At 43.7% G+C, this 72089-nt stretch overlaps 1 long non-coding RNA gene across 1 annotated transcript; it reads left to right on the top strand.

Moving 5' to 3' along the window:
* Nucleotides 1-60403: 60403 nt before the first annotated feature.
* LOC116977333 lies at nt 60404-65653 on the top strand. The gene is made up of 3 exons (XR_004413188.1): nt 60404-60437; nt 63652-63654; nt 65642-65653. It is a non-coding gene; the product is annotated as an uncharacterized LOC116977333 (long non-coding RNA).
* Nucleotides 65654-72089: the final 6436 nt, after the last annotated feature.

Below are 72089 nucleotides of genomic sequence, written 5' to 3'. Positions count from 1 at the left end.
GATAGATAGAGTTGATGTGATCAAGCTTTTCCCTTTGAGAATAGGGAAGATTCAAACAAGAGGACATGACTTCAGAATTAAGGGACAGAAGTTTAGGGGTAACATGAGGGGGAACTTCTTTACTCAGAGAGTGGTAGCGGTGTGGAATGAGCTTCCAGTGGAAGTGGTGGTGGCAGGTTCGTTGGTATCATTTAAGAATAAATTGGATAGGCATATGGATGAGAAGGGAATGGAGGGTTATGGTATGAGTGCAGGCAGGTGGGACTAAGGGAAAAAAATTGTTCGGCGCGGACTTGTAGGGCCGAGATGGCCTGTTTCCGTGCTGTAATTGTTATATGGTTATATGGTTAAAAAAGATGCTGGTTCAGTTATGATGTTGAAACCATCCTCTGCATGGTATAATCAATTCATAGAACTTACAGACTGAGAAACCGTTTCCTGCGGCTCGGGTTGTCAAACCATAAGCATTAGGAGTGCCCACTGCAGATTGCAGAGATAGCATCAAATAGCAGCAAACCGCATAGGAGATGGGAAGTATTGTTTATTCTTCTTTACGTTTAACTCGGCTCGGATGACTGACACAATGGAATTCAGTTTTATGGGATTATAACATCAAGTTAAAATTCCATTTACTGTGCCTGAAGTACCTCCTCATCATTTGGCTGCGGAGAATATAAACCACTCTGTCCGGTCTCACCCTCTGACGTCTAGATTATGAAGGGTATCGTCAACTAAAAACCTCCTAGGCCTAGGGACGCAGAGATATGGGTTGTTAACATTGTGCTATGTCACTTCGCCGATAGGCACCAGCAACATCCCTGTCCTTGGTCTAACTCGCGTACTAGTGGTAATGCCATGGCGCAGAGTACAGCGCTACGGGTCCAGTCATTGCTACACTGGATAGAATGATCATAACATGTTATAATAACATGTTTTGTTGATGATTAGTCAAGCAGAGTAGACAGGGACACAGACCAAACTAGCAATATTGTTAGTTACATAAAACCTCGTTAGAAGGAATCACTACAAACCTTCTCCAGAGGGTTAAATGGGTCTGGCATATACAGGAGTGTACATTGAAATTGAGTCTCACTCTACCAGGACCACTATACCTAAGCAGCAGGGTTATGGACCTAGCGGCTGCAGGATGGTCAAACTATTAATCTGTACAAATATTCAGAATAAACCTATTGCCAGATCAGGGGTATTTGCCAACTCTATGTTAGATATGGTTCATACTTCCTCCAGGTTGAGGGAGGTAACGATTCCCACTATTGTTTATTAATAGCATCAACATGTCTATATCTATGTCATGTCTGAATGCAATATTAATGTTCACTCATCATTGGCCCACTGATGCTTTGTATGACGCCTGGACTCGTTTTCACGACATGAAATCACAGAGCTTTAAAATCTTCACGTAGTCACTCACGTGACTCCGAAGTAAAATAGTAAGATTATACGAGAACTTACCAGTTTGAAGTTTGATCTTTATTTTATGAGGAGAGATTACGTGCTCTCCACGCCCACCCTCAATCATAACGTTCAACTGGTATCCTATTTCTCTAATCTTACTATGTTCAGTTAATTTACTGTTATCTGTGATTTCACACCGCTGCTTTGAAGATTGACACGCATGCGTCCTGGTGGGTTCTTCACGTAATCCCTTAACGTTACTCCTCATAAAATAAAGATCAAACTTCAAACTGGTAAGTTCTCGTTTAATCTTACTACTCTATGCCATCTCTGTCAACTAGAATCAGCACCAAAGCCAGAGGTTAACTCCTGTCAACAAACTCTTAAAAAAGAACTGTTAAATTGCCATTTAATAAAATAATTGTTATATTCCTCCTTATTTAATCATATTTATTTAGTATGATAAAATAATAATTATTCTCTCAAATTAAAAAGAAACAAAATCCCTCACTTTAATTCTGGAAGACAAAATCTAGGACGTGACCATCATTGTATTAAAAAAGGTCAGCAATCAATTCATTCCTATCACGCATCAGAAAATTGACGGACTCTTGTGGCGAATGCTCTGCCTTTCTACTTTGATTTGCTTGATTGATTCAGATGCCCACATCTCGTTGCAGTGGTGTGGAAGGCTATTGAATGTCATCAATGCTACCTGATGTCTCCATGCCTGCCGGGTTACTGAGGGGCCAATGAACAGCACGTAGCATTGACAGCCTAACAATCATGATCAAATGAAGCCGGTCGGTGCGTCTCCGCGACATCACTTGGGGCTGGATCATGTCTCCGTGTTTGCTCCAGTCTTAAGAAAAAGATGCAAAGGAAGCCTGATAATTATATCATTTGCGAGAAGGGCGGCTCAGTGGTGCTACCTCACAACGCCAGAGACCCGGATTCTATTTTACCCTCAGTGCTGTCTGTGTGGAGTTTGCGCATCTTCCCTGTGACCGCGTGGGTTTTCTCTTGGTGGTCTCGTTTCCCCCCCACATCTCAATGATGTGTGGGTTTGTAGGTCAATTGGCCTCTGTAAAATTGCCCCTAATGTGTTGGGAGTGGATACAAAAATTGGAATAACATAGGACTGGTGAGAATGGGTGATAGATATTCACTGTGGACTTGGTGGGCCTAAGGATCTGTTTCCATGCTGTATCTCTACACTGAACGAAATTGCTACTGTCAACAAATTGACTACAAGGAGAGGACGGACAGACTGTGATTGTTTCCTCTGAAATGTCGGAGGTTGTGGGGAGATCCCATAGAAGTATATAAAGTTACCAGAGGCATAGATAGGGGAGACAGTCATAACCTTTCTCTCAGGGTGGAAATGTCAAACATTAAAGGGCATAGTTTTAAGGTGAGAGGGGCAATGTTTAAAGAAGATGTTTAGGTGTTTAGGTAGGCACATGGATATGCAAGGAATGGAAGGATATGGAATATATGTAGGGAAATGAAAGAGGTTTATCTAGGCATCATGTTCGGCATGGTCACTTGGCATCTTGGCATCATGTTCGCCAGTTCATGTGCTGCAATGTTCAATGCTCAATGTTTTATTAAATATTCAAATACGCAAGTTCCCACAATGGAGTTTTTGTTGGAGGTGATTGACAATATGAAAGAAAAAAAAAAACGTGGAAGTTAATGATAAATAGCAAAAAAAAAAAATCTTCTGATTGTAGACAAGCGAAGGGCAGACTGAAAACAATTTAAAGGTTTGGGTTTGGTTTATTTATTGTCACATGAAAAGAGATACAGTAAAATGTTTCTTCTGCATGTAATCCAGTCAAATCATACTCATCATTAATAATATTAATAAATAATAATAATAATAATAATAACTTTATTTATAAAGCACTTTAAACAACCGCAGTTGCCACAAAGTGCTGTACATGAGAACTCATGGACAAAAAGTTATTACAAACCATTAAAAACCGTAAAATGAAGGACTAAAAAACAGTAAAAATTAAAAGACATTAAAAGCACTAAGAACAGGAGCAATGTCTCAGCCAGTGTCGAAAGCCAGAGAATAAAAATGAGTTTTTAGGGAGGATTTGAAGATGGACAGTGAGGGGGCCAATAGTGGAGGCCAATTACTACAATAGTATTACTACAATAGTGGAGACCAATTCACTGGATGTTTTCTTGCGAGAGTTAGATTTAGCTCTTAGGGCTAACGGAATGAAGGGATATGGGGAAAAAGCAGGAGCGGGTTACTGATTGTGGATGATCAGCCATAATCATATTGAATGGTGGTGCTGTCTCGAAGGGCTGAATGGCCTACTCCTGCACCTACTTTCTATGTTTCTATGATTCTCTGGAAATACACATAGAGTCGCCACATTCAGGCACCATTTTCAAACTTCCAAGTCTCTGAAAAGTCAGATCTGGCCAAACACATTGCCACTGACTTTTTCCACTGCTGCTCCTAGCAGCTGCTGAATGCTGTACTCGATCCGCTCACTACCATATATAATTTATTGTTATGGAGAAAAAGTCCAGCATCATCAATGAAGATAGGTTTGAAGATAAGGACTACCCCACTAACTTATGGAAGGACCGATCAGTAGTCTGATAACAGCAGGGGAAAGCTGATCCTGAGTCTGGTGCCAAGCACTTTCAAACTTTTGTACCTTCTGCCCAACAGGAGAGGGGGTAAGGGGAAAAGACAGCGGTAAAAAGGTAATTAATTATGCTGCCTGCTTTTCCGAGGCAGTGTGAAGGATAGATGGAGTTGATGGTGGGGTCTGGTCCATGTGATGGACTGGGCTACATTTTCAACTCTCTGTCACATGCACAACTTGTCTGTGAATATTCCTGCCAGCTGATCCACGCAGGTTCTGAGGACATGGCTGGGATCCCCACCTGGGCCAAATACTGTCCACGGGTTCACTGTCAGGAACGTCGCTCTGACACCTACAATGGTGACTATGATTGCAGGTGCACCAGAGGCTGGGGAGCGGGTGACATCAATCCACTGATGTTCTATTCCAATGTAAACCACTCCCCAACTCTTTCTCCACTACATTGATGCCTGTATTGAGGCTACCTCCTGTACCAGTGCAGAACACATTGATTTCATCAACTTCAACGTCTTCCACCCTGCCCTCAAATTCACTTCTCTCCAACATCTTACTCCCCTTTCTTGATCTCTCTGTCTCCATCACAGACATCTGTAACAAACCCACTGAAACCCACATCTACCTCCCGCACATTCTTCCATTCTAGTCTCATGCAAGGCATGCCATAGTCATTTTCTTTGAGATCCCCCCTCTATGCTGTATTGATTGCCAAGATGAGGCTTTCCATTCCAGAGCATGTGAGATGTCTTATTTCTTCAAGAGCCATGATCCACCCCCCCCCCCCCCCCCCCTCCAATCCCCACAGTTGTCAATAGTGCCATCACTCATGCCTCCTCTGTTCCCTACAGTTCTGCTAGTGCCAGACTACTCTGACAGACTAGGGAAATATTTTCCTGGACCACGACTTTCCTGATCCTACCAGCGTCCACACCCAACATTCTCAGACCTTGTCTGCCAGTTTCAATGCAGTCCCATCACCATGCCGAATAAATTACAGCCACTCGACAGACCAAAGAAAATTCCAATGTAAAACTAAAAATAGTACCAAAATATCCAGAGCTGCACTAGGTTGAACCCAGTTTACTTGCTGTAGATGCTGAATGATTTATGCCAAAATTAGATTTACATTTAAAGCAAAACTTTGCCTTAATTAACATGGATTGGATAGAGGACATCATTGAGGAAATTTAATGAAAAGACCAGCAGCCTAATTAAATGCAACAAAGGACTGTCTCACCGGGGACATTTTTACTCTGTATTTGACTGTTTTTTTAAAGAATTCTTTTGATGAGTGACCTTCCTCTGTGAAGCACTGCAGGCATTGTGAGTTTTGAGAGATTTTACCCTCATTCCGCAAAACTTTAATTTCCTCATAGATGCTCATAGAATATGCTGGAATGATAGTAAAACATTGATTTACATATTAATAGTATCACATTATTTATTCATATCTCAAAAGGGAGTTGAGATAGTGGAGAATCGCAGACTGGCAGTAATAGTCACCACTGAATGGTAGTAAAATACTGAACTGCAGGATACAAACCGATGAACAGATATTCATTAAAATAAGTTAGCATACGGTGCCAAATGGAATTCTTATAGTGGAACAGCATATGGAGAATCGTATTTTTCACAAATTAATTATTGCAATAGTTCGACTGATGACTGTAGAAGGAGAGGGTTGAGTATGACTGAGAAAGAAGAACCGAGAAAAATTGCTATATTTTAAAAGCTAAATGTATTTTTTTAACATATGAAATGCTTTTAAAGCATATTCTGTCAGCAGCAGTTGGGATATTTAGTGCGTCATTAGAAATAACTCATTATGTACAAGTGTCTCATTCCATTTAGAAAACCTTTGTAGCTCGTATTTTGTTAAATGGACCATTCAAAATCATAGAATTTGCAGCTTGATGTGACAGGGAACCAACTTATTTTTGGGTCACATAGGGCTTTGAAAGATTACAAACTAAGCAGACTATTTAAATATGCCTGGAAGCAATTGTTGCATTCAATTTGTAACAAGGAGAAATTACCTCCGACCGCTGCTCCTGTTGCTTTTGTCGGATGCTGAAGGTGATTGCTTGATTAGGTGTTGCTTTAAATTACCACTTAACACCGTGGGTACCTTGCAAAGAACATCGGCTTTTATTTTCATCTTGCAGGAGGAGAAAATTATGAAAATTCTCAAAATCAAAATTAAATGGGAAGCACGATTTCACTAACTTAATTTTAACACTGATTTTAGACTGTGCCTAAACCGTTCCAAATAAAAATATTAGATTTTCTCCCAATTTTTGAGACAGTTGCATGGAATTTCTCCTGTGCTGCTTGTTTAGACGGTAAAGCCAGCATTTGTGTTGTAATATCTGGACACAGTACTTGGGAGCATCCAGTGACTCGGAAGTGTGAATCTATGAAAAGATGTGTTAGCCATGTTGATCACATCATTTATGTATGTACGTGGAGTTTTGCAATTTTTCTCGCAATTTTCACTCACAGAAACTAATCACAGCTAGTAAGGTAGCAAATTTCCACATTTTGCACATAAAATTCTATTGAGTAGGTATGTTGCAAAGCGTACCTGAAGCGTCGTTGAAGATCTGCTGCTGAGGGTGTGCGCGATTTTGGCGCCGTTTAGAGGGGGCGGGTTTAAAACGCGATTTTCTCTAAGCTGTTCCAATCGAAAATGTTCAGCCTAGTTAATTATTAACGAAAAATCGCTGGAAGACCCCGTCGCAAAAGCTATTATTAGGTTTAAAGGCCTTGAATAATAGTTATAGTAGTTTAAAAATCAATCTCTAAACCCGCGACCGCCAGCAACCGCAGGGTCTCATAAAGCAAATAGCAGAAGTTAGGTTGTATATTTTTACATTAAAAAGGGCTTCTAAAGATCCCTTTATACTAAGTTTAATATTGCGAGTAGCTCAATTTGGGCCCATTATATCGCGCAGTATTTTTCTCGGCATTTGGGGCACAAATCTACCGCAATGTGAACGTTCTAAACCAGCGCGTTCCACAGGGACCCACTGGAAAGCTGATTTAAATGGGCATTTATTTACAGCAATTAAACACTAAATTCCTTCCATTTGGCCTATAAATTAATGTAAATGAGATTTAAAAAACATGTTTTATTGTGAATTATTTGTGAATATTATTTGGACATTTAGGCTATTTAAAAATGTTAATCATTTATTAAGAAATGGATAGATGTTTAGATCTAGTAATTGAAGTCTGAAATTAGCTACAATTAGGTAACTAACTAATTATATGCTTTAATTTCAGGTCATCCAAGTAAGATTATTTTATATTTGTTTCAGAATGCTTCAATCTATGATAACTGAAAATTTCATTCAGTTCTCTTAATTTTTAAGAAAGTTATGGGCTTTTGACTGTTCACGATCACAGCTTTTTTGTTATGTCCATAGAAAATCAATAGGGAACAAGATGCTCATTTCCCAGTATGAAAATGGCCATAACTTTTTAAATACTTGAGATATGAAAGTGAATTAGGTGTCAAATTAGACTTATTTTTATGCTTTATCTGATGGGATAAATTACAGACTTGATTTTTAAAATCTCAAAATTTTGTAACATTGCTATATTGAGGAGCTCATAAGATTACATAAAAACTTATGCAGCCACAATTCTGATCACCCTCTACTGTATAATTCAGATGAACTTACAACAAGGTGTGAAAATTATATTGAAGTTCAGATACAATCAAATCATACTGGATGAGGTCTAAGTTACTTAAACATTGAGTATCCTTTGGAAAGGTTGGTCCAAGCATGAGCAATCTAAACCATCTACAATTCAAATGGAAAGACTTTTCCAATAGAACTGCTGATTGAATAGACTGGGGATCCAGCAGAACCACTGATAGACACAAAATGCTGGAGTAACCAAGCTGGACAGGCAGCATCTCTGGAGAGAAGGAATGGGTGAGTTACTCGCTGTCTGACCCACTGAGTTACTCTAGATTTTTTTGTCTATCTTCGATTTAAACCAGCATCTGCAGTTCCTTACTACACGTTTTGTCAACAGAACTACTGATTAGATAGAGCCCTGATCCAATAAAACCACTGATTGCATAGAACTACCGATTCAACACAACCAGGGCAAATGATTGAAAATCCTTTCAGTTTTCAATTTTTCATTGCCAACACTAATGTTTCCCATTGGAGGACTAGGTCAATGTCACTGACTGGGCCTCAACTTGATATACTGTGAATAGACAGAGACAAGACAAAGCATTAGGCTACAAACTCCAGCTTCAGCTGATGCAATTGTGTTACACATTGGCCAACAAGTCAGCCCATTTTCATAATAGACCAAAGCTTTCTGTTTTTTGAGCCCAATTAAATATTCAAAGGTACCAAAAACATTTAGATGCTATATTTTTGTGCTGTATGACAAAATGTGCTTGAACCTTTTGTTGAAAGCAAAAGTACTGGGGTTTTTCTGAACGATGATTGCTCATCGTAAGAGAACTGAAGAGTAATTTAATATGAACACAAACTGCTGGAGGAACTCAATGGGTCAGGCAGTATCTCTCGATGGCATGGGTAGGTAATATTTGGGGTTAGGCGCTCTTCTACACTCCATACGTCGCATCTCACAACAATTATCCCTCTGTGGCCTGCGTTCTACACCCTTAGCCATGCGATATTACCTAAAGGCACTCGTTCTGTCTCCCTCAGCTCTGGGCCTCACCCACCAAGACCTGCTATCATTCTCAACTATGGATTGCAAGCCTGCCTGCCTCCAGACCGCTATCCTCACCGATTCTCCTCGACCCAGCCACGATCCTGACAGCGGCGGCCCAGCAGTCTCATTGCCAGATTTTGCCGTGGGCCTGACTGTCTCCAGGATGGGACCCATGATGACATTGCCACGAGAGGTCACTAGGCCACCAGCACCAATGCTCATCACCACCCCACACCCGCTCCCAGGTCATGGCCACTGACCATGCCGATCCACACCTCCTCTCCGACAGCTCTCAGTCCAGGGTCAATGTCACTGCTCACCACCACCCCACCCGCTCCCAAGTCATGGCCTCTAACTGTGCTGATCCACATCTAATCTCCGGATGTTCCCAGGTAGGGGTCAATATTTTGTAATGAGACCAATGCACAGAAGTTCACAATTCATAGTCGTTTATTGAAATACAGGCGGAGGTAACATTACATGCTATCGTCTCCGTAGTCAGAATCTAAACTGACAGCAAGCTTGTGTGGCTCACTAGTGTCAGTGGTCTGGTTATACTGAAGATCCGGACTAAACTATATGTGGAATGTGTAGCATGCATAACATGTTTAATGATAGATATAATAAAGGTAGGCTAATATAGTTAATCTACAGTCAACGACACTGCTCACCCCCACCCCACCCACTCCCAGGCTGGGGCCACTGATCCACACCATCTCCCAACAGCTCTCAGGTCAGGGGCAATGATAGTGCTCACCACCACTCAACCGTTCCCAGGCCTGGGTCACCGATTCAACTGGAGTTGGCAGTACCTCTGACCACTTCCAGACAGGGGGCGTCGTTGCTGCCGCCCCCAACTGCTTCCATCCTGATTCCCTCTCCTGAGCTCTCCTGTTTCCACAGCTGTTTCCAAACCGAGGATCTCAACATTAAAAGTCTGAAGAAGGGTCTCGACCTGAAACATCACCCATTCCTTCTCTCCAGAGATGCTGCCTGTCCTGCTGAGTTGCTCCAACATTTTGTGTCTATCTTTGGTTTAAACCAGCTTCTTTAGTTCCTTCCTACACATCTCAACACTGACACTGATGCTGCTGCCCTCCCCAACTAACCCGCACCAATTCACCCTCCTGGGTCCTACTGTTTGCCCTGCTGTTTCCAGACTGAAGACCACAACACCGACACTGCTGGGTCCTGCTACCCTTTCCCCATTCCAACCATGCCACTCCGTCTACCCTCCCACTCGAACACCACCATGCATACCCCCCTCCCCTCTGAGCCTCCATCCGCCCTCCATGTTACCTCTCCTGGGTGCCCCTTCATCCCTTCCCCTCCTCAGAGACAGTGTCTGACCTCAGCCCCTACCCCTATGCCCTCACCTCACCACAAAAGTCTGAAGAAAGGTCCCAACATGAATTGTCTTCTACCATGTGTCTTTTAAATGTGGTTATAGTACCTGCTCAACTATCAACTGTAGCAGGTTGATTCACATACGCACCAAACCTCAGTGAAAAAGTGTTGCGTTGAACTGTGGGTGCTTGCGGACTTAACATCACGGAGTCCGCGGTCTCTGGTTAGAGACTGACTTCAGGAACTCCAAGCCGCAGGAGCTTCGATCACCCCGACGCGGGAGCTTCGATCGCCCCGACTCGAGAGGTTCGTCTGCCGGCTGCGGGGGCTTTGATCGCCCCGACAGATAGTTCGACTGCCCCGAAAGCAGGAGAATAAAGAGGAAGAAGAGTGGTCTTTTTTGCCTTCCATCACATTGAGGAATGTGGGGAATCTGCTGTGGTGGATGTTTATATTAAATTTTATGTAGTTGTGTGTTTTGTTGCTTTTTTTTCATATGGCTGGATGGCAATTTGCTTATTGGTACATGTGACAATAAATGACCTTTGAAACCTTTGAGAAGTAAGGACGTTTGCTGATAATTGCACAATGTTCAACATCATTCATGACTCCTCAGATAAAGAAGCAGTCCACTACCAAATGCGGCAAAACCTGGACAAAATCCTGGCCTAGTCTGATAGGTGGCAAGTTCTATTTGAGTCACACGAGTGCCAGGCAAGGGAGAAGGCCCAAATGCAGGCAAATGGGATTAACTTAGGTGAGGCATCTTGTTCGACATGGATGTGTTTAGCCAAAGGACTTGTTTTCATGCTGTATGACTATACGACTCTCTAAGGCAGCTCACCACCACCTTCTCAAAGAAAGGTCTCGACCCGAAACATCACCCATTCCTTCTCTCCAGAGAGGTGGCCTGTCACGCTGAGTTACTCTAGTATTTTGTGTCTATGTACAACCTTCTCAAAGGTGACTAGGGATGGGCAACTGAATGCTCAGCTTATGAAGCACACACACCGCTAAATGAATGTTAGAATGACTGAAATGCTTAGCTCTACTGCACGGTATAGGTTTCCCTGGAGTACAAGGGATCATTCAGAATCTCACACCAAGCAGATATCTACATTAAATCTATTTCTATCATTTTTAATATAAGCATTGCTAAAAAGTAATTCTTTACATTTATTGAGGAGTGTAGACTTAAAGAAACAGAGAATTTAAATGCAACATATGGTGCACATATTCCAAATGTTTTAATTGAACAATTACATTAAATCTGTAGACATAAGAAACACCAGATGCTGGAATCTTGGGGCAAAACACAAAGTGCTGGAGAAACTTGTAGAGACCAAACACAGGCAGGTGGGACAAGCATAAATGGGGCATCTTGGTTGGCATGGTAGTTGGAATTCTATTGACATTACTTGCATTCTAGGATGAGTCGTTCAAGCCTTGTTATTTCTTTTCTGGTGTTCTTTATCTTATCCTGTTCTCTTTCTGGTATCTGAGCACTATTTCTAGCAGTCTAGGGTCACTACTCTATAGTTCAGTGACATTATTTATACCTACACCATCCCTTATTTGACATTTGCATTCTAGCGGTATTTCTCATATTCTGCGCACTATGTGTTCTATTACAGTAGTATTCTAGAACTTTCTCATATCGTGTGATTAGTTAGTTGCATGTAAAGTTACGATGCATTGGATATTTCCATATTGATATGTTCTTCTCAGGGCAAAGTGATGAGATGCAATTAACTGTGGCAGAGAGAAATAATGAAAATGTTTGTTGCCTTTTAATGGAAACTAGACAAAGTGGGACCCGTTGGGTCCCTGTCACACAGGAGGCTTGGTCCCCCAACGCAATATTCCACCACTCACCCATAGCCCCAACTGCACAGGCTCAGCTGGTTCCCCCTCATCCACAGCACTCTCTCCCCCTCCTCTTCAGCTTCCCTCTTCTTTCCCCTCTCCTCCTCCCACCCCCAATCCCTCCCTCACCTTTCCTTTCCCCTACCCTCAGTCACTCCCTCCCCCCCCCACAACTCCTCTCCCCTCCCTACTCCCCTCCTCTCCCTCTATCCCCTCTCCTCCCCCACTTTCCCTCCCCAGGATCTCAAGGTTGCCGCTCCTCTCCCTTCTTGCGTGCTCCGGAGGAGCATCAGACTTTGGCGCCCTCAGAGCCAGGCCTCTGATCCGCCCAGAAGCACCAGCAGCTACGGCCACACCGACGTATGGGCTGGAGGGAGGTGTTGCGGGGGGGGGGGGGGGGGGGGGGGGACAGAGCTCGGTGGAAAGACGGGAGAAGAGCCATGGGGGAGACAGGGGTATCACGGGGGAGGGTGCAGGAGCCAGCGAGGGGGACCAGAGAGGGAGGGGCTGTGGCAATGCATATGGGACTCACAGTGGGTGCTGGATGCTCTCCTCCGCCGGGATCAGAATCACCGCTTTCCATTTGGCGACATCCCCGACTCCACGCTGCGCCACTTCCAGTCCCTCCAAAAATTGGAGATATCCGTCGGCCACCCACAGCATCCCTCAGCTCCAGTAAAGACGCAATGGCGCAGATAGGGGTGGACCGTCCCGGGAAGTGACAGGAGAAAAGACTAATCCGCGCTGCACTGACTGGCAGGAGAGGAGATCGATCTGCGCATGCGTGGTTTTTAAGATTTTTAAACCTCGCTAACTTTTACAATGTACCACAGATCGGAACAAAACTAGTTGCACTTGCAGCCCAGGAGAACAGTTAGTGAGCTGGTGAAAAATCATAGCGCTATCCCATACCATTTTTGCGCAAATAGAAAAACTGCACAAACTGGAAGAGCACAAGATCAGAGCTTTAATTATGGATAGATAGATAGATAGATGGAGCTCTGATCAAATCTATTAAAGTTGTGAAAACCATTTTGATGAATCCCTTGTCCTGATAAACATGCTTTTGATTCAATGTTTAATGTATTCAATATTCAGTGCACTGTATAATTTAGTTTCTTACCTCCACAATCATTATTATAGATTTGTTGCCATTTGATATTTATTGGCCATGTTTCCTATAAATCTTTCTGAAAGCCTAACTTGAAGAATCAAGGACATCTCATGCTGTGATTGTTTGCTGCAAGGCTCCTTCCTTTGCATCAGGGAACCTAAATTAGATATTGTGTCTTTCCGAACCACAATAGTGTGATTTATCATGGAAACAAGCCCAATCTGTCCATGCTGACCAAGATGCCCTATCTAAGCTAGTCCCATTTGCTGCATTTGGCCCCTATCCCTCTAAACCTTTACTATCCATGTACATGTACAAATGTATTTTAAATTTTGTTATTGTACCTACCTCAACCATTTTGCCTGGTAGTTCCAAACACTAAATTGATTGAGAAATACATAGCACAATTTTCACCATCTGCAGTATGGTTGCTCGTTCCATATACCCACTACCCTGATTAAAAAAGGTTGCCCCTTAGGTTCCTAATATATCTTTCCCCTCTCATCTTAAAGGTATGTCCTCACATTCTTGATGCCCCTACCTTGGCTATAAAGAAAGGTGGGACAAACTTGGATTGTTTTCTCTGTAATGTCGGCGTTGAGGGGAGACTGAGAAATGTTTGTAATATTATAAGAGGCAGGCATAGGGTAGACAATTAGTACCTCTTTCCCAGGGTAGAAAAAGACTGGAGGTCAAATCTTTAAGGTGTGAGGGGAAAGGTTTAAAGGAGATGTACAGGGCAAGATTTTCACACAGAGGGTGGTGGGTGCCTGCAACACACTTCCAGGGGTGGTGGTGGCGGAATATATGATGGTGGCATTCAAGAGAATTTTAGGTAGGCACATGATTATACAGAGAATTAAAGTATATGGATTATGTGCAGATAGAGAAAATTAGTTTATCTTGGTATCATGTTCGTCACGGACAAAGTGGTTCCAGGGGCTTATACCTGTGTTATAATGTTTTGTGATTGCTGACAACCATTCTAAAGCTAGCCATAGATGATAAGACATTGGCAGCCAAATAATCATCCTGGAACAAAACATAACAGATAGTGCCTACTAACAAGACAAGACGAGCATGGTTGAATTTAATTTGTAGACACAAAGAACTGTAGATACTGGTTTACTAAAAAAGACCAAGTGCTGGACTAACACAATGGGTCAGGCAGCATCTGTGAAGGCAATAGACAAGCAGATTGGGACCCTTCTTCAAACTGATTGTATTAGGGGTGTGAAAGCAGGAAGAGAGGTGGTGGCAGGACAAAGCCTGGCAAGTGATAGGTGTATACAAGTGTCATCGAGTCATAGGTGATGGGGGGGTTTTAAACCTGTGTGATTTATGGTGAAATGATAATCTCCCATTCTTCAGGTTTACATTCCCCACTATCTGTTGGTTTCATAGAATCTTCCTCATATTAAAACAATCAGAATATGTAATTAGTTATGAATATTCAAACAAGAGCCGCAGGTGTTGGTTTTCTCATTTGGTTTGGAAGCATTCTGTTTTGGATCTATGTTCCGAAGGTTTAGATACCCCTTCAAAAGATAAAATCTGTAACTGAGGTGGGTGAAGCTCAGTAACAGAAGAAGTTGCCTCTGCCTCAGTGTACGATAACATTTTTGATGAAGAAGGGAATGGCACAGAGGGGGGTGATAGATGCGAGGGTGTTCAAGAGTTGGATGTTCAAGAGTTAACTCACGTAGCCTCGGAAACCTCTAACTTTCTTTTTTATGATCCAAACTCTACCCGAGAGCCTGCCGACTGTCGAAGGGATCTATAGGAGTTGCTTCCTCTAAAGGGCAGCCAATATCATCAAAGACCAACAACCCCTTTCTGGGCTCTCATATCACCCTATCAATGGGGAAAAGGGTGCAGGAACATGAAAACCATTGAGATGAGTAAAGAGATCTAGGGTGTATTAAAATCCCAGACTATTGTTCAGCCTCTAGAGCTGAAAAGGCTGTAGAAATGGCCACCAGGTTCAAGAATAGGTTCTTCCCAGCAATCAGATTCTTGAACACAACATAACACTAACCTCAGCAACTATAATCTTCAATGGACAGTGTCCTTGGATGCATTTTTCACCAGTTTTGCACTTTTTTGGTTACCTAGTATTACAATTATTAATTTATTATTCTTTGAATTATTATACAGGAAATTATTATCAATTTTCCAGCACCCTTGGTTCTAGAGCCTTTCTGGATTATCCGTTTTGCCGGATGAACAGTGGTCACTGCCTCCAAGAGATGTCCAATGGTATCAGAATGATCCGCCTAGGCTGCCGAGGAGACGAGATACCGGCCCACTTAGTCGGCCTTGGAAGTCAGTTAAAGGAACTGATCTGCTGGCATCAGCTGGGCCGGAGTTCCAGAGACCCAGCTGCAGGGAGTAAGCTCATCCCACCAATCGACGTGGAAGTCCTGATGAGGTTGAGATTTGCCGCCTCACCAGGTCTCGGCAGCACAATTTTGGCGGGACTTTTGGGGGGGATTTCAAGTGCGCTCTCATAATTTTGTCTTAAGTTATTGGCTTGTTAAGCAGTAGTATGTAAGAATTTCATTGTTCCATTATTAGTATATATGACAGTTAATTCTCTGGCCTAAGACTACTCTAAGTTATTTTTCTTGTTATTACTCTAGTTTAAAAACCTTCATTTTTACTCTTCTAAAGGATGTAACATGTACACCTTAGTCTCCTTAATTTTACTTGGAAACAGTTAATTCACATGGCATTTAATCATGCCTTTAGTGGAAGGATCATGCTGGATGGGAACAGGGAGAAGGAGGATGATCGGGGTGGGACAATTCATAGATTATGTTGGCTGTTTATTGCAGGCATTATACAGTGTAGATTGAGTCAGTGGCAGGTAGTCTGGTTTGTGTGATGGACTGGGCTACAATGCTGAGAACTATATTCCGCAAACTGTATCTTTATCATTGCTCTATCCATTTTACTTGAGTTTAACTTAATTGCACATATGCATAGCATTTTCTGATCTGTTGGGATAACATGCAAAACAAAGATCTTCATTGCACCTTGGTGCATGTGGCAATAATAATCCTAAACTTAAACCTAAACCTATTCATTTCCAGTTACCTTTCCTTCAATGATGCTGGGCTGACTGGAATTTTTCTTCCTGGTTTATCTCCCTCCCTTTTATGGAATGGTAGCCTAATATTGAAATTTAAAAAAATATTTGAATAAATCTCAGCAAAAAAAAAATATGGTGAAATTAAATTGCAGCTGACAGCTACAGTTAAAGACCAGTAGCAACATATTCTGCTGTGGAGGATCTGTTAATGCTGACCGAATTTCAAAGTATAAGCACATCAATGACACACTGGAAAGGAACGCAGGGAGCTGTGAGATCAATGTGTGATGCTGCAAGCAGCTTGTTACTATCCATCAGGTGGCACAATGCCATTTACTTTGTTTCCACTTAGGCAGTCTTGTTAAAGTAACAGAAAAATGAACCAAAAATATTCTGAACGGGATGCAACCACAGACTTTTTGAATTTCCGACACTTGAATAAAGCAAGAACCACTGAGTGGCTCCTGAGCAGAATAAAAACTTCTTGTTTAGTCATCTGACATAAAGTAACCAGCATCAAGATGTATTAGAAGTATTTTTCTGATGGTTTTATTTGCACTGAAATTATTTTGCAATATGAACATGTGTCGTGTGCAATTTTCTAATAAAGATGACTTAATTTTCAATATTTATTGTTTCTGATTAATGGTTCCTGAGGGGGAAATGTGTGGTGGCGGCTGCTCTGGCAGCAGCGGCTCGCCTGCAGTCCGTTTGTTTTTACCTTTTTGTGTTGTTTTTTTTCGTTTTGTCTAGTTAAGTTTTTGGTTTTTAGGTTGTGTTTATGTGGGGGGGGGGGGGGGGGGGGGTTGAAACGGGGCTTGCTGTCTCTCCCTTCGGGGGAATGCGACTTTTTTGTCGTATCCCCCTTCTCTGCCTCCGTCTGCGCTGAGGCCTAATGGCGGAGCTGGCGACCTCGAGACTCCGGAGGCAGAGCCAGTCAGGACTTGCCCTGGGCTCGCTCCCGTGAGGGCGGTCCGGCTCGGGGCTGGAACGGCGCTCCCGTGAGGGGCTGTGACGCTCCCGTGAGCGCGGCCTGGCGCGGGGCTGAGACTCTCCCGTGAGGGGCTGTGGCGCTCCCGTCGGAGCGGCCCAGCTCGAGGGTGGAATGGCGCTCCCGTCGGAGCGGCCCAGCTCGAGGGTGGAATGGCGCTCCCGTCGGGGCGGCCCAGCTCGAGGGAGGAACGGCGCTCCCGTTGGAGCGGCCCAGCTCGAGGGAGGTACGGCACTCACGTGAGGGCGATCCGGCTAGAGGCTGGAACGGTGCTCCGGTGGCTGGTTCGGCGTTCTGGCGACGGTGACCTGAGTCCGGGGTTCAGCACAGTCCGGCACAAGCCCCTGACTGCCTGCCTCCGCTGGACTGGAGGGCGGCAGCTTTGACCACCCCGGGCCGCGGTGTTTGAGCCGGCCTGTTTGCGGGGTTCGGTGAGCCGCGGGACTGTTTGTACCGTCACCCGGTGGGGTATCGCCTCAGCGCAGAGGGAGAAGAGGAGGGAAGAGACTGCAGCCCTAAGATTTTTGCCTGCACCACAGTGAGGAGGTGCTTGGAGGACTCACTGTGGTGGATGTTAATTTGTGTTTATTGTTGTTTATTATTGTATTATTGTGTGTATGACTGCAGGCACAAAATTTCGTTCAGACCGTAAGGTCTGAATGACAATAAAGGTAATTCTAATTCTAATTCTAATTCTAATAGGTTGTGCTGCAGCATTGACTAGACTGGGACAGTGGAATCTCATTTTTGACATTATGATAGGATTCTCAAGACCGTCCTTGTTCTCCCAACACTGTTGTTATGTCAACACTCCACTGAAACAGCGAGAGAGTAATCATCGGTCAACAGCCAAATAGTGACACTTGCCCTCCATGAATCAGACCATAGGACAGCCATTGACAATTGACCATGTTTTCAATGTTATTCTGGACAATTCTGTTTTGAAGTGTTGTCAGTGATGTGAACTCTGGAGATATAGAGTTGAGATATTGAGATATAGAGTCGTAAAGCACGGAGACAGGTCCTTCAGCCCATCTTGTCCATGTCAACCAAGTTAACATACTGGGCTTGTCTCATTTGCTTGCATTTGGCCCATGTCACTGTAAACCCTCCTTTTTCATAGATCTGTTCCAATGTATTTTAAAAGTCATAATTGAATTCACTTCATAGCTTCCTCTGGCAGCTCATTCCAGATCTGATCTAGGTTCTGAGTGAAAAAGCTGCCTGTGGTCCATTTTAAATGTCACCCCCTCACCTTCAATTTCACCCCTCTCAGGTTACTGGAGAGTATTCTGAGGGATAGGATATACAGGCATTTGGATGGGCAAGGGCTGATTAGGGACAGGCAGCATGGTTTTGTACGTGGGAGGTCGTGTCTCACAAATCTGATTGATTTGTTTGAGCAAAAAGGTTGATGAGGGCAGAGCTGTAGATGTTATGTACATAGACTTTATTATGTGGGCAGTCACGGTGGCACAGCAAAATGCAGCGCCAGAAATCCGGGTTCGATCCCGACTACGGGCGCTGTCTGTATGGAGTTCGTACGTTCTGCATGGGTTTTCACCGAGATCTGCGTGGGCTTTCTCCGAGATCTTCGGTTTCCTCCCACACTCCAAAGACGTACAGGTTTGTAGGTTAATTGGCTTGTTTAATTGGCTTGATAAAAATGTTAAATTGTCCAAGTTGTCGATATGCAGAGTACAGCCCTGCCGACTACAAAATTCAGAAGATTCAGAAGCTTAAGGCATTCGACAAGGTGCCGCATGGTAGGCTGCTCTGGAAGGTTAGATCTCATGGGATCCAAGGAGAGATAGCAAAATGGATAGCAAATTGGCTCCGTGGAAGGAAGCAGAGGGTGATGGTGGAAGGTTGCAGAATGGAGGCCTGTGACTAGTGGTGTGCCTCAGGGTTCGGTGCTGGACCCGTTACTGTTTGCCATCTACATCAATGATTTGGATGAGACCAAACACGGCAAGATTAGCAAGTTTGCTGATGATACAAAAATTTGTGGTGGACAAAAATGCTGGAGAAACTCAGCGGGTGAGGCAGCATCTGTGGAGAAAAGAAATAGGCAACGCTTCGGGTCAAGAGAAGGGTCTCGATCCGAAAAGTCGCCTATTCATTTTCTGCATGGTTGCTACCTCAGCCGCTGAGTTTTTCCAGCATTTTCGTCTACCTTTGATTTTTCCAGCATCTGCAGTTCTTTCTTATTCAAATGTTAGTGGTTTTGCAGATAGTGAAGAAGGTTATGAATGATTGCAGCAGGATCTGGATCGATTGGCCAGGTGGGCAGAGGAATGGTTGATGGAATTTAATACAGAAAAGTGTGAGGTGGTGCATTTTGTGATGTCGAACAAGGGCAGGACCTACAGTAAATGGTAGGCCTCTGGGTAGTATTGTAGTGCAGAGGGATCTAGGAGTACAAGTGCATGGTTCCTCGAAGGTCAACTCACAGGTAGATAAGGTGGTCAAAAAGGCTTTTGGCACTTTGGCCTTCTTCAGTCAGAGTATTGTATAGAAGTTGGAAGGTCATGTTGCAGTTGTATAAGACGTTGATGAGACCGCATTTAGAAAATTGTTTTCAGTTCCGGGCACCATGTTATAGGAAACATATTGTCAAGCTTGAAAGGGTTCAGAAAAGATTTACAGAGATGTTGCCAGGATTAGAGGGTGTGAGATATAGGGAGAGGTTAAGTAGGCTGGGTCTCTATTCCATGGAGTGTAAGAGGATGAGGGGAGATCTTATAAAGGTATACAAAATCATGAGAGGAATAGATTGGGTAGATGCACAGAGTCTTTCACCCAGAGTAGGGGAATCGAGGACCAGACGACATAGGTTCAAGGTGAAGGGGAAACATTTAATAGGAATCCGAGGGGTAACTTTTGCACAGAGGATGGTGGGTGTATGGAACAAGCTGCCAGAGGAGATAGTTGAGGCTAGGACTATCCCATTGGTTAAGCAACAGTTGGACAGATACATGGATAGGACAGGTTTGTAGGGTTATGGACCAGGCGCAGACGTGGAACTAGGGTAGCTGGGACATTGTTAGCCGGTGTGGGCGAGATGGGCCGAAGGGCCTGTTTCCACACTGTATCACTCTATGACTCTATGACCTTAGTCTATACCGTCTAGTTTTAGAATCATCTACCAGAGAAAAAGACTATGAGCATTTACTTTATCCATGCTCCTCATGATCTTGTACACCCTAATATGTTCACCCCTCTGCTTCCTACGTTCCAAGGAGAAATGACCCAGTGTATCCAAACGCTCCCCATAACCCAAGCCTACAAGCCCCAGATGAACCAGGAGTTGATCAGATAAATGTTGCAGTAAGTTCGCCTGATAGTCTTGGCACACTCTTGACTGTGGAATAATGTTGGAACAGGCTGTAGTCAGTGTGGGAGGTGCTTTTCGTCCAGATATTTTGGTCAAACACCACCTCTTTGAGATATTCTAATAACCAGATCACTTCTCAGAGTTGTAAGAAGGTGCTGCATTGTGCTCCTCTCTCTCCCTTGACATTTCACAATGCACAAAATGCTGGAGTAACTCAGCGAGACAGGCAGCATCTCTGGAGAGAAGGAATGGATGACGTTTTGGGTTGAGACCCTTCTTTAGATTGTCTTCGAGACTCGTTTGAAGAAGGGTCTTGACCTGAAACTTCACCCATTCCATCTCTCCAGTGATGCTGCCTGTCCCGCTGTTACGTCAGCATTTTGTGTCTATCTTCGGTTTAAACCAGCATCTGCAGTTCCTTCCTATACATATCACAATGCACCTTGTCTGATGGAAAATACTAAATGGCGTATTACCGAATAACCAACATCATTAATGGGAGTCATAGAGTTATAGAGTGATACAGTGTGGAAACAGGCCCTTCAGCCCAACTTGCCCACACCGGCCAACATATCCCAGCTACACTAGTCCCACCTACCTGCGTTTGATCCATAAAGTTCTAAACCTGTCCTATCCATGTATCTGTCTAATGGTTTGTTAAATGTTGGGATAGTCCCAGCCTCAACTACCTCCTCTGGCAGCTTGTTCCATAGACCCACTACCCTTTGTGTGAAAATTTTACCCCTCAGATTCCTATTAAATCTTTTCCCCTTCACCTTAAACCTGTGTCTTCTGGTCCTCGGTTCAGCTATTCTGGGCAATAGACTCTCTACATCTACCCAATCTATTCCTCTCATGATTTTATACACCTCTATAAAATCACCCCTCATCCTCCTGCGCTCCAAGGAATAGAGTCCCAGCATACTCAACCTATCCCTCTAGCTCAGACCATCCAGTCCTGGCAACATCCTCGTAAATCTTCTCTGTACCCTTTCCAGCTGTCAGTCAGCCATTGTTAAAATGTCCGACCCTTGTTTATATGCTCCTTGTGATTTTATATACCTCTAAAAGGTCACCCCACAGCCTTGTTCACTTCAGGAAGAAACGTCCCAGATGATCAAGCCCTTTTTTTTATTAACTCCAAGTCTACCCATCCCAGTAATATCCTCGAGAATCTTTTCTGCTTCCTTTTCACCTTGAATATATTTCAAATATTTTACATTGGGGTTCCATACAAGCTTCTTAGAGCAGTAAAGACATCATTTTACACCCTATAGATGTTGCTGGATCTGGAGGATTTGAGTTATAATGCGAGGCTGGACCATTTTCCTGTGCAGTGTAGAGTCTGGGCCTTTTTCCTGTGCAGTATGGGTGGATTATAGGTGACCATGTAGAGGTTTATAAAATCATGAGGGGCACTGGTAATGTGAATACCCACAATCATTTCCCCAGGATAGGGAAGTCTAAAACTAGAGGTAGTAAGTGTAGGGTGAGAAGGAAAAGGTTTAAAAGGGATTAGAAGGGCACATTTTTCACAGAGAAAGTGGGGTGTATATGGAACAAGTACTAACTTGCAGAGGTGGGCAAAATTACAGCATCAATAAGACATTAGGAAAGGCACATGGATAGGAATGGTCTGGAGGAATGAAGGTCAAGTACAGGTATGTGGGACTCACTTGGTTAGGCAACTTGGTGGGCAGGGACAATTTGGGCCGAAGGGTCTATTTTTGTGCAGTGTAGCACTATAACACAATGACTTATTTAATGCTTCATTATGATTTGGCAAGTTTGAAAATGTTATTTCTGGAAAGACTGCACCATAAATCTACAAGAAAGCAACAAGAACTTAATTGCGTCTTTCAGAAAGGTCATTTTACCAAAGCTAAAAGAGGTAATTTGAATGATCCACTGGTATATAGTTGTTCACATAATAGAAACAAAAGGTCAGGCCCATGATGCCACAGCTGCTCTACGTTAATGACAACCGATGCATAATATTTTAATTTTGAACAAAAGTTCATGCTTGGTTTCTTTCTCAATTCATCTGTTGCGGGCTAAACAGCTAATATTAATAGGCTGCAAATGAATATGCTCAAAATGTTTCTGTTTGAGGTAATGACTCTCGAAAGCAACTATACTGCTCCCTAGGATGCCACTAATTAAACTTGATATTTCTTTTTCACAATGGACTATCATTGAGGATTGTGGAATAATGTGAACCATTTCTAGTCAGATAAGCTGTTGCTTAGCAGGAGATTATGATCGTCGCACTGCTCAAAAGCAGAACACTTTAATTGTTTGAAAACGTTTATACAAATAATGCCCATACATAGCATGTTGCCCTTTTGCTTCTGGGCATTAACGTTCATTGGCTCGACATACAAATGGAAATGCCCTCAATTAAGCTCATCTATCTATGAATTAATATTAATAAAAATTCTAAGAGTATAGCGGCATCTAGCGGTGAGGTGGAGAGGGCAGAACCCTCCTCATTGGTCGGTGTGGTCAGGTGGCCGCAGGGTGCCGGTTTTCGCTGGCTTTTAGGATGTATCAGTTAGTTAGTCAGCGATCCTCCCAACGACAGGAGCTTATTATTGTTAGTGCAGACAGACTCATGAACTTCACGGGTATTCTTTGTTCATCTATATAATTAAAAGTCTAAACTTGACCACTTCCTGTTTGAACTTTATATTGATTTTAGAAAAAACGCTACCACTTATGGCTGTGATTTTGCTCTATCTTACTCAGTCCCCCTCCAGCTGTCAGGGCAAGAGGATTTTTCCCATTGATGAAAAATAAAAGACATATCACATTGAATGGCGGTGCTGGCTCGAAGGGCCGAATGGCCTACTGCACCTATTGTCTTTTGTCTATTGTCTATTATTAATGTTAAAAAAATGTTGAGATTCTCTCTCCTGTCAATCACGCCATAAAGGCCACGCCCCTTCCAGTGGGAGGGGGAGGGGCTATAAAACCCAGAAGTGTGGACATGCCTCAGTCGCTGCAAGATGGGGGAGCGAGAGGTCATGATTTGCAGTCTGAGCTGTGAATCAACTGAACACATGTCTACTAAACTGTGTGTGGTTTTTACTGACCTGTGAGTGCCTTTAATATGGTTTGAAAATGAAGTTTGAAAATGAAAATTTGGTTGGTTTGAATTGAAAAGAATCTGTAGTTGGTTTGAATTGAAAATAAACTGTAGTTGGTTTATCTGTATAATTAAAAGTCAAACCTTGACCACTTCCTGTTTGCGCTGTATATTGATTTTAGAAATATCGCTACCACTTACGGCTGTGATTTTTGGCCATCTTACTCAGAGTCCCCCTCCAGCTGTCAGGGCAAAATAATTTTTCCCATCGATTAAAAATAAAAGACTTATTAATGTTTAAAAAATGTTGAGTTTCTCTCTCCTGTCAATCACGTCATGAAGGCCATGCCCCTTCCGGTGGGAGGGGGAGGACCATAAAGCCTCGAAGTGTGGACGTGCCTCAATGGCTGCAAGATGGGGAGAGAGAGGCCACGACTCTCAGTCTGAGCTGTGAATCAACTGAACACTGAACACATGTCTACTAAACTGTGAGTGTGGTTTTATGTGCTTTTATGTGGTTTATTTGAAACAGTGTTTGGAAGGAATAAATGTTTTTATGTGCCTTTTAGCTGTGCGTTTTAACTGTGCCTTTTAACTGCGCCTTTTAACTGCTCCTTTTAACTGTGCCTTTTAACTGCGCCTTTTAAAGTGTGGCTAATTGAAAAGTTTGGCTAATTGAAAAGTGTGGCTATTGACTGTGCCTTTAAACTGTGCTTTTATTTTAAAATGTGTTTTGCTTTTTAAATATGGCTTGCGTTTTATATGTGGCTTGCTGTGCAACAGTTTTTGGAAGGAAAAACCATGAATAAACATTTTAACAGATCAGGACTGTGTTTAATGCAAAATTACCGCTATTTCCTGACTTCCGCTTTGTAGAGAGGTGGCGCTGATTGCGTAAATTCCGGTGAGTTCAGAGGTGGCGCTGAGTGCGGAAGGCCCATACTGGAGATGCCGCCCTGCCATTTGAGTAATTCAAGAGAGCTTACTGCCATATATATGGTGAGTGTATGTGTGTTTGTTGAAAATTACTTAAAGCACATTTTTGCAGTAGTAGCAGCTCCAGAGGAGTGTTTCAGTATTAAAAAAAGGCTTTAAACATTTGAATCATTTGGTTTAGACACACCTGTGTTCTTATTTTCAAACTACTTAGAGTATATGGATAGTAACAGGGAAAGATGTGGAAGAGAAATGGAGGACATTTAAAGGTGAAATGTTAAGAGTACAGAATCTTTATGTCCCTGTTCGGTTGAAAGGAAATAGTAAAAATTGGAAAGAGCCATGGTTTTCAAGGGAAATTGGTCACTTGGTTCGGAAAAAGAGAGATATCTACAATAAATATAGGCAGCATGGAGTAAATGAGGTGTTTGAGGAATATAAAGAATGTAAAAAGAATCTTAAGAAAGAAATTAGAAAAGCTAAAAGAAGATATGAGGTTGCTTTGGCAAGTAAGGTGAAAGTAAATCCAAAGGGTTTCTACAGCTATATTAATAGCAAAAGGATAATGAGGGATAAAATTGGTCCATTAGAGAGTCAGAGTGGACAGTTATCTGCAGAGCCAAAAGAGATGGGAGAGATATTGAACAATTTATTTTCTTCGGTATTCACCAAGGAGAAGGATATTGAATTATGTGAGGTAAGGGAAACAAGTAGAGTAGCTATGGAAACTATGAGATTCAAAGAAGAGGGAGTACTGACACTTTTGAAAAATATAAAAGTGGATAAGTCTCCAGGTCCGGACAGGATATTCCTTAGGACATTGAGGGAAGTTAGTGTAAAAATAGCAGGGGCTATGACAGAAATATTTCAAATGTCATTAGAAACGGGAATAGTGCCGGAGGATTGGCGTACTGCGCATGTAGTTCCATTGTTTAAAAAGGGTTCTAAGAGTAAACCTAGCAATTTCAGACCTGTTAGTTTGACGTCAGTGGTGGGCAAATTAATGGAAAGGATACTTAGAGATAATATATATAAGCATCTGGATAAACAGGGTCTGATTAGGAACAGTCAACATGGATTTGTGCCTGGAAGGTCATGTTTGACTAATCTTCTTGAATTTTTTGAAGAGGTTTCTCGGGAAATTGATGAGGGTAAAGCAGTGGGTGGTGTATATATGGACTTCAGTAAGGTCTTTGACAAGGTTCCTCGTTGAAGGTTGGTTAAGAAGGTTCAATTGTTGGGTATTAATGGTGGAGTAGGAAGATGGATTCAACAGTGGCTGAATGGGAGATGCCAGAGAATAATGGTGGATGGCTGTTTGTCAGGTTGGAGGCCAGCGACTAGTGGGGTGCCACAGGGATCTGTGTTGGGTCCACTGTTGTTTGTCATGTACATCAATGATCTGGATGATGGTGTGGTAAATTGGATTAGTAAGTATGCAGATGATACTAAGATAGGTGGTGTTGTGGATAATGAAGCAGATTTTCAAAGTCTACAGAGAGATTTAGGCCATTTGGAAGAGTGGGCTGAAAGATGGCAGATGGAGTTTAATGCTGATATGTGTGAGGTGCTACATCTTGGCAGGACAAATCAAAATAGGACGTACATGGTAAATGGTAGCGAATTGAGGAATGCAGTTGAACAGAGGAATCTAGGAATAACTGTGCACAGTTCCCTGAAGGTGGAATCTCATGTAGATAGGGTGGTAAAGAAAGCTTTTGGTGTGCTGGCCTTTATAAATCAGAGCATTGAGTATAGAAGTTGGGATGTAATGTTAAAATTGTACAAGGCATTGGTGAGGCCAATTCTGGAGTATGGTGTACAATTTTGGTTGCCTAATTATAGGAATGATGTCAACAAAATAGAGAGAGTACAGAGGAGATTTACTAGAATGTTGCCTGGGTTTCAGCAACTAAGTTACAGAGAAAGGTTGAACAAGTTAGGTCTTTATTCTTTGGAGCGCAGAAGGTTAAGGGGGGACTTGATAGAGGTCTTTAAAATGATGAGAGGGATAGACAGAGTTGACGTGGATAAGCTTTTCCCACTGAGAGTAGGGAAGCTTCAAACAAGAGGACATTACGAGAATTAAGGGACAGAAGTTTAGGGGTAACATGAGGGGGGACTTCTTTACTCAGAGAGTGGTAGTTGTGTGAAATGAGCTTCCAGTGGAGGTGGTGGAGGCAGTTTCAATTTTATAATTTAAAAATAAATTGGATAGTTATATGGACGGGAAAGGAATGAAGGGTTATGGTCTGAGTGCAGGTAGATGGGACTAGGGGAGAATAAGTGTTCGGCACGGACGAGAAGGGCCAAGACGGCCTGTTTCCGTGCTGTAATTGTTATATGGTTATATGGTTATATGGTTACAGCATGGGATCAGGCCCTTTGACCTGCAATTTCAGCGCTGAACATCATGGCAGAGCTGGTAGGAGAGAGCCAAACGCAGTTGAGGTGAGATCACATGGGTTAATTGAGGAATTTAAAACATAGTACATAGAATATCAAATGGTGCAACACGAGAACAGCCACAATATCCATGCCGAACATGATGCAAAGCTCATCTAATATCTTCAGCTTGCATGTGATCCAAATCGCCTCCATTCCCTGCATATCAATGTGCTTTTCCAAATGCCTTTTCAATGCCACTACCGTAGCTGTCTTCACCACTGCTCCTGGCAGCACGTTCCTGACGCCCACCATACTCTGTGCAAAATAACTTGCCCCCCACACTTCTTTTTCAATGTTGGTCCTCTCTCCTTAAAGGCATGCCCTATAATCTTTGACATTTCTACCCCAGGAGAAAGGTACTGACTGTGTACCTTATATATGCCTCTCATAATTTTCTATGCAGCATGTTGGCATTTTTCTTACACAAATTTGTGTTCAGCAAGCTAGGCACACAGACCAAAATGCACACAATTAAGCCCATCTAATTTTCCGTCCATTAATTAAGATGGCTGAAAAATCAAGGAGGCTCGTGTCTATTTGATTTACTTTTTACATTTCCTTGTAAAATGTTAATTAGGAACAAATTAAATAGATTGCTGCAGTAATTTTTAAGAAGTGAATATTGCTGACAGTTAAAAACAGATAATGGAAGGCACAAATAGGGTATACAGTCCAAATCTTTATCCCAGGTTGGAAATATTAAATACTAGAGGGTGTAGCTTTAAGGCAAGAGGGGCAAAGTTTAAAAGAGGTTTGCAGGGCAAATTTGTACACATAGGTGGTGAGTGCCTGGAACACACTACCAGGACTGGAGGTGGAGGCAGATATAATAGTGGTGTTTGAGAGACCTTCGGATGGGCTGGTGGATTTGCAGGGAATGGAGGGATATGGGTTATATGCAGGCAGATCTTAGCACCAATGCATTACGTGTGCATTGTGGGTTATAGGGCCTGTTCTTGTGCTGTACTGGAAACATACTGTAGAAACATTGAAAATAGACGCAGGAGTAGGCCATTCGTCCCTTCGCGCCACCACCGCCAATCAATATGATCATGGCTGATCATCCAAAATCAGTGCCCCGTTCCTGCTTTCTTCCAATATCCTTTGATTCCGTTAGCCCTAAGAGCTATATCTAACTCTCTCATGAATACATCCAATGAATTGGCCTCCACTGCCTTCTGTGGCAGAGAATTCCACAGATTCACAACTCTCCAGGTGAAAAGGTTTTTTCTCATAGTTTTATGTTCTATGTTAAAATGAAAATCCATGATCTTAGCAAATCATCCTAGGTTAAAGGAACTGGATTCTGGAATTTGGATTGCAAAGTACATCATCTATTTAATTGCAGGTTTAGCCCCAGTTTCTGATGCCAAATTTCTAATGCAAAGTTTAATTGAGTTTACATTATGCTTGACAAAGATCACAAATCTTCATGATGCTTATAAATATTTTAAGAGGTTTTGGTCTGCGTTCTGGCACCATGTTTTGTTGTCTATTCTGGTATCCACCTGTAAATAACACAGGTCCACTTGAACTTGTCTGCAAACTGCAGGTATTTGAGCCTGGACTGTTGGAAAAGGTAAAATAGATTCAAACAGTCAAGCAGCATGGAAACAGGCCATTTGGCCCAACTAGTCTATGCTATCCAAGATGTCCCATCAAAGCTAGTCCCATTTTCCAACATTTGGCTCATATCCTTCCAAACGTTTCCTATCCATGTGCCTATCCATGTGCCACTTAAATTCTGTTATAGTACCTGTCTCAACTACTCCCTCTGGCAGCTCGTTCTACATACCCTCTGCCCTCAGAATGAAAAGATTACCCCTCAGTTTCCCATTAAATCTTTGGCCTATCGTCTTAAACCTGTGTACTCTGGTTCCTGATTCTCTTGCCCTGGGTAAAAGACTGTATATTCATCCTATAAATCCCCCTGATCATTTTATAACCCTCTATAAGGTCACTCCTTAACCTTCTGTGTTCCAAGCCTTCCAGCCTTTCCCTCCAGCTCAGGCCCTCGAGTCCTGGCAACATCCTCATAGATGTTCTCGTAAATATTCAGTGTGACTTCAAGTGCGTTGCATGGTATAGTGATAGAGATATTTGATGAGAAGACGCTTGGGCTTTAAGAATCACACGTTATTTAATTAAATATTTGTGCGGCAGAGACCTATCCAAGGTGCCGTGGGGTGGAGGCCTTCCCAAGGTACCGTGCAGTGGAGGCCTTCCCAAGGTGCCGTGTCTTAAGAGCCTTTCCTCTTTCTCCTTGGAAGTTACCAAAGAATTTTGAGACCAGACAGAAGAGCAGGAATGATACATATATTGTGTAACTCAGTTTCAGACCCACAGCCACCAGCTGCATTAATGACATTCCATGAATTGTTCAGGACAGCATGGAGTCCCGGAACTGCGTGCAATGAGTTTCTCAGTACAGGATCCCTGCAGCCAGCACTGATGTCATGTTGTCAGAGCGAAGTTACACAGGTTCTGATGCAACATGACCAATGAAAACTTTAATGGGCAGTCGACAGATAAAGGTCACGAGAAACAGAAAATCTGAGTGCTTGTGGCATTGAGTATAAGAGCCAGGAGGTTATGATATGGCGTTATAGGACTTTGGTCAGGCGACATTTGGAGTATTGCATGCAGTACTGGTTGCCCCATTATGGGAAGGATGTGGAGCCTTTGGAGAGGATGCAGAAGAGGTTTAGCAATATGATGCCTGGATTAGGGGTTATTAACTCTAGGTTGGACAGACTTAGATTTCGCTAGAATGCCAGAGGTTGAGAGGAGACCAGATAGAAGTATATATAATGTTGAGATTTATATATAGGGTAGATGGTCAGAACCTTTTTCTCAGGACTGGAGTATCAGATACTAGAGGGCATAGCTTTAAGGTGAGAGGTGCAAAGTTTAAAGGAGATGTACGGAGCAAGTATTTTACCACGGAAGGTGGTGAGTGCCTGGAACATGCTACGGGGGGTGGTGGTAGAGGCAGATGCAATAGTGGCATTTAAGAGACCTTTAGATGGGCATGGATATTCAGGGAATGGTAGGATATGCATTATATGCCGGCAGATTAGTGTTGGTTGGCATCATGTTTGGCACAAGCATTGTGGGATAAAGGGATTGTTCTTTTGCTATACTGTTCTATGTTCTAAACAGCATTAATGGCTAAACCACATCATTGTGGTGGGATTAACGTAGAATACCGAGACCTTGTTATTTTCTGTCATATGAAACAGCTAGTAACCAGGCGCAAATTCTGGGTTGCTATGGAATAAGTGGGACCTGGTCGGATAACCTCAAGATTGAACTTTAACAAATGAAATATGAAATATGGTGATCCGACTGAATTTCAATCCAAGTATGGCTGTGCTTCAAAATGTTTATCAGTTAGATGTAGATACCCCAAACATGAAGGAAAGGTGAACATAACAACCATAAAAACTGGAAACATAAGAAACTGCCAATGCTAGAATCTTGAGCAAAAAACACAAAGTGCTGGAGGAACTCAGCGGGCCAGGCAGCATTTATGCAGGGAATGGATAGATGGATAGATAGCAATTCTTCCTTGGTTAAACAATGAGCAATTGACACTCTGACCAGGGAAACCTGCAGCAGTTGCAAGCCTCCATCTGCATCTTTTCTGCCATTTGAAACCAAATGAATTTGTATCAAGAGGAACACAGAATTCTCCTTTTCTAAAAGGATATTATGAGTGACGCATAATTTTGTCATAACTGAGAAAAGACCGGGGGATAGAAGTGTCCTTGAATGCCATTCATAAACGTAGACCTTGTCCTTCCCTGGGGTTGTGTATGGAATGAGTTGTGTGTAAATGTGTGCGATTGTGTGAGCTACAGTAATTTGTCAGCTATAAGACCATTCTGTGAGCTTGTCAGTTCCTGTGTGGCACAATGTGAAAACAGAGTGATTGAACTAGGTAGCTAAAAGTAAAATGGGAAAAGACAGATCATTAGTCATTGGTAGAAGTTTGTGAAGAGAAACATGCTGTGTAGAGACAGTGACAGGTCATCAGGTTGAAGGTCATGATCATGGGTCTGCATGGGATCCAAATAAAGGATCTGTCAGCTGTGACCACCTCCCTGCTTCCCTCTAAACAAACTGATAACAATGTGTTAGAGCAATTACATTGCCTCCGTCACTACAGGCCAGCAGAGTGTGAAATTCCTACCAACTGTGGTCTAAAATCCTCTTCAAATAAGAGACTGACAGCTGAAAAGTTGAAAGCAGCCTTGCCATCTGTACATTGCACGATGAGTTATATACTTGTCAGGGATTTTATCCTTGCCTTGCAGATAAGTGTGTCAAATACTTTTCAATAATTTTCAATAAACCTGAATTCATACCTTGGGCTTTTAGTGGTATTGGTATTGGTTTATCATTGCTACATGGACTGAGATACAATGGTAAGCATTTATTTGTGTTCTGTCCAGTTATATCACACAATACTATACACAAGCACGATCAAGCCGTACACAAGTACACAATGGAATAGAGACTTAAAGAGTGGGATGTGTGGGAAGGAACTGCAGATGCTGGTTTAAACCAAAGATAGACCCAAATGCTGGAGTAACTCAGCAGCATCACTGGAGAGGTGGAATGGGTGACATTTCGAGTCGAGACCCTTATTCATGAGGTCATAAGGTCATAAGGAATAGAAGTAGAATTAGGCCATTCGGGCCATCAAGTCTGCTCTGCCATTCAATCATGGCTGATCTATCTCTCCCTCCTAACCCCATTCTCCTGCCTTCTCCCCATAACCTCTGACACCTGTACTAATCAAGAATCTATCTATCTCTGCCTTAAAAATATCCACTGACTTGGCCTCCACAACCTTCTGTGGCAAAGAATTCCACAGATTCACCATCTGACTAAAGAAAAGTCTTCTCATCTCCTTCCTAAAAGAATGTATTTTAATTCTGAGGCTATGACCTCTAGTCCTAGACTCTCTCACTAGTGGAAACACACTCTCCACATCCACTCTATCCAAGCCTTTCACTATTCTTATGTCAGGATGATTGTGTTAGATGAGAGTAGATCACTTCTGGACAAAGAGTGACCATATTCTTGAATGTAATGGAATGTTGTTTCAAGTATGTAACACCAGGAAATTCAAACAGCATGTGAAGTCCCAAACTCTGGCAGATTTCCCAGACCAGTCCTTTGTGAAGCCCAGCATTTCAGTCACTGATCATGACTAAAGCCTAAACAGGAGAACTTGTAACTTGTTATGTTAGGAGCAATTTACAGTAGTCAATTAATTCTATCAAGCAAAAGGAGGCACGAGACTGTGGATGTTGGAATCTTGAGCAAAACACAAAGCGCTGGAGGAACTCAGCAGGTCGGGCAGAATCTGTGGAGGAAAATGGACAGATAACGTTTTGGGTTGGGCCCCGATTCTTCAGCCAGACCTCTTAGTTCCCTCCCTGTTTCCACACTGAGCTCTCTGGCCTCAGCTTTTTCCAATGCCAAGATGAGGCCATGATTGAAACTGAGAGAAAGCGCCCAATATTCTGCCTCAGTAGTCTACAACCTGAAGATACAAATATTGAAGTCACCAATGTTAGGTAACTATCTCCCCCCAATCATTCTATCACATAGACCAGACTCTCCACCATTAACTCCATCTACACTTCATGATGCTTCAGAAAAGTAGTCAATATAAACCAAGACTTGTCCCATTCTGGACATTCCTTCTTCTCCCCGCTACTTTTGGGCAGAAGATACAGAAACTTGAAAGCACACCACCACCCTCAGCAACAGTTACTAGTCTTCTGAATGGCCCTTCCATTAGCTAGAGTACAGTCTGATTCACCGCTACCCCATTGCGGACATTGGATTTTAACCTTTGGTATTGATGCACCACAATGCTGAAAACTATGTTCCATATTCTGTATCTACCCCCTACTGTACTTGAATTTTGTTTGATATTATTTCTGTGTAGTATTATCTGATTTGATCGGATAGAATACAAAACAAAGCTTCTCCCTGTACCTCAGTAAAATGACAATAATAAACCTAAACCTAGATCCTCCCTCATGCATACTCTGTCTCAGAACTCTGTGCCTACTCTGATTCAGTTCCTTCTCACCCACTCCATCTGCTTACCACCCCCACACTGCTCCCTTTGGGTCCCTTTCCTCCATCCCACCTCCCTCATTTGATCCTATATTACAGTTCCCTTTCCCATCATCGGCAGCTCCTGGTTGCCTCCATCAATCACATCCAACCTTCTGATATTGTCTCCACTAGAGTGGTAGGTTCATATTATCTCATCAGCCATGACCTTAGTAAATGGCAGAACAGGCTATAGGAGATGATTGCCTTGCCCTGTTGCCAGTTCAGATGTTTGTATGTCCATATGCTCACAATGTAGTCTCCTATAGACTGGAGGAACCAAAGGACCACATTGTACACTCCCTTTGTTCAATCACCAATTGCTACACTAAGTATTCTGTCCCATCCCACTCCAAACTCCCTCTCACTTAGTCCTCCTCCTCTGTTCCAATGTTCCTCTAAGCTTGAGGAATGGTACCTCATCTTCGAACTTAAAGTTCTCAGGACTTGTCCTAACATTCAACAATTTCAGATAACCAATCTCTCCAGTTTATATCAGAATTAACCAGTTCTTAGAGAAGGTTGTCAAACCTGTGCTGCTGGCTGGTTTTCTCCCCACCGATGGGGATTTCAGCTGAGATCCACTAGATACAAGATTCAAAACACAGCAAATATGGTTCCTCATCCTCCATTATTTTAATTAGCCTTTCTTCTTCTTCTTGCATATGGATTGCACAGCCTAAAGTTGTAGATCAAATTGTTCTATTTGATCTTATTTGATTGTGCACGTCAGGTTGTTTGCATTCGTTGAAACAGGGTGGACCACGTGAAGGTTGCAATCTCCCACCCTTAATTAACCTTGTCACCTGTGACTAGTAGTGTTCACAGTGGTTGGTGCTGGGCCCATTGCTGTTTGTGGTTTATATACAAGATTTGGATGAGAATGTAGAGGTCATGATCCGTAAGTTAGCAGATTGCACCAAGTGGGTGGTATCATATATCACAAGGATGGTTAAAATTAAGCAGGATCTTGATCAGTTGGGCAAGTGGTTTGAGGAATGATTAATGGGGTTTAAGTGTGAGGTCATAAGGAATTGCAGTAGAATTAGCCCATTCGGCCCATCAAGTCTACTCCGCCTTTCAATCATGGCTGATCTATCTCTCCCTCCTAAAGCCATTCTCCTGACTTCTCCGCATAACCTCTGACACCTGTACTCATCAAGAATCTATCTATCTCTGCCCTAAAGGTGTTGTATTTTGAGAAGACAAACCAGGCAGGACCTTCACAGTGAATGACAGGACCCTGAGGTGTGTTGTAGAGCACAGGAATCTAGGATAAGAGGAACATCGTTCCTTTCAATTGGCATCACAGGTAGATAAGGTGCTCTAGTGTTCATCATTCAGTATCGAAGTTGGGATGGCAAGTAACCTCCACACAGACAGCATTCGAGTCAGGATCAAGCAGTCTCTGGCGCTGTGAGGCAGCAGCTCTACTAGCTGTGCCACTGTGCACCCATTCTATGGTTCTATGAAATTCCACATAGACTGAAATAATTCTACTTGGAGATCACATCTTCAAGCCAGCATCCCACGTTGATGAATCAGTATCACTTGCTGACAAAGATACACATAAAAGCTGGATTAACTCTGCAGGACAGGCAGCATCTCTGGACAGAATGAATAGGTGACATCTTGGGTCAAGACCTTTCTTCAGACTGACAAAAATTGCTTGGAACAAGCACCATGAAGTGGAAGACTGAGGTATAAATCCACAGCTCCCTGTAAGTGGAAACTCATACATAGAGTGGTAAAGAAGTGGTCTGAAAACCCTCATTGGTAGAGGCATTGAGTATAAAAGTCAGGAAGACATGTTGTAGCTTTTTTGGACTTTGCTGAGGTCACATTTATTGTATTGTGTGCAGTTCTGGAGACCTGATTACAGGAAGGATGTGAAGGTTTTGGAGAGGTTGCAGAAGAGGATTTCTGTTTATCTTTCGATAGGTCCTGCTGAGTGTTTCCAACTTTTTTTCTGATCCATTTGCTATTACAAGGACCTTTGTCAATGACAGTATTGTGGTAGAGTACCTCCTTGCAGTATTGGAAGAAAAGTCCTGTTTCCATCCTGAGAACACTTACCACTGGATTCAGTATCTGACAATACACCCATGAGCTGTTAATACACAACAGTCTTAATAACAACATCAGGCTTCTCCCATGCGTCATGGTTATTGGGAGCAGCAAATTGCATTCCAACACAAATTTTCACCTCATGTTCTATTATATTCTTCATTCTGGCATCATTCTGAAGCCCATGAAGCTATAATACGAGGAAATGGAATAGGAATTGGCTTATTATTGTCAGACAAAACTTTGTTTTGCTTTTTTATCCAGGCAAATTCTCCATACATGAGTCTATCAAGGAAGTGTGAAAGAGAAAAAGGACTGAATGCAGAATAGGTACAGAGCTACAGAGAAAGTGCAGATAAAAAAAGTTCAAGGGCCACAACGGGATGGTTTGGAAGATCAATAATTCATCCTTTGCATTTGAAAGCTCTGTTCAAACATTTGATTAAAAAAAGGGGGGAAGCCGCTGCTCTTGAATTGGATGGTATATACGTTCAAACTTTAGTACCTTGTGCTTGATGGGAGAACAGGGATGGCCGAATAAAGGTGATCCTTGATAAAGTTGGCTGCTTTCTTGAGGCAATAGGAAGTGTAGATGGGGTTGATGATGGGGCATGGGGTGGGGCTGGAGGATGTTGGTTTGCATGATGGACTGGGTTGCATTCACAACTCTCTACAATTTCATTTTGGCTATAGCATCAATGTGGTTGGACCAGGATAAATTGTTATTGTTAATTATATCTAAGAAATTGAAGTTCTCGACCATCTCCACTTCAGCACCATTGATACGGACTGGGGTGTTTACTCCACCTGCTTCCTGAAGTCCATGGTCAGCTCCTTCACTTTGTTGACATTGAGGGAGAGGTTGTTGTCTTGACACCAGTTTTTTCTCAACTGTGATCAGGCAACAGAACTGTCCTATCATCCACTAGATTGTGGACCTTTAAACTATCTTTAATCGTACTTTACTGGACTTTATCTTGCATTAAATAATATACTCTTTATCCTGTATCGGTGCACTGTGGACGTTTGATTGAAATCACAAATAGTCTTTTTTTTTTTGCCTGGATAGCACGCTACGAAAAGCTTTTCACTGTACCTCGGTACATGTGACAATAATAAATTAAACTAAACTAAGCTCTCTATCTTCCTCTTGTACTGTTTTAAGAAACAATTAGACAGGTACATGGATCGGACAGGTTTAGAGGGATATGTGCAAAATGCAGGCAGGTGGGACCAGTGTAGATGGGATGTGTTAGTTGGTGTGGGCAAGTTAGCCGAAGGGCCTGTTTCTACACTCTGACACTGTGACACTAAGTCCTGTATATCCTTTGGCATAAAACAATTTCCCATCAGGACAGCTGAAACAATTATTTGGCATTTAGCCCAGCTATACTGGTTGTCAAAATTATTGATATTTTCTAAATATTTATAGCATTGACATTTTCAGAGTGATTTAAAATGTTTTAAAATTTGAAAAAAATTCTGACACAAATAAAAAGATTAAAAAACTTGAAATCACAACATTTGAAAGCATTCAAATAAAATTGCAAATTTAATGTTTACCTCAATCCACTGCAGTTCCAATCTCCCAATGGAAAAGAAAACCAAATCCAGTGCATTTCTGTGATGGTATACTGTATGCTGGTACTTTCAAAAGAAAGAAAGAGAACATCTCAGATGTCCCAAAATGGAAAGTCTCAACTTGGGAGCGGATGAGGTGGAGATGAAAAAATGAGAATAGGGGATAGTGCCTTTGTGAGAGGCAGGGTTATAGGAGGTGTTGTTCAGATAGCAGTGGATGGAAGTTGGTGGATGAAGAGCAGGAGATGCTGCCTGGCCCACTGAGTTATTCCAGCACTTTGTGTCTCTTGTTGTAAACCAGCATCTGCAGTTTGTTGTGCCTTCTTCCTAGTGACTGCTTCTTTGTGATTGCTACCAGAATTCTCCTTGCCAGATGTAGAAATATTGTAAGCTATTTATTAAAGAAATAAAGCACGGGTGATTGATAGAGAAAAACAGATAAACGCCAGTGCAGTGCCATACACTTCAAGCTATGCCCTTCAAGCTATGTTGTGCACTGACAGGCTGTCATAGGCATAGTTGCCCAGCATGGGACAATGAAAAAGCAATTTTGCTTGTAGATATTCCTTAAAGTTTAAGGAGCATGCAAATAATTCTTCTGAATAAGACTGTTCACCCTCTATTGATGACATTCTGCTTGAGAGATTACCTACTGCAACAATCAATTTTACTATTGTCCATCCTAGAATGGATTTTGAATTACTCAGTGGGAAGGAAAAATGCCGCTTAGAAATATTGCAATATTTCGACATATACAAAGGTACGTTTTCCTTGAATCGTTTTACAAATGGCAGTGCTGAATGTCTTCAAGTAAGTGGACTGTAACAGTTTTTTTTGGTTTTCCTAAATGGGAGCAATGCCATGCCATAAAACATTAATAAACATTTTATGGCATTTTGCATTCATCATAATACACAACCTTTCATTATTTCAGGAGAGGGCTCAAAGGCACCCACATTGTTACACACACAGCCTTACAACAGAGCAGAGGGTTCATAGCAGCCCCCTCTTCCCCAGATAGAGCAGGGGAACAATGGACCGAGCATGCACAACAAAATCCACAAAATCGAAACCCTCAAACTTAGTTAGAGGCGGCAAGAGTTAAACATTGCACTCCTGTGGAAGATGCGTGCTTACCATTGGATTCATGAAGATGGAGGTGGTGGTGGAGAGAAGAGAGAAATGGTGTTGGTTAGCAGGCTGGAGCTTCCCACCCTGAACTGCTCTGGGTGCTCCAAGGTCAGCTGCAGAATGCGCCCCAGTGCACCGTCACAGACAGACGTTAGTGGAGTTGCTATTACTGAGGAGAAAGTGCTTGGGAAGCTTAAACATCTGACGGTGGACAAGTCAAGAGTACCCAATGGTTTGCAGCCCAGGGTTCTGAAAAAGGTAGCTTTGGAGATAGTGGAGGCTACTATATTTTGAACGATCTTTCAAAGAGCCTTAGAGTAAAGAGTGGTTCCAGTGGTTTCTTGGTCTGCATGGGCAGGTTGGGCAAAGGGCCTGTTTTAGTGCTGTGTAATTCCATAACTCATTGACTCTCAATAAATGAAAACATGTCACTAGTTTAAATAGTTAATATTTCAGCAAAAAAACAAACCAATTAGCACATTATACAATATCTGGAAATAGTTGAAGAGGAATCAAAGAGCTGGTTAATACATACACCAACATTATCAACCTTGAAAGCATGGCCTGCAATTCATGTGTTCTTTGTCAGAGCTTGAGAGCAGGGATTAAACAGAATCACAAGCTCAAGAGCTCAGCACAGCACAGGAATTAATTCCAAGAATTTCTTCAGCCCGATACAACAAGGCTTTGTGGACAATTGCAGCAACCCAGGGACCAGTCAAATACATGACCCATATTTAATGAGCTAATAACCTCAAAGCCACAGTCAGCCTTTTACAGCAAAATATAAAAACCGCACTCTACTTAAAGGAGACAGATAGGATAAAATTAACATTAATGCAAAACAATTAGAGATTTAACTGTATCATAGATTCATTCATTCAAGGTGGAGGAGGAGCCATCTTGGTGAACGGCTGCTAGCAGCAGCCGTCCGTTTTAAATCCGTTTTTTTTATAGTTTTTAGTGAGTCCTGTTTTTTGTTTGTAGGGGATATGGTCTTTATAATGTGGGGGGTAGGTATTAACTTAATTTCTAGGTCCCTACCTGGTCGGTGTGGCAGCCTTTTCTCCGGGCTGCCCGTTGACCCGTCCTCGTGGCCTACCTGCGGGCTTGGAGCGCCGTTTCCTGGCGGGAACCGCCCAGCACCTCGGCCTCGGCGGCGGCACAGCATTGGAGCGCTGGAGCGGAGCGGGCGATCCCTTGCCTGGGTCGCCGCGCTGGAGCTCTGGTGAGCTGGACCGCCGAGAGCAACAACTCCGGGCTGCGGGTCTACGGAGCGGAGAGGCGGCGCCGACTTCAACAATGGGAGCCTGGGTGCTCCAAACCGGCGCGGCCTTGTCGGCTTCGGCAGCCGCGGGCTCCAACCAGGAAGCGGCCGTTCCAAGTGGCCCAGCCGCCAAAAGGACTCTCCCGACGCCGGGGCAAGACCACCCGGTGAGAACGGCCAGGAACATCGGGCCTCCGTAGAGGCAATTGCGGTGGCCCCAATAGGCCTGACTTTGGGGTGAACATGGGGTGGGGACTGGACATTGTGCCTTCCTCCACAGTGCTATCCACTGTGGGGGGATGATTTTTTTTGTCTAACTGTAGTCCTGTAGGTCTGTGTCCAAGATGGCTGCCGTGAAGGGAGAGTGGACGCTGGCACGAATTGGTTGCCGCTGCTCTCTCTTCACACTGTGTTTTTGATTTTCTGTTTTTGGATTGAATTCTGTTTTTAATTTGTGTCATTGTGATGTCTTTAATTACTTGTTTTACTCCGATTATATGTTTCTATTCCAATCTACTATGTAAGGTGTCCTTGAGATTTTGTATGAACGGCGCCCATTAAATATAAAATTTATTATAGATATTAACACCCTCTGAGATCTCAGTAATGATTGGGATGTGACCAAAGTCTCTTGCTTTTCCCCTGAATGTCAGCTGGTCGTTCCCTCGAGTGCTCTCTGCAGCCACCCCCCACCCCCCCATGTCTTCATTTTCTATAATAACGGCACAGAAAACACCGAGAGTGACCCTGATGGCACGCTGACCTTCATCCGACAGGGGATTGAGTATAAATTGGGACCATGTTACAATTGTACAAGATGTTGGTGAGGCTACATTTGGAGTATTGTGCTTAGTTTTGATCTCACTGCTACAGGAATGGCGTTGTTATGTTGGAAATAGTGCAGAATATTAATAACGATGTTACCAGGTCTCGATGGTCTGAGCTAATGGGGTAGGTTGGGAAGGCTAGGACTTTATTCCTTGGAGCGCAGCAGGCTGAGGGGTGAACTTTTTGAGGCGTATAAAAGAATGAGGAGAAGATATAAGGCGATGCACAGTTTTTTTGGAGGCATCAAGAACTAGAGGACACAGGTTTAAGATGAGAGTTGAAATATTTAATAGGACTGTGTTTGGGAACTAAAGCAACAGCTGTACAACCTCAGGAACATCCCTGAGACTGAGGAGGTTATACGTATGAGTTACAGTGAGGTGGTCACGCCTAGGCTATTGGCAGAAACTAAATGGGTGACCAACAGGATAGGGAGTAGGCTGAGAGTGCAGCAATCCTTCGTGGTCATTCCCCAACAGATATGCCTCTGTGGATACTGTGGGGAGGGGGATGAGCAGCAGTGGTCAGGGAAGAGCAGCAGTGATCAGGTCTGCGGCATCGAGTCTGGCTCTGAAACACTGCAAAGAAGAGTGAAGACAGTCAGAGCCATGGTGAATGTTTCTACTAGTGAGACAGTCACTGGGCATAGCCTCAGGGCATGGGGCACAGCCTCAGAATAAAATAATGCACCTTTAGAAATGAGACGAAGAGGAATTTCTTTAGTCAGAGGATGGGTGTGGAATTCATTGCCACAGACAGTTGTGTCGTCCAAGTCATTGAATATTTTTAAGGTGGAGTTTGACAGATTCTTGATTGTGTCAAGGGTTATGGGCGAAGTCAGGAGAATGGGTTTGAGAGGGAAGGGTAGATCAGCCATGATTGAATGGCAGAGTAGATTCGATGGACTGATTAGTCTACTTCTGTTCCTACGACATTAACTTATGAGAGGCGACATTAGTTAGAGGGACAGACAAGAGATTTTGTGTCAGCAATACAGATGGTGAGTAGCCTCCCTGGAACCAGGGTCCAGGATATCTCGGGGCAGCTGCTGAGAATTCTAAAGGAATACAGCGAGCAGCCGGACGTTGTTGCGCATTTTGGCATAAAATGACTTCATTAGGAAAAGGGTTGAGGTTCTGCAGAGTGAATACTGGGAGCAAGGCAAAATGTTAAAGCTGGACCTCGAGGGTAGTCATCTCTGGATTGCTACCAGACCCACGTGCTAGTGAGGGTAAGAACAGGAAGTCAGGACAGGTGAATTAGTGGCTGAGGAGTTGCAGCAAGGAACAGCTTTTCAGATTTTTGCACCATTTGGACCTCATCTAGAGCAGGTTTGACATACAAGAGAGATGAGCCCCTGTCCCACTTAGGAAACCTGAACGGAAACCTCTGGAGATTTTGCGCCCCACCCAAGGTTTCCATGCGGTTCCCGGAGGTTGCAGGTGGTTGCAGGTAGTGGAAGCAGGTAGGGAGACTGACAAAAACCTCCGGGAACCGCACGGAAACCTTGGGTGGGGCGCAGAGTCTCCAGAGGTTTCCGTTCAGGTTTCCTAAGTGGGACAGGGGCAATAGAGTCCACCTGCACTGGAGGGAAACTAATATCTTGGCAGGAAGGTTTGTCAGTGTTGTTTTGGAGGGTTTAAACTGGATTGGGAACGGGATGGAATCCATTGCAGGAGTGAGGCAGGTGAGAGGCTGGAGGTTGGTATGGAAGGTGATGAAAGCAAGTTCAATAGACAGGATAGACAGAAACATGGCAACACAAATTGCATTTATTTCAATATAAAGGTAGACAATCTCAGGGCACAGATAGGTTGTTACAGAAACCTGGCTATGGGAGAACAAACCTAGCTGCTTAATGTTCCAGGTACAGATACCACAGACAAGATAGAATTGGGGGGCAAAAAAGGAGGGGGAGTTACTTTGTTGATTAAGGAGAACATTACTGCAGTAGTCCAAGATCCTTCATGCTGTGAGGCTATATGGGTGGAGCTGAGAAATATTGTGGCTGACAAGAGAAGTTAGGAATAGAATAAAACTAAAAGAAAAGATGTATAAAACAGCAAAGAGTAGCCGAAAGCCAGAGGATTGGGAAACTTTCATAGGACAACAAAAGGAAACAAAACGGGCAATACGGGCTGAAAAGATGAAGTACGAGGGGAAGCTGGCCAGTAATATAAAGAAAGACAGTAAAAGCTTCTTTAGATATGTTAAGAGAAAAATAATAGCAAAGTCAAATGTGGGTCCTTTGAAGGCAGACACAGGTGAAATTATTATGGGGAACAAGGAAATGGCAGAAGAGTTTTCAATTCAATTAGTGCAAGATAGTAGAAGTAAAAATAAAAATACAAAGTTGGCATACAATAAAAGTTTAAAAAAAATACTGGTTAACAATGTGTGGATTGTGGATGAATTAAAACTGATACATAGGCAGATGACTGTATACAAGTGGGAGTGTCTAAGGATGGCTAGCGTCGGGACTCCGAGTTCAGCAGTGTAATGGTGTTGTTGAAAAAGCTGTTCCTAGAAACATAGAAACATAGAAATTAGGTGCAGGAGTAGGCCATTCGGCCCTTCGAGCCTGCACCGCCATTCAATATGATCATGGCTGATCATCCAACTCAGTATCCCGTACCTGCCTTCTCTCCATACCCTCTGATCCCCTTAGCCACAAGGGCCACATCTAACTCCCTCTTAAATATAGCCAATGAACTGGCCTCGACTACCCTCTGTGGCAGAGAGTTCCAGAGATTCACCACTCTCTGTGTGAAAAAAGTTATTTTCATCTCGGTTTTAAAGGATTTCCCCCTTATCCTTAAGCTGTGACCCCTTGTCCTGGACTTCACCAACATCGGGAGCAATCTTCCTGCATCTAACCCCTTAAGAATTTTATAAGTTTCTATAAGATCCCCTCTCAATCTCCTAAATTCTAGAGAGTATAAACCAAGTCTATCCAGTCTTTCTTCATAAGACAGTCCTGACATCCCAGGAATCAGTCTGGTGAACCTTCTCTGCACTCCCTCTATGGCAATAATGTCCTTCCTCAGATTTGGAGACCAAAACTGTACGCAATACTCCAGGTGTGGTCTCACCAAGACCCTGTACAACTGCAGTAGAACCTCCCTGCTCCTATACTCAAATCCTTTTGCTATACTCAAATCCTATTCCTCAGCCTGCTTGTGCGAGACCTGAGGCTCCTGTAACGCCTCCCTGATGGGAGGAGGGCAAACAGTCCATGGTTAGGGTGAGAGGGGTCCATGATGATTTTCCTGCCCCGTCTCAGACACCGTTTTCGGTGGAGGGCATCCATGGCAGGGAGCGGGGCACCGATGATGTGCTGAGCGGTTTTCACCACCCATTGCAGTGCCTTCCTGTCAGCTGCGATGCAGCTGCTGTATCATACCGTGAAGCAGGTGGTCAGGATGCTTTCGATGGTACAGCGGTAAAAGTTGGACAGGATCTGGGGGGACAGGTGAGCTTTCTTGAGCCTCCTCAGAAAGTAAAGGCGCTGCTGCGCCTTTTTGATCAATTTGGTGGTATTGAGGGACCAGGACAGATCCTCTGAGATGTGTACCCCGAGGAATTTGTAGTTGGAGACGCGCTCCACGTCAGTCCCGTGTATGTGGATGGGGGTATGTCTGCCCCCTCTGTTCTTCCTGACGTCAACAATTATTTATTTCATCTTCTTAGAGTTGAGGACGAGGTTATTATTGGCACACCAGGCTGCCAGGTTCTGGACCTCCTCCCTATAGGCTGATTCGTTGTTGCCGCTGATCAGTCCTACCAGTTGAAAAAGTACTTCGGATCTGTCTTCACTAAGGAATACACAAATAATCTCCCAGAAGTACTGGAGGACAGAGGATCTGAGGGGATAGAGGAACTGAAATAAATTTTCATTAGGCGAGTAATAGTATTGGGTAGGCTAATGGGACTGAAGGATAATAAGTCCCCTGGGCCTGATGGTCTGCATCCCAGGGTCCTCAGGGAGGTGGCTCTAGAAATAGTGGACGCATTGGTGATCATTTTCCAATGTCCAATAGATTTAGGATCAGTTCCTGGGGATTGGAGGATAGCTAATGTTATCCCACTTTTCAAGGAGCGAGAGAGAAAACAGGGAATTTTACTTCGGAGTCACGTGAGTGACTACGTGAAGAACCCGCTCAGTGCGCAGGCGCGGCATTACGCCAGCAGTGCAACAGCGGCCGCAACGGGAGCTAGGCTGTCCCGTTACAGGATGAAATGGACCGTCAGGTGAGTATCCTGAGGTCGGGTTTTCTTTTACAGGTGAGCCTTTTTTCTGCTTGTGTTTTTTACAGGCAGAGAAAAAGGCTCTGGAACAAAACTGTCCCCCGTTCAAGGAGGAACCGTTTCCCGTCGGGGAGGGGGGCAGCAACAAGCGGTAGGAGCGACCCGGTGTCCCGTAATTCCCCGACACCGTGCCGAGGCCAGCCCGCTAGTACCTGAGCAGCGGGCTGGATGCATAGCCACTCGAGAGGCATCCGGCAGGTGTTCCCGATTGGGACGGGACGTCTCTCCACCCGCACGGGGGGAGAGAGAGCCGCCTGAGCCGCTGGAGTGGCTCACGGAGCAGGAGCCTGCGAGACGCGCTGCTTGAGGGGCGCTCTCGCATCTACAAGCAAAAGCTCCAGAAGAAGGCGGTAGGAACCGGGCGCTCCGCTATTCCCATCACCGCGCCGAGCCCAGTCCCGCTAGGGCCTGAACTGCGGGCTGGATATCTAGCCATCCGAACAGGCATCCGGCCGGTGGCTTCCGATTCGTCGGACGGGGACATGTCTCTACCTAAATGGAGGAGAGACAGCCGCCTGAGCTGCATCCAACAGCTATTGGAGCAGCTCCAGCGAGATGCGCAGAAAGAGCGCTCTCGCGAAAAGAAAAAACAAGATTTTCGAAATCTGCCCCCGTCCAACTCCGCAAGAGGAGAAGGGGGGGCAGCAACAGGCGGTAGGAGCGCTATCCAGGCGTTCCGCTATCCCCGACACCGAGCCGAGTCCAGCTCCGCTAATGTCTGAACAGCGGGCTGGAGGCAAAGCCAAACGGAAGAGCAACCGGCCGGTGGCATCCGACTAGTCGGACGGGGACGTCTCTCCACCCAGGAGGGGGAGGGACAGCCGCCTGAGCCGCATGGAGCGGCTCTTGGAGCAGGTGCTCCAGCAAGGTGCACCCCGGGAGGGGAGCTCTTGCAGAGGGAGGTCAGGCACTCCCTCTACAGTGCCTCCTGCACTGTCCATTGCATCCTCCTTCCAGAGGATAGCTTTGGGGACCAGGGCTGGGCTGGTCCAGAACAAGGGGTTATGGCTGAAGATTTCGGGAGTATGCAGGGGGTGCAGGAGCAGGAACAGCTGCTTGGTGCAGTGGGCCGCTACGTGTCAAAACCCCGTGCAGGGGAACCGCTAGAGGCCAAACTAGCGGCAAGTATCAATCACCTTTCCAACAGAGCTCTGCAGGGGCAGGTGATTAATGAAGCTTTAGATACTATACGGCGCCGGAGAACTGTGAACCTCTAAAAAGTACCAGCGGTGAACAGCCAAATCTGGGGACACATTGGGGCAACCATCCGGCAACACGAGCTAAAGCTGCAGCGGATACTCCGACTATTGACAGCAGGCATCACTTCGTTTGCTCGTTCTATAAACAACACCGAGATGACCACCAATCAACAGGATACACTCGCGTTGTTGTGTAACACGCAGTTTGAAATTAATAATCTGCGGAAATAAAGCATCAAACCTGCCATCAGTCCTCGATTTGCCGGGCTGTGTAAAACACCAGCCGATAAGCCAGACAGGCTGCTCTTCGGGAAGGCAGGGTATAAAACGAGCAAACTGAAAACATACACCACCAAGTGGCAGCACCCCGCCGCATCCACCAGTAAACATCCACCATTCAACACTGGTGAAAGCTCGGGGTCCGCTTACTTTCACCGTAAGTCTTTTTAGACCAGGGCCCAGAGCGTACCCCATGGAAAATGCGCCAACCCCCAACAAACACTCCACATCAGACACCTCGCAAGCCGACCAAAGGAAATCAGAGGAAATACCCGTAACCATGGAGGTAGGTGGGTCTGGTTCCTATCACCTTTTGGGAGGTGAAGGCTTAATACTAACAGGAGGTAGATTGCACCGGTTTGAAGCATAGTGGATATAAAATACAATTCATGTCAGAAAAAACGCCGCCAGTTCAACAATGGCCCCAAAGGGTATTTTCTCCCTCCGTCAAAGAGAGACGTGAGGGACAAGCTGAACTGGTGAGACTTATCACAAAGGGGGTCATCGAAAAGACCAAACATGAACCTTTGGAATTTGTATCGAATATATTCACTAAAACAAAAAAAAAACAAAAAAAACAAAAAAAACAAAAAAAAAAAAAAAAAAAAAAAAAATGGTGGCTATCGCATCATCATTGACTTAACATCACTAAACAAATTTGTTAAGTATATACATTTCAAAATGGAGACATATGTTACTGCCAAACAACTGAATTCCAAAGGATATTCGACAAGTAGCAAGAGTAATTGGGAAAATGGTAGCAGCATTTCCGGCTACTCAATTCGGACCTTTGCACTATCAAAAAATTTACAGAGAGCAAAGGTACAGGCAATAAAACGACATACAGGTCACTATGATCGTGTCATGAACTTACCCACTGAAGCAATATCAGAGCTACAGTGGTGGGCAGAAAACGTTTGGCATAGTTTCAGCCCTATCTTTATCACTAACCCTACTTTAGTTACTAAAACAGATGCCAGTGCTCAAGGCTGGGGAGCGACTAACTCCATATCCAGCACAGGTGGTAGATGGACTAACCTAGAGTCATCATTACTACTTACACTAGGCATTAACTATCTAGAGATGTTGGGCGCCTTTTATGGTTTAAAAGCATATGTATCTAATATGCAGCACTTGCATGTTCGGTTACAAATTGATAAATACTACGGTGATGGCTTATATTAACCATATGGGTGGCATAAAATCATTGTCATGCGACAAATTGGTCAACATGATTTGGCAATGGTGTGTCGAAAGACATATTTGGCTATCAGCTACTTACCTACCAGGTAAGCTAAACACCCATGCCATGAGAAAATTAAATGCCTGGGTTGCAAGTTTGAACAGACCTTACCTGGAACTGGGATTGTCCAAACAAACCATCACCATGTCGGCATCCCTTCGAACATCCACCAGAGGCAGTACTTAACCAGCATCAAAAAAGGGAGAAGTACTGCCAGGAAACAGGGACGACATACGCAACAGCTACAGCCACCAACATACTGGAGTTCCTGGCCTATCTATACCACGATGTAGGGATCAGCTACAGTGCCATCAACAACCAGCGCCAGGACAACAGGCGATGGGATCCCATCCACTGGTGGTAAAACTGATGAAGGGCATTTACAATATCAAGCCCTAAGCCCAGGTATACCCATATTTGGGATATCAGTGTGGTCCTGACATATCTCAGGGAATGGCCACCAGCCAGATCCCCCGGCCTCGAGCAAGCTACACTAAAGACGCTCATGTTGATGGCACTTGTATCCGCTCAGAGGGTCCAGTCACTACACCTATTGCGACTGGACAACATGATCACAGCTCCAGACCAGATTTGTCGTTATTCAGCGACTGATCAAACAGAGCAGACCAGGAACACCTAATCCAGTCGTAGCTTACCCACCAGAACCACGGTTATGTGCCATGACTCACCTACTATCCTACATAGACACAACCAAAATATACGAGGGAGATGAAAAGCCTTGTGGGTCAGTCACAAAAACCTTATGGTCGGGTGACGAGCCAAACCATTGTGAGATGGCTCAAGCAGGTGCTAGAAACTGCTGGGATAAACACTAACATGTACAAATTTTATTCCACCAGGACAGCATCCATGTCGACGGCTAAAGAATGGACATGCCTATAGACCACATCCTGGCTACAGCAGGATGGTGGGGGGGAAAAGACCGTTCAGAAATTTTATAATAAGCCGTTGGCAAAACCTGGCTTATTTGCAGTAAAGATTTACGAACTGCAAATATTTAATTTAAGCCCAGGGGAGCAACTTAATTCTTTGTTGTTATTGTTTAAAAAATACCATTGTGTTTTTCTACAAATAGACTCATTGGTTGATTACGATAACACTTCCTCCCTCAAGAACTTCGGCAGTGAGTGAAATGAAACCGTTACACGGTTTGAAATCACAGAGCTTTGAAATCTTCACGTAGTCACTCACGTGACTCCGAAGTAAAATAGTAAGATTAAACGAGAATTTACCAGTTTGAAGTTTGATCTGTATTTTATGAGGAGTTACGATGAGGGATTACGTGCCCTCCGCTCCCACCCTCATTATATGGATCAAACTAATAAATTGATGTCTCCTTATCTTTACTATCTTTACTTCAAATAACTGTGTCTATCTGTGATTCCACACCGCTGCTTGGAAGTATGCCGCGCCTGCGCACTGAGCGGGTTCTTCACGTAATCCCTCATCGTAACTCCTCATAAAATACAGATCAAACTTCAAACTGGTAAGTTCTCGTTTAATCTTACTATTACAGACCAGTTAGCCTGACTTCGGTGGTGGGAAAGATGCTGGAGTCAATTATTAAAGAGGTAATAATGAGGCATTTGGATAGCAGTAAAAGGACTAGTCCAGGTCAGCATGGATTTATGAAAGGAAAATCATGCCTGACTAATCTTCTGGAATTTTTTGAGGATGTGACAAGTAAAATTGATGAAGGGGAGCCAGTGGATGTAGAGTACCTGGACTTTCAGAAAGCCTTTGATAAGGTCCCGCACGGGAGATTGGTGACTAAAATTAGAGCACATGGTATTGGGGGTAGGGTGTTCACGTGGATAGAAAATTGGTTGGCAGACAGGAAGCAAAGAGTAGGAGTGAGCGGGTCCTTTTCAGAATGGCAGGCAGTGGCGAGTGGAGTGCCGCAAGGCTCGGTGTTGGGGCCGCAACTGTTAACATATATATTAATGATTTGGAAGAGGGAATTAGGAGCAACACTAGCAAGTTTGCGGATGACACAAAGCTGGGTGGCAGTGTGAGCTGTGAAGAGGATGTTAGGAGGTTGCAGGGTGACCTGGACAGGTTGAGTGAGTGGGCAGATGCGTGGCAGATGCAGTATTATATAGCTAAATGTGAGGTTATCTACTTTGGCGGCAAAAACAAGGGGGCAGATTATTATCTCAATGAGGTTAGGTTAGGTAAGGGGAGGTACAGAGATACCTGGGTGTCCTTGTACACAAGTCACTGAAAGTTGGCGTGCAGGTACAGCAGGCAGTGAAGAAAGCTAATGGAATGTTGGCCTTCATAACAAGAAAATGTCAGTATAGGAGTAAAGAGGTTCTTCTGCAGCTGGAAAGGGCGCTGGTAAGACCACATTAACAAATATATTAATAGACCACTTATTAAATAGATTCTATTTTTTATTAAATGAATTGCCATGTGTGTTTTAAATATTGAACCATTTTAATTATTTTAATCATTTTAATTATTTAATTTTATGATCAGAGAATTATATAACCATGGATGCTGTGGAAAGCTAGATAATAAATTCCCAGCCTACTTCCTATAAGACCCAAGCATTCTATCCAGAGGAGAGGATGAGAGAAGAAGTTGGAGAGAAAGAGAAAGAAGAAGGAAGAAAGAAGAGTCAGGAAGGGAAAGAAAATTCCCTACTAGCTGTGTTCCCCTATCGAGGAATACAGAGCCACCGGGACAAACCTGAAATTACCAGCATCACCTTTTGATCAAGACTGAGCTGCCAGGAAGAAGCCCTAGACATCCAATACCTCTACTGAGGCTAAGACTAGGTGGCTGGGACAAACCTGAGATGCCAGTACCTCTTCCTGTCAATGGACATTGAGGAATTTCTCCCACACACATAGCGGCAAAGACTGAGCCACCAGGTTAGTCCAAAGACTGCCAGCTCTGCCTCTTCGATCCCAAAGCTGAGCTACCAGGATAAACCTAAGATCGCCAGTGCCTCCTATCGAGGCAAGAGTGAACTGCAGGGTGAAGCCAGAGATCGCCACTCTTCCTCCTTCAAAGACCAGGACTGAGCTGTCGGGACAAGCCCGAGATTGCCAGCGCCACTGCATATGTGCCCTGATGGCAAGGAACAGCCCCCATTCTTTCTCACCACTGCAAATAAAATATATCAACTGATTTCACCCCGCTGCGAGTGTGGGTGTGGTCTGTGCCGAACCCGGTGTCATCTCTGACACCACAGAACGTAATGTTATTTTTTGTTTATTATATATTCTCTGTGCATTATTGAATTTACGGATCTGTTAATCTGCTGCAAGTAAGAATTTCATTGTTCCATTGTCAGTACATAGGACAATCAAACACTCTTGACTCTTGAATGTGGTCACTTGCCTACTAAAAGTTAATTACTTCACATTTTTCTATTTAATTAAAAAATATATTTTTCTTGATAAATAGTTTATATCTTTTAATAATTAATTAAATTAAATTAATTATCATGTTTATTTTAAATATTGAACTATTTTACATATTTAACATTTTGGTCAGAGTACAGAAACAAGCCCTTGAACACCGCATGTCCACGCTGACCATCAACACATCTAATGAAGTCAATTAAAAGAACGCTGGTCCACATTAATAATTGAGCAACAGCACCCAACTGATAATTCAAAATACAATTTGCCACCTTGCCTCCCATTGTACACAGACAACAGTAATTGAAAAATAAATAATAGGCAAATAAATTATCTGATCTGTATCAATTGCAAATGGAGATAAAGGAGGAAATTAATTTTAGATCCTTCATTTTCTGTGTTCACATAATAAATCAACTCCAGCTGGTTTTAGTTCATGAGTAAAATAGAATAATGTGTGACTTTTTTTTTTAAAGAGAAATGTTTGTTTCATAGAAAAACTCAGTTTGCTGTATTCTACAATCTTGTCAGCAAGTCAGCATTTACACACCATGCAGAACACAAAGCGATGGAGTAACTCAATGGATCAGCCAGCATCTCTGGAAGACACAAACAGGCAATGTTACAGGGCAGGACCCTTCTTCAGACTGAATAAAGGTCCCAACCCAAAACATTACATATTCATGTACTCCAGAGATACTGTCTGGCCTGCAGAGTTACTCCAGCCCTTTGTGCTCTACCGAAGAATACAACATTTGCAGTTACTTCTGTCTTAAGCATTTATGCATATATTGACTTTAACTATAATTCTGGCTAAAATTAGATTACAAGAAATAAGAGGAATCTAAGCATGCTTCACCATTCAGTACCCTTTCCCTTGTTGGTCCCTTTTGTTATCACATGCCAAAACTTTCCTGAATACACTCAACAAATTCCACCTCTGATGAGTTAGAGCACAAAACACTTTAGCTGTCCAAGTCTGTATAGGTAAAGTTAAAATCCTCTACTATGATAACTCTTTTATTCTTGCAATTCTCTGGTATGTCTCAGCCTATTTGTTCCTCTAATTCCTGTTAAATATTTGTGTGTGTTTAGTACAACCCCAGCAAAGTGATCATCCCTTTCCTATTCCTCAGCTCTGAGAGATCTAGAGCCTCACTAGAGTCATAGACACTATCTGGATGATCCCTGAGAAATGTTGTCTTGGATTACTGCCATGGTGTTCTCCCTAATCAAAAAATAAACTCCTCTCCCTTCTGTCCTCCATCTTTCCTGAACCACCTGTACCCTGCAACATTAGGCTGCAAGTCCTATTCCTCCCTTAGCCATGTTTCTGCAATGGCTTGAATAACCGTGAAACATATACTGAGCCACACCCCGAGTTCATCCACCTTACTTGCAATGCCTCTTGTAATGAAATAAATGTGACGTAATCCACCTGTTTTTCATTGCTCCCTGCCATGCCCCTGCCTGCCTTGTCTATTAAGCTTGCTGTTGTTGACAGAATCAGGGCCCTTCAGCCCACACCAGCCAACATGTCCCATCTACATTAGTCCCACCTACCTGCGTTTGGCCCATTTCCCTCTAACCCTGTCCTATCCATGTACCTGTCATTAGACACAAAAAGCTGGGGTAACTCAGCGGGACAGGCAGCATCTCTGGAGAGAAGGAATGGATGAAGTTTCGGGTCTCGACCCTTCTTCATATTCAGGTCTTCGGGTCTCGACCCAAAACGTCACCCATTCCTTTTCTCCAGAGATGTTGTCTGTCTCGCTGAGTTACTCCAGCTTTTTGTATCTATCTTCAGTTTAAACCATCTGCAGAGTCTTCTTACACCTGTGCCTGTCTAAATGTTTCTTAAACATTGCGATGGTGCCTGCTGCAACTAACTCATCTGGCAGCTTGTTCCATACACCTACCATCCTTAGCGTGAAAAAGTTGCCCCTCAGATTCTTATTAAATCTTCTCCCCCTTCACCTTAAACCTATGTCCTCTGGTTCTCGATTCCCCTACTCTGGGCAAGAGACTACGTCTACCCAATCTATTCCTCTCATGATTTTATAGCCCTCCATAAGATCATCCCTTATCCTTCTGCGCACCAGGGAATCTTGTCTTAGGTTGCTCAAACTCTTCCCATAGCTCCAGATTACGAGTTCTGGCAACACCCTGGTAACTCTTCTCTGCTCCCTTTCCAGCCTGACAACATCTTTCCTGTAACATGGTGCCAAAACTAAACACAATATTCCAGATGTGGCCTCACCAATGTCTTATACAACTGCAACGTGACCTCCCAACTTCTCTACTCAATGCTCTGACTGGTGAAGGTTAATATCCCAAAATGCTTTTTAATCTACCTGTGATGCCTCTTTCAACAAACTACGAACCTGTACTCCTAGATCCCTCTGCTCCACAACACTCCCCAGAGCCCTACAATTCACTGTGTACGTTCTGCCCATGTCAGTGCTCCCAATATGCAACACCTCACATTTCTCAGTATTAAATTTCAGCAACCATTCCTCAGCCCACATGCCCAACTGATCAAGACCCTATCCTATCTTCCTATCTTCACTATCCGCAACACCACCCGCTTTTGTGTCATCTGCAAACTTGTGAACCATGCCATGTACATTTTCATCCAAATCATCTGCTGTATCATGTTGCAGCCTCTCATCTGCCTCACCACTGATCCCAATCCCTGCCAACCTAGTTTACACCCTCCCTTGCCGCACTAGCAAATATGCCTACCAGGATATTGTCCCCCCCCCCCAACTCTAGTGCAACCTGTCCCTGTTGCACTGGTGTTTTATATGACAATAAAATATCTGACCCAGAAGAAATCCTAATAGTTCAAAAATCTAAATCCCTGTCACCTGCACCAAACCAACTCTTCTGCCACACATTTATCCGTCCTATATTCCCATTCCTACATTAACTAGCAAGTGGCACTTGGAGTAATCCAGAGATGCTAAGGGTGGCATGGTGGCGCAGTGGTAGGGTTGCTGCCTTACTCTGCCAGAGACCCGGGTTCGATCCTGACTATGGGTGCTGTCGTATGGAGTTTTGTACGTTCTCACCGTGACTTGCATGGGTTTTCTGCAAGATTTTCAGTTTCCACCCACACTCCAAAGATGTACAGGTTTGTAGGTTAATTGTCTTGGTATAAATGTAAACCATACCGACTGGTTGCATCGTGGCTTGGTTCGGTAACTTGGATGTCCAGGGGTGGAAAAGATTGCAGAAAGTTGTGACCACTGCTCAGTCCATCATCGGCTCTGACCTCCCCATCATCGAAGGGATCTATCGCAGTCGCTGCCTCAAAAAAGCTGCCAACTTTATCAAAGACCCACACATTCATCTCTCCGTTGCCATCGGGAAGAAGGAACTGGAGCTTGAAATCTGGAACATCCAGGTTCAGGAACAGCCGCTTCCCCACAGCCATCAGGCTATTAAACTCGTCATCAAAAAAACTCTGAACAATAACAGCCTATTGCACTTTATCTGTTTATTATTGTGTTCTGTGTAAACTAAACTAAACTAAACTAAACCCGCCTCCCTCTTTCCCCCACTTTCCCTCCCCAGGGCCCAACCTGGACTCCCACCCAAAGATCCTATAGCGGAGCAAGATAGACCACTCCTCCTATATGCAATGGCTGATGTGTAGTGCGCACCGGAGCGGAACGTGGCCCTTTTTTACATCCATTTCAGTAACCCGACCCTCTCGCAGTGTAATCAGTGTTGCGGGGGAACAGTTTGTGTGTGTGATATAGGGTTGGATTCATAATTCTATTAATTCATAATTCTGTTAATTTTTGTTAAAGAATAATATGTTAAAGAATAATATGTTAAAGAATAATATGTATATAAATTTTGATTCTGTTCATTTTCTTTTTTAATGTTTTTTAATGATTTTTAAATAATTTCTTTTTAAATGGCTCATGTGCTGTGTTTGAGTTGATTTTGATTTTGAGTTGAATTATACCAGTGCCCAAGAAGAGTAAGGTGACGTGCCTCAATGACTATCGACCAGTGGCACTAACGCCGGTAGTGATGAAGTGCTTTGAGAGGTTGATCATGGAGCAAATCAACTCCTACCTCGACAAAAACCTGGACCCACTGCAGTTCGCTTACGGCTACAACAGATCAACGGTGGATGCAATCTCGCTGGCCCTCCACTCCGCTCTGGACCACTTGGACAACAAAAACTCATACGTCAGGCTGTTATTCAGTATTTTGTGTCACCACTTTTAATGTTGTCTTTCACAATACCCTTTTTCCTAATCACTTCTTCTTTGGTTCCATTTTGATAACACCTGTTTTCCGGAGCACCAGTGTTATTTTATGATTATGTATCATCTCAATATTCCTTATCTGTAGATATGGATCCACTTATCATCTGAAGGTGCTAATTGGCCTCAAACTAATTGTGCTTGACTCCATAACCAGTTCTCAAAATCAATTGTACATGATTCATGTCCTGTAAGTGTTTGTTTCTCTCTGATCTTTGATTTTGTTTCAGGCTCATGAGTTTAGTGCTAACTTCTTATGTTAATCAGCTAAATTACTTGCTTACTTCAATCAGATCTTAATCTTTCCTTTACAGAATTGGTAGTGGGGAACACTTGCCTGTTTGAAATGAATTACTTACATTCTAACTGATATCTAGTCATACATCAGCTGCCCTGTGATAATATTTGCATTAACATTCATCTGCATTATCTCGGCTTATCTATATAATTGGTTTGAGTTTCTCTCATCAGCTGACTCTTTGCCTCTTCCTGCCTGCAGCTAATTTAATTATTACCAGTACAAACCATACACTCATGTCACCCATTAATATTATAAGCTGAATCCATGCACGATGAAGAATTATGTGAGAAAATTCTTAGAAGTAAAGCAATGCAGAGTAAATAGTCATAAACAGTCTTTTTTTTGTAGACGAGAAGGTGCTGGTATACATATAACAATTCATACAAAGTGATTAGTTGCTGTACATCTGTCTAGTTTTTACCTTAGAGGTACCAGTACATCGTAACAGTGTGTAGCATTACAAAAGAAGGACTGGAGTAACTCACAGGTCATGCAGCATCTCTGGAGAACATGAACAGGTGACATTTCGGGTTGGGACCCTTCCGACGTCACCTATTTATGCTCTCAAGTGATGCTGCCTGACTCAATGAGTTACTTCAGCACTTTGTGTCTTTTTTTTGGTGAACTAGCATCTGCAGTTCCTTGTGCCTCCATTAGAGGTAGAGTTAAGAGGCAAAAGATCTGTCGCTAATACTAAACTGAAAGGAGAAAAGAGGCAGAGAAAGCTTTGAGTCAGATGAATAGTGTCAAGAATCAAGAGTCGAGAGTACTTATGTGCCAGCAACAGAACAAATTAATTCTTACTGGCAGCATCATAACGGTTCCGTAAACACAATACACATAGATAATATATACTGTAATAATAACAAATTCAAAACATTTAATAAATTCAAGTGTATAGTTTCAAGTGTAAATTCAAGAGCAGATACTGGTTTAAATCGAAGATAGACACAAAGAGCTGGCAGGCAGCATCTCTGGAGAGAAGGAATGGGTGATGTTTCGGGGTGTGACCCTTCGTCAGGAAGGATAAAGGATGCAGAATTCTGAGAACATTGTCGGGAAAAGTCTTGGATGAATTTTAAAGTGAAACCAAGTGTCAAGAGGGTCAGGCATGTTTAATTGTCATACGTACTGATAACCAAACAATGAAACTCTCTCATACTTGCTGCAGCACAACAGGCCCACAAACACGATAGCATAAAGATATATATATATATATATATATATAGATATAGATATAGATATATAGATATAGACATATAGATATATATATAACTAGACCATGGGGGGGGAGGCGGCCTTCAGTGTCACACACATTAACCACCCCCCACACACACAAACACTAATCCCTCCTTGATATTATATTAATATTATTCATTCTCTCCTTTTACCCCATTCCCCGCCCTATCCACTCACGCATAGCCCCCAACTGCGCAGGCGTGGCTAGAGAGGGGGGGAGAGGGAAGAGGGCAGAGAGGAAGGGGGGCAGAGAGGAAGGGGGGGCAGAGAGGAAGGGGGGGCAGAGAGGAAGGGGGGGCAGAGAGGAGGGGGGGCAGAGAGGAGGGGGGGCAGAGAGGAGGGGGGGCAGAGAGAAAGGGGGGGCAGAGAGGAAGGGGGGGCAGAGAGGAAGGGGGGCAGAGAGGGAGGGGTGGGCAGAGAGGGAGGGGTGGGCAGAGAGGGAGGGGTGGGCAGAGAGGGAGGGGTGGGCAGAGAGGGAGGGGTGGGCAGAGAGGGAGGGGTGGGCAGAGAGGGAGGGGTGGGCAGAGAGGGAGGGGTGGGCAGAGAGGGAGGGGTGGGCAGAGAGGGAGGGGTGGGCAGAGAGGGAGGGGGGGCAGAGAGGGAGGGGGGGCAGAGAGGGAGGGGGGGCAGAGAGGGAGGGGTGGGCAGAGAGGGAGGGGTGGGCAGAGAGGGAGGGGTGGGCAGAGTGGGGTGGGTGGTAGAGAGGGGTGGGCTTTCTCCCCCCATCTCCCCCCCTCTCTCCCTCTTCTTCCCCCTCATCTTCCCCCTCTCCATCCCCACTCTCCTCCCCCACTCTCCATCCCCTCTCCATCCTTCCATCTCTTCCCCCTCCCTCCCCCCTCTCTCACCCCCCTCTCTCTTTCTCTGCCCCAGGGAGGGGGTAGAGAGGGAGAGGGAGGGGATAGAGGCAGCACCTACCTGACCACAAGCACACGCCTCCCCATCAAGCGCCGGGCCCAAGCTAGGCTGCAGCTGGCGTGGACCAGAGCGATGCCCGTAGCGATTTGAGGATGGTGAAAAACAGCGGAGGGCCGGCCGATCGTGGCTTCCACGAGAGTAAGTGCACCCACCAGAGTAACAGATGATCGGGCAGGGGAGACGGAGAGGAGGTTGTCCCCTGTGACTTGCGCGATGGCCACTTTTCAACTGCGCTTGTCCGCGGCCGTGCTGCGATAACGACCGCCACAGCCATGTTGTAGAATTTCAAGAAGCCCAGCGGAGCGCGCAGCACGACTTGATCATGTGTTCACGCTTTCTGAAGCGCTATTATGGATGTTGTCGGCTGAAGGGATTATTGGGCTGGCGGCTCAGTCGCTCAAGCCTGTTGTGCTGGCGGCTCAGTCGCTCAAGCCTGTTGTGCTGGCAGCTCACTCACTCACGGCTGGTGGGCTGGCAGTTGACTCACGGCTATTCCTTGAAATTCCATTTCCAATGCCACCCAATTCAAGTGCAGTTTCTTACCACTTCAAGCAGGGTGCAAGGCCACCAAATTCAAGTGCAGTTTCATACCATTTCAAGCAGGGTGCAAGGCCACTAAAGACAGTGAGTCTTCAGATTCAGATTCAACTTTATTGTCATTGCACCATCTTGCAGAGACTGAACCACACCCACACTTCTGGGTTTTATAGTCCCTCCCCCCTCCCACCAGAAGGGGCGTGCCCTTCATCTCGTGATTGACAGGAGAGAGAATCCCAACATTTTTAAAACACTAATAACTCTTTTATTTTTCATCAATGGGAAAAATCTTTGGCATCTGATGAGTGGAGTGGGACTCTGAGTAAGATGGCCAAAAAGCACAGCCGTACGTGGTAGCATTTTTTTCTAAAATCAAAATAAAGTGCAAACAGGAAGTGGTCAAGATTAGACTTTTAAGTACATAGAAGGCAAGGCAACTTTAATTAGGCAAGGCAGCTTTAATTAGGCAATGCAAATTTCATTAGGCAATGCAAATTTCATTAGGCAATGCAAATTTAATTAGGCAAGGCAACTTTAATTAGGCAAGGCAACTTTAATTAGGCAAGGGAATTTTAATTAGGCAAGGGAATTTTAATTAGGCAAGGGAATTTTAATTAGGCAAGGGAATTTTAATTAGGCAAGAGAATTTTAATTAGGCAAGGGAACTTTAATTAGGCGAGACAACTTTAATTAGGCAAAGCAACTTTAATTAGGCAAGGCAACTTTAATTCGGCAAGGCAAGTTTAATTAGGCAACACAGCTTTAGCATTTCCAAACCATAGTCAACACAGCTTTAGCATTTCCAAGCCAAAGGCAATACAGCTTTAGAATTTCCAAACCAAAGGCAACACAGCTTTAGCATTTCAAAAACCATAGGCAACACAGCTTTAGCATTGGGGGGGATATCACTTAAAATTGGAGAATTCACTGTTCATATCTTTGAGATGTATGTTACCCTAGCGGAATATGAGATGCCGTTCCTCCCGTTTGTGTAGAAGAGGCCCAGAACAATAAGGTTGGTATGGGAAGGGAAGTTAAAATGAGCAACTGGGAGATCCAACAGGACTTGATGGATCAAGTGCAAGTGTTCGGCGAAATGGTTGGATCAGACTGTATTTCTCCCCTTTACACACTTCCCAAATAAAATCTGCTGAAGTACAGGTCTTTTATTTTTTCATGAAGGTTTGCAAACATTACTTCTGAAAGACAAACAACTGTATGTTTATCCATCTAAATTGTTAACTTTGCTTCTCTCTCTTTGCAGGATGTCTGACTTGCTCAAAACATTATTTCCTTAGCTCCATAGACGCTGCCTCACCCGCTGAGTTTCCCCAGCATTTTTGTCTACCTTCGATTTTCGAGCATCTGCAGTTCCTTCTTAAACATCAAAACATTATTTGCTGTTTTATTTCTGATTTTCAGCATTGTCTGCACTTTGCTTTTTTGGACAATGACAGTGTTAACAATCACTTTCAGTGTGCTTGGTTGGGTCAGATGAAGATCAATTACTCATGACTCTGATAATGTTAGTATGTAAATAATAGTAAACTACTAGATTTAAACATGATTGTTCTACACTTATCAAAATATTGTATTCAAGAAACTCAGCGGGTGAGGCAGCATCTGTGGAGCGAAGGAAATAGGCGACGTTTCAGGTCGAGACCCTTCTTCAGACTGATGTAGGGGGTGGGAAGAAGAAAGGAAGAGGCGGAGACAGTGGGCTGTGGGAGAGCTGGAAAGGGGAGTGGAAAGAAGGAGAAAGCAGGGACTACCTAAAATTGGAGAACATTAACCATATAATTTTACACAGAACACATTCAATGTATGATATCTTTCACCCATAGTTCACCATAGAGAATGCAAGAAGTTCAAGATTATTTATTGATCATAGATCGTATATTGCAACACAAAAGCATGCCATTTAGCCCATTGTGTCTATGCTGAGCATCAACCACCCATTCATCGCATTTTATTTCCCCTACATTCCCAAAAACTCTGCCGAGATTCTACCTCTCATAGAAACATTGAAAATAGGTGCAGGAGTAGGCCATTCGGCCCTTCGAGCCTGCACCGCCATTCAATATGATCATGGCTGATCATTCATCAACACACTAGGGAAAATGTACAGAGGCCAATTAACCTACCACCCAAAGTGCTCATTTCCTACCTTACCTGCATCCTCCAATTCCACGTATAGATTTCCTCCTTTATCTTCGAGTGGTTCCAACTTCTCCCTGGTAACCCTCTTATATTTTAGCGTTTCTGTGAAAAGCCTTTCAATTTTTCTTAATCTGATTCACCAGTGACATTTCATGGCCCTTGCTGGCCCTTCTAATGCTGGCTTGAATTATTTCCTATTTGCGTTATATTTCTTTTAAGCCTCGATCGATGCTGCCTTCTTAAACCTGACATACGCTCCCTTTTTCTTCATGCACTTTGATCAACTGGCCTTTCGCACATGTCCTTGACTGATCCCAATCTACTCACCTTAGCTCCTGCCTAATGGCATTGTACTATGCTCTAATTAACTCAATAAACCCATTTGATCTCACCTCACCTCACAGTCCTCCCCATCAGCTCTGTCCAACCACCTCTGACATCTCTCTACAACGTAAGATATATCTTTTTTAAATCTCCCATACCCAGTTCTGAAATGGTTACCATTCTGAAGCATTAATTCTCTATCCACATGTGCTGCATCCTGTGTCTTTCAGCATTGTCTGTTTTAATTTCTGTAATATGTGGTAATGATGACAGATCCAACTGTAGCATTCAAGGCAAAGGTTGAAGGTAAGAGGGAGAATTGCATGATTGAGACAAGAGTTCAGGAAGGTGGGACATGCTTGGTTGATCTTTACTAAACCTGGCACTGATTCGATGGGCCCAATGGCCTCATTCTATGCAAAAACACTTACGTATGTCTGTATTACTGGGTTAATAAATGTAACAATGAGGCACATTAATCAATTGTTTTGCATAATCTAAAAAGTAGATTTTTTTCTATTATTGTCTGTGTTAGATGTCTACTGTAGAGCCAAACAAGGAGCCATCAGCATTATGAAAACTGAATAAAAAATTATGCATTCAATGAAAGTTGTCATCTATAAAAATTTGAATTGGATTTTTATTGTTGTCCCATTATATTTACATTACCATTTCATTATATTCACAGTTCATTGACTAGCTTAGCATTTAATTAGTTTTATTCAGCAATACTACAGGGTGGTCAATGATGCATCCATTTACTCTTACTTATATTCAAACTTTATTACTCTAAATCATAAATGGAGAATGATTCACTATTATAGAAAACATAGAATATAGGTACAGTAGGAGGCCATTTGGCCTTCGAGCCTGCACCTGCTTGTTGCAACTTTTTGCAACTGCTTGGTAGGTTTTCGATCTACAATTCAACAACCTCACCCCTTCAATGTTCAGGGAATTAGAAGACCTCACCTTCCAGGATTAGGGTGACACAGCTAGTAGAGCTGCTACCTCACAGCATGAGAGACCCAGGTTCAATCGCAACCTCGGGTGTTTTCGATGTGGAGTTCTCACTTTCTGCTTGTGACCACGTGGGTTTCAGCCGGGTGCTCTGGTTTATGTCATGTGCAGAATTAGGTCAGTCACCCCATCGAATTTTCTCCACCATTCAATCATGGCTGATCTATCTTTCCCTCACAATCGTATTCTCCCCATAACCTTTAACACCCTTACTAATCAAGAACCTATCAATCTCTGCTTTAAAAATACCCAATGACTCGGCCTCCATAGCTGTCTATGGCAATGATTCCACAGATTCATCACTCTCTGACTAAATAAATTCCTCTTCTTCTCCTTTCTATGGTAATTTGAGTTTCACTGTACCTTAATTGGTACATGTGGCAATAAAATGATCTTTGAAACTTTCTCAAGGTATGTCCTTTTATCCTGAGGCTTTTATCCTCCTGGTTCTAGACTCTCTCACTAGTGGAAACATCTTCTCCACATCCACTCTATCCAGGCCTTTCACTATTTGATAAGTTTCAAGAAGGACCCTCCTCAGCCTTCTGAACTCCAGCAAGTATAGGCCCAGTGCTGTCAAAGTGTTCATCATATGTTGCCAATCACGTCACAAAGGCGTGTGGGTATGTAGATTAATTGGCTTCTGTAAATTGTCCACAGTGTGCAAGAAGTGAATAACAGAACAAGTGTGAACGGGAGATTGACGGTTGGCTTGGAATCAGTGGGCCGGGAATCCTGTTTCCATTCCTTTTCAATCCAATTCAATCAAAAACACTAACACCAGAGGAATCTAATCTTAATTAGCCATAATACTATTTGTGAACATCTGGACAGGAAAACCATACAAATTAAAATAATAAGACTGGTTTATGCCAAAGATAGGTACGAAATGTTGGAGTAACTCAATACGTCAGACAACATCTTTGGAGAAAATAGATAGGTGATGTATCGGGTCAGACTGATTGTGGAGGGGAGCAGGAAAAAAACGTGGAACGAGATGAGGGGGCCATACAAATCATGGCCACCAACTGATGACCTCACACCAAGCGCAACTGTTTGTCAAAGTGGTCAATGAGTCTACACTTGGTTTTGCCAATGTATTGGAGCCCATACCAGCTTTCACATCCGACACATCATCCTCCGACATTTCCATCACCTCCAATGTGATCTCACCACTTGTCACATTTTCCCATTTCCACCCCTTTTCATTTTCTGCAGGGACCACTCCCTCTGCAATTCTTTGGTCACTCATTCTTTTGCATCCAAACCACCCCCTGACCAGGTACTTTTCCCTGCGACTGCAGGAGATGTAACAATTGTCCTTATACCACCTTCCTCGACTCCATCCAGGGACCCCAGCAGTCCTTCCAGGTGAGACAGAGGTTGATATGCACCTCCACTAACCTCATCTATTGCATTCGGTGTTCCCGATGTGGGCTCCTGTACATCGGCGAGACCAAGCGTACACTCGCTGTCCACTTCGCTAAACACTTGCGCTTGATCCGCCAAAGCCTGCTGGATCTCTCGGTTGCTCAGCATTTTAATGTCCCTTCCCATTCCCATACTGACCATTATGGCCTGAGCCTCTTCCATTGCCAGAGTGAGACCTCACGCAAACATTTTGCCTGGGTAGCTTACAACCCAATGGCATGAACGTTGTATTCTCCAATTTTAGGTAACTTCTACAAACATGGCCCTCCCCCCTCCCCATTCTCCCCCCTCAACACTCCCCCCCCCAACACCCACAACACCCATCCCCTGGCCCTGGCTGACCTTGCACCAATTTCTTCCTCACTCCCCACCCCTACCAGCAAAAGTCCTTCGACTAACTTCACAGTTTGCAATTATGTATTTCTTTCAAGCTTAGAGCTGCTTCTAGTTCCAGCCTTTGTTCGAAAATCTGCCTATCAGGGAACGTCATTGGCTGAGGTCATCTATTGCCGGCCGTGATATGTCCAGCCCCCTATTCTGCCTTCCTTTTTCCCCCCGCTCTACCCTACAATCAGTCTGAAGAAGGGTCCTAACCCAAAATGTTTACGATGCATTTTCCCCAGCGATACTGCGTGACGTGTCAAGTTACTCCAACACGCAAAGTATTAGAAATCTTAAAACCTCTTTACCGGTCGATTGTTAGGAGACTAGATATTTTCTTGTGCTATTTTTAGGAACTTCAATCTTATGTTTTCTATTTCTTTCTTTGTACATTTGAAAAGAAAACATATCCTCACTGGTTTCCATAACTCCACAATAAAACATCAGGACAGGTTATTTTCCTGGCCAGAAAATTGAAACAAAAGCGATTACCGCATTTTTTCCAAAATCGATCTGCTCAGATTTACCACAGGCAGAGACTTAACATGGCAATGTAATTTGTTCCCTTTCTCTATCAGAAAAGTTGATTGAGATTGCATTAATAATTAGCCTGGCATTAAGGGGGTGTTTAGGCAGTTAAATTCTAGCCCCCACATTCTGTGCCAAGTATAAAGGCCAATTAATGTGCAAATCTAACTAGTTCTTCAAAATAATAGGACAGGTGAGTGTGAAGGCAGTGGTAGGAGAATTTAATACATAAAGTGCTGGAGTAACTCAACAGGTTAGGCATCATCTCGGGGGAACATGGGTAGGTGACTTTTTGGGTTGGGACAATTCTTCAACCTAAGCCCAAACATCAGTTATCCATGCTTTCTGGAGATGTTGCCTGACCATCTGAGTTACTGCACCTTGTGTATTTTCTTGTAAACAACCATCTGCAGCCCCTTATGTCTCCATAGAACAGTTTAAATTGCTCAGAAAGATCTGGAGGCTCGTGATGAATGCTGGGCCCTTTAAGGCCCTGTCCCACTTAGGAGACCTCCACCGCGACCTTTGGTGATCTTAAGCGACTTTAAAAAAAAATAAAGGTTGCGGTGACCTACGACCTTCCACGACTATGTGCACAACCTCCTACGACTAAGTTGAAGAACTCCCTCGACTATGAAGAAGACCTCCTTCGACCATGTACATCTTACTGAAGGTAAGTCTCTGGCAAATTGGTCTGTGAATGAGCACGACCCCCTTCCACCTCAGAGGACCACACCGAAAACCAACAATGACCATTGACGAGTGTCTACAGCTCAAATGATCACTTGATAAAATGATGTCATGTCTGCATTTTTTTCTCACTAAAAAATGCCTCCCAGGTTTTTTTTTAATCTTTCTGAACCATGCAAGCAAGAAGGAACTAGTTTGGAGGATGTTAGTAAAAATACAACTACTGCTGTTTGCAGTAGCCGTTTGCTTCAGCAGCCTATTAAGAAAGGCAGAAGGGGAAGAGCAAAGGTGAAGAGGAACTACAAGAAGAGGTCTCAATGGGTGAATGGAGATGATGTGATGGACTGTCCCAGTACACCAGATGACTGGAAGAGAGTGGCGCTGGGCTTTGACAAAATATGGAACTTTAAGCACACATGTGGGGCAGTGGATGGCAAGCATGCCATTCTTGTCCCTGTCCATGTACCCCTCATTTTGCTTTTTGAACAGGATGGCATTCTGCTGGAACCATTCCTCAAGGTCCCCCTCCTGCTGCCTGGTGAAGGTGTAGGGCATAACCTTCCTTCAGCCCTCCCTCACCAACAATGGGGCATCTGACTGATGTTGTGTCAGACACAGGAGAAAGGGTTGTTTTGCTGCCTTCAAATGAGGCAGTGAAGGATGGGGTGGTGGTGGGGACATATACTACCACCCTGGTCTCCTCCTCCAGGGGTCTCTCATGCAGGGCTACCTCCTCCTGCACTATCACCTCCTGTGGCATCACCTCCTGCCACTCCTCCTCCTGGGTGGGCAACATCTGCATGGCAGTTTTTTTTTAGGGATGTGCCCTTCCCCTGTGCTGCTGCCTTTTTGGTGCCATCTCTAAAATACAAGTCTCCTCCACAAAAAACTCTCCAGCTATTAATGAACATGCCTTGGAGTGAAAGAGGTGACGTTCTGCTGTTTAAATTACTTTTTTTCTACTGACCTTTTTTTCACCCCGGAGCTATTACCTTCAACTACCTTTGACCACCTTCGACTACATATGACTAGCATCATGACGTACTACGACTGGCTTCGACTAGACCTACGACTAAAAAAATATTGATTTTTCTCACGGCGACCTATTTTTAATCAGGTCAATTTTTAACATTTTGAAAAATACGCCACGACCTAACTGAAGCCTCGACTACGCTGAGACCACTCTCGACCATGAAGGAGAGTGACGAAGACCTCCAACGACCCCGTGGCGACCTTGCCGCGACTATGGGTCGCGGGCAAACTCGCAAGAGGTCGCGGTGGAGGTCGCCCAAGTGGGTCAGGGGCTTTAGTCAGCTGATGTTGCTGACCCTGTTCATGCATTAGCAAGAGCTGCAATGGAATTGTCCAGCAAATACAATGGCAACATATATAATTTATTGGGAGTTCCAGGATCTGATGCATTAAAACTTTGTGATAGTTCTTTGAAAGTAAATATTTCAAAGAATTTTTCGACACAACAGAAGTGGATGCTTCTCTTAGAGGGTGAATGAAGAGGGTTTTTGGCAAGATAACAAGATAAAACCCGACAACTGTGGAAGCTTGCTTACAGCATTTTAATCTCCTCAAAGCATCCTTTCAATCAATGCCATCTCCAAAACTTGATAGGCTACTGGCACATATCTATTTTGCTGCATAAAAAATAAAATAAACATAATCAAGTATGAACGTAGCAGGCAGACTTTCAGTTTGCCACTTTCTTCAGACTCCTTTCAGATAAGTGCTTTTGAAATGCTGAAGCTTTAGGAAGTGTACAATGGGAGTAAGTATCTTTGTCTGCTCTGAAAGACAATAGGCCCCAGAACTATGCAGACACGAGAGACTGCAGGTTCTAGAATCTTGAGCAAAACACAAAGTGCTGGAGGAACTAAATGGGCCAGGTTGCATCTGTGCAGCAGATGCTGGCTGGCCCATTGAGCGGCAGTCCTGGAGGAACAACAGGGAGGGCGGCACCGTGGTGCAGCGGTAGAGCTGCTGCCTAATGCCCCTGTCTCACCTAGGTAAGACCTTTTTTTCCCACACAGTTTTATTCCACCAGGGAGGTCTTACCTTCCACTACCTGCAAGCTCCGGTAACCATCTTTAACTAGCATCGCAACTGGCTTTGACTAAAAAAAAATACCGATTTTTAAAACAGCAACCTATTTTTAGTCGAGGCCGGTTTTTACTTTTTTGAAATAATCGCCGGAACATACAAGAAGCTCGACTACGCGGAAACCACTTTCGACCATTAGGGAGAGTAACAAAAACCTCCGGGAACCTCACGGAAACCTTGGGTGGGGCGCAAGGTCCCCAGAGGTTTCCGTTCAGGTTTCCTAAGTGGGACAGGGGCTTTACAGTGCCAGAGACCCTGGTTCAATCTTGCCCACAAGTGCTGTCTGTACAGAGTTTGTACATTCTCCCCGTGATCTGTGTAGGTTTTCCCCAGCAGCTCTGTTTTCCTCCCACACTCCAAAGACGTACAGGTTTGTAGATTAATTGGCTTGGTAAATTTTTTAATTGTCCCTATTGTTTATGTGGGGGGGATCACTGGTCGGTGCGGACTCGGTGGGCTGAAGGGCCAGTTTCTACGCTATATCTCTAAACTAAAACAAAACTAAACTAAACTAAACTCAGCAAGAATGAATTCCTCCAGCCTCAAAAATATCCTTGCTTCCATGATCCTAGATTCCCAGGTAACCTTTAAATTAATTGCTTTACCATTGACGAGTATGAATTTAGCTCCAAATCTTTAACCTTTGGAATTTGCTTCCAAATCCTCTGTGGCATTTTTGTCTCTTATAAGATGCTCTTCAGATGGTAACTCCATGTCCTTCAGTCCTCTGCCCTGCCATCTCAAAATTCAGTAAATGAACTATTATATTACAAAAGTAGACACAAAGCATTGGAGTAACTCAGAGGGCCAGGCAGCATCTCTGGTGAAAATGGATAGGTGACGTTTCGGGTTGGGACACTTCTTCTGACTAATATTATGTCAAGGATGTAGCATTTCTTTTTTATTTCCCCCGAATCTACATAACATCAGAAAATAAGTAAGAATCAGAAGTGCAGTGCAGCTTTAATGTACTGAGTAGCTCGCTCTTGCTTTTTTCTTGTTCTAATGCTATGTAGATTCAGGAAGAAAAACATTTAAAGAAGAAATGCTACATTTGTGACATAATATCACTTCACCTGGTGGTATAAGGACAATCTGTCAACCTGAGATCTAAATCTATTAATTACCTGAGAGGGGAAATCCAATTAATTTCCACCACTTAAATGAAGAGGTTTTTCCAGATTTCAGTCACAGCTGACCTGCCCCTGAATTTGAGACGGTGACTTGTGGTTGTGGATTCCATAACTCATCCATGTTGACCATAGCCATTGCATACGACTTTACAGCCTCCTCTGGCAGCTCATTCCATACACGCATCACCCTCTGCATGAACAAATTGTTCCTGAGGTCTCTTATAAATCTTTACCCACTCACCTTAAACCTATGCCGTAGTGTTCTGCACTCCTCAACACTGGGAAAAAGACTGTGACCATTCATCTTCTCTTTGCCTCTCATGTGTATGGTCTCTAAGTACACATGTTTACCATCTATGAGTAACACTACATGGTCATTTCTCATCCTCCGACCATCCTGGGGAAAAATGTCACGATTGGGTTAGCCTCCATTGTAACTCGCCAACCATGTGAAAATGGCTAACTATGTCCTCAATCAATTATGGTAGATTATTTTTTCTCTTATACTGCAGCTTATATTATTATTATCACATCAATACGAGAAGAAAGATGGAAGTGTTTCTCTTTGCTTATTTGTATGTTTATTTTATGATTGTGACATTTGCTTATTCTTTATGCAAGTACAACCACAATTATAATGAGTGGTTAGAATTTTTTTCTAAAGTGAAAAAGTGAAAACAGATAATGGATTGGAATAGTTAACGAAAGCTTATTAATTTAAGGGTTATATTTTCCAATTGTCACTTTATCCTTCCAGGCTGCTTTGGCAAGGCCACCAGCATAATGAAGGACTAGTCTCGCCCCGGTCTCTCCCTCTTCTCTCCTTCCATATCAGGCAAGGGGTACAGAAGTTTGAAAATGCACACCTCCAGATTCAGGGACAGTTTGTTCCCAGCTGTTAACAGGCAATTGAACCATCCTCTCACAAACTAGAGTGCAGGCCTACCCTCCCATCTAACTCAATAGAGACCTTTGACCTTAGGGGAGTCACGGTGGCACAGCAGTAGAGTTGCTGCCTTACAGCAAAATGCAGTGCCAGAGACCCAGGTTCGATCCCGACTACAGGTGCTGTCTGTATGGAGTTTGTGCGTTCTCCCCGTGATCTGCGTGGGTTTTCTCCGAGATCTTCGGTTTCCTCCCACACTCCAAAGACGTACAGGTTTGTAGGTTAATTGGTTTGGTTAATTGGCTTGATAAAATGTAAAATTGTCCAGTGCTGAGTAATGCTCCATCTAGAACCTTTCAGCGTACTACATCCAGATCCTGATCCAGATCTTTGAACTATCTTTAATTGGATTTTATCAGACTATTTGCACTACATCCTTTATCCTGTATCTGCACAATGTGGGCAGCTTGATTGTAAGCATGTGCAGTCTTTTCATTGACTGGATAGCATGTAACAAAAATATTTTTACTGTACCTCGGTACACGTGACAAAGATAATCTAAATTAAACTAACACTGGTATTTACATACTCACATGAGAAAAAAATATACATCCTATGGACGCACAGGAAACTGCAGATGCTAGAATCTTGAGCAAAAATCAAACTGCTCAAAAGAAAAAGGAGATTTGCTTACATTGCCTAAAGATATTAATGAAAGATTCTTACCATTCTACCAAACACTATATTCATCAAAAACACCAGTTGATCCTGCAAAGATGAAAAGCTTTCTTGACAATTGCAATCTCCCATTTCTTAATGAGGTGGAACGGGATGAATTAGGTGCAGAGATAACAACAAAAGACATCGTAGAGACTATTAAATCACTGAAAAGTGGAAAAACCCCTGGCACCTGTGGGTTTAGTAATGAATTTTATAAAAAATGTAATGATTTAATTTCTCCACGCTTACAAGCCCTTTATATTCAAGCATTTAAAGAACAGACTTTACCACAAACTGTTGCTGAATCAACTATTATATTAATTCCAAAAAAAAAGAAAACTTTTGGACGGAAATATTCAATATCATTTCTAAATCACTTGAAATTCAATTGGAGCCAGATTCAAAACAAATAATATTAGGAATGTCAGAGGGCTGCCCTAATCTAACGATATCTCAAAGAAGAAGCTTCCTTGACTATGGTTTAATAACTGCGAAAAAACATACTTAAATTCTGGAAAAAGATAACAGTCCCCCCAGTGAAGATATGGATCACAGAAATGACTGAGACACTACATGTAGAAAAAATAAGGCTTGTCTTGACTGACAACAAGATCAATTTTCCAAAATATGGTCTCCTTTCATTAAATTTCTTCAACAACATAATGGTTGAACACAAATTCAAAACCGACGCTAGGGTCAGGTGAGCGGGCGTAGGGAAGGGTAGTGGGATATATCTCCGCTTCTTTCACTTCTTTGTTAGTTCTGGGGTTTTTCTTTTTCCTTTTTTGTGTCTCTCTCGAAATTCTTTCTTTTCTTTTTCTTTTCTTCTTTCTTTCCCTTTTTTCCTTTTTCCTTTTTTCCGAGTAAAAAACCCCAAAACCCCCCCAAAAAACAGGGTATAACTATAAAAAGCTTGGCCCGCACATCTCCATTAATCTTCCCCCTTTTCACCATATAGCTATACACTCTAATGTTGGACATTTCTACCTTGGAAAAAAAGTTCTGACTGTCTACCCTATCTATGCCTCTCATACTTCTATCAAGTCTCGCTCAATCTCCGATGTTCCAGAGAAAACAATCCAAGTCTATCCTACCTCTCCCTGTTGCTGAAATCCTGAAATCCAGGCAGCATTCTGGCAAATTTCCTCTGCACCTTCTCTAAAGTCTTCACATCCTTCCTGTAATATGATGACCAGAACTGCATACAATAGCCAAATGCGGCCAAATCAGGTCCTGTTTCAGCAACTTGAACGCCCAGGAACAAAGAAGACAGCAAAAAGTGGTGAACATTGCCCAATCTGTCACGGGTGCTGACTTCCCCACCATCGAAGGGATTTACAAGAGTCGCTGCCTCAAAAAGACAGCCAGCATCATCAAAGACCTACACTACCCTAGCCACACACTCATTTCACCCCTACCATCAGGTATGAGTCTGAAAAAACAGGTTAATTAATAGCTTCTGCCCTACAATCATCAGTCTATTGAACACCACACAACACTAACCTCAACAATGAACTATGGACTGTTTTTAGTTGCTCTTTGGGTTTTTAAGCACTGGTAATGGAGTTATTAATCTAGTGATTTTTGTTGATTATTATATGTTAACTATTTGTATTGTGTTACTGACCAGTTATGCTGCTTCAAGAATGTAATTGTTCTGTTGTTGGTACATATAATAATCAAACCACTTCTTGACTCTTAACTCTTAATAGTCCAGGTGGGTCTGATAAGGATATGCAAAGCAAAGCTGATTCAGACACGAGCCAGTTCGCTATTACAGGTGCACAACCTTTTATCCGAAAGCCTTGGGACCAGACACTTTTCGTAATTCAAAATTTGTCGGCCTTCGGAATGGAAATTTTTTTGCGTAGATTTTAATGGCTCGCTCAGTGGTAGAGTGCTCGGCTCATATCCGCAAGGTCGCGAGTTTGCGCCTTGATCCCGGCAGTTATTCGGTCGCGAGTTTGAGTCTTCAATGTCGTTTTTTCTTGCAGAATAAATGTCTGTATGAAATGCAGTGTAGGAGAGGTGTACTGACTGTGTGGGCAGAACTTTGGAAGTGATTGCCCACCAGTCTAAAAAGCTGCTGTGTCTCCCTGTCCCTGGGATAGCAGGGGGCGATCAAACAGCACAATACCCCCCTCCCCCTCCAACTCCAGAGGAATCCGCTCCCCGATGGGCCGCTACGGCGACAAGTGGCAGTTTGCCCACAGCCCGAGCTGCGCCCCCTCATCCGCCACCCCAAGAACAAGACGTACCTTGCACAACATCAGCTTCTGCCCCTACGTGTTCCTCTGGAGTTGGAGCGGGGCTGGAGTTGCTGCTGGCTGTGGGTCTCTGGGATCTCCGTGCTTGCAGTGGGCCTGGGGGTCGGTGTCCCGTTGGTCCTGACGTCTCCGGCCACCCCCCTGGACTGGAGCTGAGACTGGGAACTGTACCGCCCTTGCCCCCTCCCTCTGCAACTGCAAACAACCCCACTCTCCTGCAAGGGCGGTACAGTTCCCGGAGGATGGCAGGTGGCCGGAGACGTCAGGACCAACAGGAACCCGCTCCCCGATGGGCCCCTACTACGCCCCGAGCTGCGCCCCGTCATCCGCAACCCAGGTTCCTCTGTAGTTGGAGCGGGGCTGGGCTGGGCTGCTGTTGGCTGTGGGTCTCTGGGATCTCCGTGCTTGCAGTGAGCCTGGGGGTCAGTGTCCCGATGAGGGGGCGCAGCTCGGGGAACGGCTTCTGGTGGACCTGACGTCTCCGGCCAGTTTGAAGTTTTCCTCTGGAGTTGGAACGGGGCTGGGCTGCTGCTGGCTGTGGGTCTCTGGGATCTCCGTGCTTGCAGTGGGCCTGGGGGTCGGTGTCCCGTTGGTCCTGACGTCTCCGGTGACTGGCACTGACCTGCTGGCATCACCGACGTGAAGACAGTGCAAAGCCCCCGCGCCGGTGAAATGAGCGGGGAGCTGGAGAGGGGAGGGAAGGGGTCACACACATGGCCGGGAAGCAGAGGGGT

Source organism: Amblyraja radiata, chromosome 9 (genome assembly GCF_010909765.2).
Source record: "Amblyraja radiata isolate CabotCenter1 chromosome 9, sAmbRad1.1.pri, whole genome shotgun sequence".
NCBI lineage: Eukaryota > Metazoa > Chordata > Chondrichthyes > Rajiformes > Rajidae > Amblyraja > Amblyraja radiata.
Note: the sequence above shows the minus strand (reverse complement) of the source record. Positions and strands in the feature narration are given on the sequence as shown.